Consider the following 71,800-nt stretch of genomic DNA (forward strand, 5'->3'; position numbering starts at 1 on the left):
TCCACTCCTGTGGTTTGCACATTTCTCCCAGCTGCTATAAAGAGAAAGCTTGCTGGGCCATTTAGGAATAAAGCAGAGATTCTCTTTTCTCCCTTGGGAGGGGGAATGCTCTTAATGCTGCTTTGTTAGGAAATCCGCATGATGCCCTTTGCCCGGGTCTGAGTGGCTTAGGAATTCCAGAGGCAGGGCATCATGCACATCCATTTTACAGTGCAGGAAGTTTTGGCGCAGATCCCGGCCTGGCTCGTGGATCACACAATCGTGGTGCCGGAGGTCAAGTAGCTCATGGTTGTAGGGTAACTGCTACAACCTTTGGCCCTCTTTGAGGAAACTCAATGAGTCTCTGGAAAGAGACAAAGATCCACTTGTTAGAAATGGTTCAGGTTCAACAACTGGATGCAGCTGCCTTTACTGTAACATTTTTAAAGGGCCAGATCCTAGTTCCAGTGAAGTCAGTGGCAAAGTTCCCATTGACCAGGGCCGAGACCTTGGCTTGGAGTATTAAAGCAACATCCCCAGCAAATAAGAGCATCCCAGCCATTCAGGGCAGCTTACAGTTCCCGGGCTGTGGCTTTTGTCAAAGCAGGACATTGGACAAGGAGGAAGGAAAAAGAAGAAATCATAACTGGAAGTGGTGCCCTCATTTCAAACAAGCCTTCACATGATCTATAGCACATTCCAGCCCAAATGATCCTCAAGCACTACCTGTCACAGTGTGGGATAGATAGAGAGGGGCTACTGCATCCATCACAAATGTAGCCACTCCGGGATGGAACATGGCAGCTGTTTGACAGTTTAGGACAGGAAGTGAAGAATACCGTAGCCAACTGAAAGCATCAGGGGGGATTTCAAGAGGCAAAATGTAATTATCAGTGTTGGAATGAGGCCAGGACACTGGGGTTAACACCCTGCCTCTTGAGGAAAGTGCCATGGGACAGCTGATGTGTACAAGTGAACAGGGCCTCAGTATTATGCTAAAGGCAAACTTTGGCAGGCTTTGTTCTCCCAGACTTCTCTTGGGGGGCAGGGCAGGTAGGTGGGATAAGGGGTGGTAAGGACAGTGCGGCTGGCACCATTTCCAACAGGGTTTTACTGTTCAGCTCTGCCCTGGGAGCTCCTTAGAGGGCTTGGACTCCATAGAGAGGCCTGACACTATCACAGACTTTACTAGGCACTTCTGTGCTGCATAGAATAACTCCCCAGCATCCTGCCCCAGCATGCACCAGGCTCAGGGTAGTACCTGGGACACAGTCTCTGGGGACTGTCTCCACTATAGAAAAATGAAGTCCTGGGGAGGAACCTGGAGGAGATGTCCCAGATGTGACATTGCAGGGTGCCTGGGTCACCCCTGCCTACAACTTGGGGTGCCTCATAGTGCTTTGCTGCTGTAGCGTGCAACCTGGGCTTCTCACAAACAGCCTGACAGCATGCAGGGCACCCCCTGAGTGTCTGAACAGCAGTGGTTCTCCACCTATTTACTATTGTGGGCTGCATCCACACAACATATATACTACCTGTATGGCGCTGAGGATGTCACATGGGCCACAACTGTGTGCTGATTGAGCCACAAGTGACCTGCAGGCTGTGTGTTGTATAGCCACAGCCCGGGTCCAGAACTCTGACCCCAGTAGCCTATCGGCACACACCAGCCACACTCCAACTTCCACTATGCTTGGTTACCCCTTGCAGGGTAACCCAAACACACACACAGTCCTGGGATTTCCCAAAAAAAACATGTGTTCTGCACTGTCCAGCCCTCTCTGGGACAGTCCAGTGGTACTAGGTCCATTGCCCCTCTAAGGTGAGCAACATACAACAGTTTGCTACCATAAATGGAGTTACCCGCATAGCTCACAGCATTGGTTCAGTTTTGATTAAAGAATAAAACAAGTTAGTTTAACTACACAGCGATAGGCTTTAAGTGAGTACAAGCGTACAGCACTAACATCAAAATCGGTTACAAGAGAAATAAAGAGAAAATGCTTTCTAAACTTAACAAACCAGACTTGGTTCAAGGGGAAGTTCTTATCACAGGTTCCCAGTAACGATGCTGACCAAGTATCAGGTCAGGATCTGCTCCCAAAGCCCAATGGCTGTTTCTTTTGTCTTCTTAGATGAAAAGGAGAGAGATGGATAGGGAGAGAACTTGGGGTGTTTTTGCCCCTGTCAAGGCTGATTCCCCACCTCTGGGACTTCGAGTGCAGAAGGTGGGGTCCCACAAGGATTCTAAAAAATTAATAGAAGCCTGGAGTGGCCACTATTAAACTCCTAAGGTTACAGCTTTTGTCCGACCTTGGCTTGGTAAACGCCGCCACCAGCCAAATGCAAAACCCCTTTTTTGGAACCCAGGAAGGCACACTTGGGAATTTCTTCTTGTGGGGTACCCTCAAGCCCTTTCACCCCCTCTCCAGGGAAGAGCTGAGAAAAAAACCAAAGGAAATTAGCTGTTGCCACCAGCTAATTAAACAAAATATGCATAAACCTCTTAGGACACCAAAAATCAAATCCTGTTCTTTAAAAAGATAAATTTTATTAATAAAAAAGAAAATACATCTGAGAACTTAGACTTTTGCTAGATTTTAAAAGAGTAATTCCAAAAATTAAGCACCCAAAATAGCTTTCTTGGGGGTTCAGCTTAAAGGTTACAAGCAAACAAAAGCATCTGGGGTTAGCACAGAAGAGTCCACTAGCCATAAGAAATAAACAGAAATAAACCTAATTGCATCTTTCTAAACATTCCTGATCTACTTACACATCTGGGGGTTCCAAATAAATTGTTCTAGGTATGATCTGATGATCTATGATCATACCTGGCTTAAAGCTTCTCATAGCATAACTGCTCCATGTTCCCCTCTTTCCCGGAGAACAACAGACACAAAAGGGAAGTTTCCCCCCCCCCCCCATTTTAAAAAGTTCTAGCCTTCTCATTGGCTCTTTTGGTCAGGTGCCCACTCCCTTTCCTTTACCTGGGTGACTTTAACCCTTTACAGGTAAAGCAAGCAGAGAACAGCAACCAAGAGGGACTTTATAGCTAAATAGGTGTCCATAAAAGGGAATCCCCCTCCCCCTTCATTTATCACACCTTACTTTTATAGTTCAATCACTCTTTGAAATGCATTTTCCTGAGGGTTACCCCTAGATAAAGTTCCTTCCAGCTGTGAGGATGGAGACATGGGGGTCTGTCCTGAAAGAGACTTCATGCTGTTGTTTGCTAAATTGCAGATTTGCCTGGTCTCCCTCTTGCTGTTTCAAGGCCAGTGTTACACACACACACACACACACCTTTGTTTAAGGCCTGCTTGACCAGTTCTGCCTAACTGGGGCCATGTGGATTTGAACATGTGCCACCAACATCATTCAGGGGGAATTCGTAACTTTACATAGAATGTTGCTACCCACATTTCATCCCGGTATTATTGACCAGTGAATTGAGTTTTCCAATGATACCGTGCAAGGCATATTTTGTACAAAGATTATTACAATAGTATGTAGGGTGTGAATATGGGGGTGCACTCCATCACACCACGACTGTACATTGGGAGGTCCAGCCCTTGCTATGATCTCAGCCAGAGCGATTTATATGCTGGAATACTCAGCAAGCCATTTCCCAATGCAATCCTTCCACTGCTCCACTAAAGTAATCCCATCCAGTTACTACTATATTTTAATGTCCTCTCTTACCCTATCCTTATTTATATCAGGCTGGATGCTTTTTCAGGACACGTGGGTACAGATACATATGAGGATCTGGGGAACCCAGTGAAAAGAGGGGTGTCCTTGGCAACAAAGAGAGACAAAAGCTGGGTCCCTAGCTTTCACCTTCACAGAGATACTCAGTCCTGTCTACAGATGTACATTGTCAAATAACTGTGCAGACATTAGCTAACTCAAAGGTCTCCATCTCACCTGGCCATCAGTGGGAAACTTTCCATTGCCTTTCACAGCACTTGAATCATGTCCTTAGAGGGAGCCTGTGGTGCAGTGGAGGGAGACCTGGTCATAGGGGAAGGGCCATGCCATTTCTGGCCCATGACAGCGATTGAATGAAAGGAACACCCACCTCCTGTGGCTGTAATGTGCCATGGCTATGCCCTCCAAAGCCCTGATCTGGACTTTGGAACAGCCAGACAGACCTGGTCCCAAAGAATCTATCCCCAGGATCATCAGAGCCCAGTGCATTGTGGGGCAGGACTTTGGGAGTCTAGTCAGTGCTGTGCTTATGCCATGCAGTGCATAAGTGACCAATAAAGCTTACAGGTACTGAATTTACCACACTGTGGCATCGAAGTGTTTTGATATAAGGAGCTCCCAGTAACCTAAGACATAACAGTGGCAGCTGCATGGCAGCATCAGACATACACCACGACAGGAAGAGGCTCCCAAAACAGAGGAAGAGCAGAGCGATGTGACAGAATCTGGCACCAAGTGCCACTGGCCCCCAGGACACACGAGTGACCCCTTTGCTGCAGTCTGACCTCCCAGAGAGATGCCCTACAATGTCAGAGCCTACCGCCCTGGATGTGACCACGCTCAGACATTGGGCAACATCAGATCTGCATCCTGCAAAACTAGGCCGAGGCCTAAACTGCTCTTGAATCAGCACTTGTTGGCTGCCTGGAGGCTGAGTCATGGCTGGCACCGCCTCCATTCCTTCTTCCCAGAAAGTTTCTTCCTCCGCCAGATCATTCTTTCCCATCACCACTTTTCTTTGGAATTTGGAGAGGTCACAGCTGGGGGACCTGCCCATGTGTGATCTTCCTCTCCCCTCACCTCCCATCCACTCATCTCCGCCGCAGCTCTGCTAGGATTTGCCAGAGAAGAAAGAGCAGATAAATTAGTCATCATCATCACATCCGCTCATTGTCAAACAGTGGGCACTCAACAGCCCATGCACCAAAACACCCTCTGGTCACAGGCTTGCAGTCCCTACTCTTCAGCGACTTGGGTTTATTTCTTCAGAATAAGACTAACAAAAGTTCAGCACCTCAACCACGTGCTTTCACCACGACCCAAGGCCTCCTGCAAGAGCCTATCTAATCCCAGCAGCCCTGCCTGCCTGGGAGTCAAGGCAAGCCTCTCCGCTCCCGTCTTCTCCCTAGCCTGCTCCCTGCAGGATTACACTTCACAGTCCCTCTTCCTGGGAGTCTCACCTGTCAACTGAGGTCTGTCATCTACAGAAACCTTCCTATTCCCCATAGCTCTCAGCTCAGCTGGCGACTTGCTGAAGGAGGCAACGGCTGATTAGTTTCAGAGTAGCAGCCGTGTTAGTCTGTATCCACAAAAAGAACAGGAGTGCTTGTGGCACCTTAGAGACTAACAAATTTATTTGAGCATAAGCTTTCGTGGGCTACATCCCACTTCTTCAGATGCATAGAAGTGAACACACACACACACACACACACACACACCAGGTGGGAGTTGTCTTACCAACTGAGGCCAATTAAGTAAGAGAAAAAAAAAAACTTTTGAAGTGATAATCAAGATAGCCCAGTACAGACAGGTTGATAAGAAGTGTGAGAGTACTTACATGGGGAGATTAGTCACAGGTGGGGCTGGACCAAACATTCCTTAAAGAGCCAGCCACCGTGTGACGTTCACTTAGAAGCCAGCTCACATATGACATGGCCTCCTCATTTCAGTTATTAAAGATCTGCAGAATTCAGTGACTCACATAGACACTGACCATGCACCTGAGTATATATGGTACAGTGGGAGGTTGGGGAAAAGTCCTCAGCTCTACAGACAGGACTCATCAGCAAGGCCATTCCCAGGTGGGAGAGATCACAGGAGAGTCAGAAGAGAAACAGTAGAGCAGTGGAAAAGACCCAGGCCCACTGCCCTCCCCTCCACCCAGACTTGCATTGTACCCTTGGTGTAAATGACTTATCTGCTCCAATATATACAATAGCCTAGCTCAGGGGTTCTCCGCTTGGGGGTCGTGATCCCCAGCAGGGTCAAAAACAGGTTTCAGGGGGTCATGACCCCCCTCTTTCTATATTCCTAAATGCCGGGGGGGGGTCCCAAAACTCTCTTCTGTTGTAACATGGAGCCAGGATGAGGCTGGAAACCCCGGCCTAGCCAGAGACAGTGCTAATATCAGCACCGTGGAGTCGATTCTTCCAGCTGTGCATGTGGGTGGGATGAGTTCTCTAAGCCCATTAACAGCAGGGGAGCTGCCATTCTAACCACCCCCACCCTTTGTGGGTGTGGTGTGCATTATATCTGCGCTATGCTGGCTGCGAGGAAGAATGTGGATTTCACCTCTGACCTTGGATCCTCTTGGGTTGCAAACTGAGGAGCGCTGATGTTTCCTGTCCCATAGGCATCTGAGTCGCAAAGTGCAGGCTGAACTTGAACCAGAATTACATGCATTGTGAAATTGCTGGTTCCATGACCGAGGGAGGGAGAGAAAAACGTCTGGTTCTAATTACACCCTAAGTGCACAGTTCACGGTGTATTACTAGGCATGATGATATAATTTAAGGTTTTAAGACAGTTTTTGTTCTAAGCCTGCTTTTGACCCTGAGCTGCTTTCAGCCTGAACATATGCAGCCAGAGGACAGTATGTCTGGGAAAGTTTGAAGCTAATTGGATAAGCTGTTGCCAGGTTTTAGGACCTTGAAATATACGTGGTTTTTCATTGTTCGAAAGTGGGTCTATTGTTTATACTCTTGTCTATTCAGCCCTCCAATGCCTCTTTTTTCTTAAGGGTAACCCACCACCACAATTAGTTTTCCATAGAGTTTAAGGCCAGAAGGGACCAGCAGGATTATGTAGTCTGACTTCCTGTATAACAGTCCAGAGAACCTCATCCTACAGTTTCTGCATCAAGCCCACAACTTCTGGCTGAGCTACAGCATCTCTTTTAGAAAGATCTAAGGCCTGGTCCACACTACCCCCCCACTTCGGACTAAGGTACGCAAATTCAGCTACGTTAATAACGTAGCTGAATTCGAAGTACCTTAGTCCGAACTTACCGCGGGTCCAGACGCTGCAGGCAGGCTCCCCCGTCGATGCCGCGTACTCCTCTCGCCGAGCTGGAGTACCGGCGTCGACGGCGAGCACTTCCGGGATCGATTTATCGCGTCTAGACAAGACGCGATAAATCGATCCCAGAACATAGATTGCCTGCCGTCGGACCCGGAGGTAAGTGTAGACGTACCCCTAGTCTTGACTTAAGATTCCAAGAGATGGAGGATCCACCTAGGTAGGGTGACCAGATGTCCCGATTTTATAGGGACAGTCCTGCTTTTTGGGTCTCTCTTATATAGGCTCCTCTTACCCCCCCCGCCACCCCATGTCCCGATTTTTCACATTTGCTGTCTGATCACCTTACACCTAGACAAGTTGTTCCAATGGTTAATTACCATTACTAAGGCTAAGATTTAGTCATGGGTATTTTTTTGTATACAGGTCATAAGCAGTGATTTCCCTACACCCCCCCTGAATTTCCCCAAAACCCCCCCCCAGTTTTGTGAACTAGTTACATGCCAATTTAGTGACTGTTTGGAAATTTGAATTGAAATTGAAACATTAATACACACTTTAAAAGCATATGCAGTGTATGATAAAATATGTATCTGAAAAAGTTTAATAGATTTGAAAAGTATGAACATAGACTAGCTTCCTTATACAGCTGTTTATGACAATGTCAGTGCATTCATTTCGGTGATGTTGGCCAACCTAATAAATTTCAAATGATGATTTGTAAGCGAAGTCTAAATGAGCTCTCCCTGACAGCTAGTGATGAGCTGGGGTTGGGGGGAAAGGCTTCAGGACCAGATTGTATTTACATTCACACCTAATCTACCTAGGTATCCAGCAAACAGAGCTGTGTTGCCCAAGTGGTAGATTTTGGCTGGGGTTGTGTTACAAATCCCTTGAATGCGGGGGGTGGGGGGGGAGGGATGATTAAATGTTGTTCTTATTGTATGAGTAAAGGGCAGTAGAACTGTACTTAGCCTGTGCTGATTGAGGGCATCAAGAGAGAGGGTGGGGACCTGTCCCTCTCCACTGTTCAAAGACACAGCTGATTAGGCTCCATAGATAGTCTTTTGTTCTGTTAAGTGACCACTGCAGCGGAAATCACTGATAATCAGGTCTAAGTGCTTAGTCCTGCTGTGGGGCCAGTGTTTCAGTGGAAGAGACGGCCCAGACTGCACTAGCAGCGAGGTTCCCCCACTGAGAGCTCAGCTGAAATCACTGACAGCTGGGTGGAACCTCAAGAGACCAACTCACAGAGCTCACAGTGGCAGGTGGCAGCAGAAGGTGACTGCGCCGGGCCATTGGCAACAGAGTGGTGGAGTGAACGGTGGCACAATGAATGGCAGTGGCCAGAGCGAACAGTGAGCAGCTGGAGGAACGAGCAAGGTGCCTTCTTGCCCCCCACCTAGGAGGCGTACGCACGTGAAAGCACCTCTGAACTCTGAGTCTCCACTGACCAAGGACAACACCGGTGAGTGGGGTGCAGTGGAGGGAAAAGTGAGGGGCACGTTAAATAAACATTTGTTTGTTGGACTATATTTTAGTGACTTTGCTCCAGAATACTAGATTTGTGACTGGGAATGGAAACTTATATAAATATGTTTCCTAGTAGGCCAAGATTTTTAAAATGCATTATTTGCCAAGGTTGTTATCTCACATTGTTGCTATCTTGAGAGGTCATTATGTTGGGGAGTTTCTGTACTAAACATTTTTATTATAATTAATTTTTACATAAGAATGGTCATACTGGGTCAGACCAATGGTCCATATAGCCCAGTATCCTGTCTTCTGACAGTGGTCAAGGCCAGTTGCTTCAGAGGGAATGAACAGAACAGGGAATCATCAAGTGATCCATCCCCTGTTGCCCATTCCCAGCTTCTGGCAAACAGGTTAGGGACACTCAGAGCATGGTGTTGCATCCCTCCCCATCCTGGCTAATAGCCACTGATGGACCTATTCTCCAGGAATTTATCTAGTTCTTTTTTTAATCCTGTTATAGTTTTGGTCTTCACAGCATCCCCTGGCAAAGAGTTCCACGGGTTGACTTTATGTTGTGTGAAGAAGTACTTCCTTTTGGTTTTTTTTAAAAACCTGCTGCCTATTAATTTCATTGGGTGACTGCTAGTTCTTGTGTTATGTGAAGGATTAAATAACATTTCCTTATTCACTTTCTTCACACCAGTCAAGATTTTATAGACCTCTATCATATCCCCCCTTAGTCGTCTCTTTTCTAAGCTAAAAATTCCCAGTCATTTTAATTTCTCCTCCTGTTTCATACCCCTAATCAATTTTAGTTGCCAATCTCTGTACCTTTTTCAATTCCAATATATCTTTTTTGGGATGGGGCAACCACATCTGCATGCAGTATTCAAGGTGTGCACGTATCATGGATTTATATAGAGGCAATATGATATTTTCTGTCTTATTATCTATCCCTTTCTGTTTGCTTTTTTGACTGCCGCTGCACATTGAGTGGATGTTTTCAGAGAACTATCCACAATGACTCCAAGATCTTTCTTGAGTGTTAACAGCTAATTCAGACTCCATCATTTTGAATGTATAGTTGAGATTGTTTTCCAACGTGCATTACTTTGCATTTATCAACACTGAATTTCATCTGCCATTTTGTTGCCCAGTCACCCAGTTTTGTGAGATCCCTTTGTAACTCTTCGCAGTCTGCCTGGGACTTAACTATCTTGAATAGTTTTGCATCATCTGCAAATTTTGCCACCTCACTGTTTACCCATTTTTCCAGATCATTTATGAATATGTTGAACAGTAATGGTCCCAGTACCGACCCCTCAGGGATACCACTATTTATCCCTCTCCATTCTGAGAACGGATCATTTATTTCTACCCTTTGTTTCCCATCTTTTAACCAGTTACTGATCCATGAGAGGACTTCCCTCTTATCCCATGAGGGCTTACTTTTCAAAAGTCAATTTAAATTAAATACATTTTTTTTAATTATATTTTTTTAGAAATTTAGACCTGTTATGTGTTTTGGTGTAATTTGCATTATCCTTATGTTACATTTGCATTAGCCTAACAAAACATTTACTTTATTCATATCTCTTTTATATATCTCATCGGCCCTGACACACACACCCCGTGTAAATTCAAACACCCCCCTCTAATTTCAATTCCTGGGGAAACAATTGGTCATAAGCAATAAACAATTCACAGGTCCAGCCCCACCGGCCGCTGCTCTGGGGGGCCCCAGGGCCAGCCACACCAGCCGCTGCTTGGATGGTTCCCAGAGCCAGCTGCCTGGGGCCACCAAGTAGTGGCTGGGGGCAGCTCCAGGAGTGGCCCTTGTGCCTGGCTCCAGGGCCACGTGAGCCTGGAGTTGCTCGGGCGGCCCTGGGGTCAGCCACACTTGCTGCGGCAATTGCAGAATTTTACAGAGGCGGCGGAAAGCCACAGAAGCCATAACAAACTCACAGCCTTAACCATCATTGTTAAAAAATGTGCCTTGTTTCTAGACAGAATTTGTCTAAATTCAGCTTCCAACTACTGGAACTCATTATGCTTTTTTCCTGTTTAATTAAAGAGCCATCTACCAGAAATCTTCTCCCCATTTAGGGATTTGTAGAATGTGATCAAGTCACTTCTTAACCTTGGTTTTGTTTTATAATAATAATATTGTGGCTGTGTATCTAATTTGTATTATCATAGTGACCAGCTCCCCATTGTGGTAGGTCCTTACTAGTACAGAACAAAAAGACATGGAACAAGCATCACACCGGCTCATGACAGGCTGTCAAAAGCAGGGTAGACACCAAACTGGTGGTATGTTCCATAATTAGATTTCACCAGTCCAGGACCAAATGTGAACTCCCAAAATACTACAACAGTCTTAGACTGGAGCATCTCAGGGTACTGTCTGTGACTCCATTATATCTTGCCACTCAGGCAAAACAGACTATGTGATAAATGGTCACTTACACACACACACACACAATAACACACAAATATTCAAGGTTACTCCCAGTCCCAAGAGACCAGTCACTCACCCAGGTTGAGTTGCAGCCTAGATCTCACACCAAAGACAATGCCAGTAGACAATTCTATAGTAAACTAACTAAAGGCTTATTAGCTAAGAAATGAGAGGATAAAGCAGGTAAAGTATGTGCACAGCTGAATCACAGTCTGTGATTTCAAATGGTAACAGAAACGTAGTAATCTGCCAGTTTCTCGGAAGTCTCTCAGGGCTACCCAGAACAGCTCTGTAATCTCCGTCTCCTTGTTCAGTTATTCTGCCCTGTTAGGGAAGGATCCTTCATCTCTGAACTGTTTGGATTCTGAGTCCATACTTACAGCTTCTTCTCACAGGAAAAAAAGCTGACAGGGTCACCAAGCAGGTGGGATCTTTCTTTGATTGGCAGAGAGAGAGAGAGAGAGAGGAGTGCATTTAGGCCCCGCCTACACTGGCAAGCTTGTGCGCAGTAAAGCAGCTACAGCGCTGTGGTGCCAGTGTAGACACCATGGTGATTACAGCACTGTGATTGGCCTCTGGGAGGTTGTAACAATGCTGGTTCTGGTGAGACCCAACTGAGAGTGCCAATTTAGGACAAATTGCTTAAAGCAGGGCAGTTTCAGCCCAAGGCTGGAGTTTTTCCACCTCTAAGGCAAACCAAACCAGCCAGACAGGGAAAACTTTGGTCTCACCCCATTGGCTAATCACAAGTCACACAAGCAATTCCCTTAGACACACCAGTTTCCCAGTATCACCACCAGTGCCACTCGTTATGGGGACAAATGGTTATGAAAACCAATACCCCAGTAAAAGAAAAAAGGTTCTCTTGATCCCAAAGGGCCAAGCCCCAGGTCAATATATAAATGAGATCTTACCCACAAATCATGCTGTTGCCAATCCTTTAGAATCTAAAATCTAAAGGTTTATTCATAAAAGGAAAAAGATATAGATGAGAGCTAGAATTGGTTAAATGGAATCAATTACATACAGTAATGGCAAAGTTCTTGGTTCAGGCTTGTAGCAGTGATAGAATAAACTGCAGGTTTAAATCAAGTCTCTGGAGTACATCCACAGCTGGGATGGGTCCTTCAGTCCTTTGTTGAAAGCTTCAGTTTGTAGCAAAGTTCTTCCAGAGGTAAGAAGCAGGATTGAAGACAAGATGGAGGAACTGCAACAGCTTTTTACTAGTCCCTTGCCATGTGGTCTCTGCTTTCTTTGTCCCAAAGACACCCATTAGGGCACATGGCAAGAAAAAAACCTTAGAGTTCTGTCCATAGGCAAGTCCCTGCATACCTTGCTTAGTCACAAGGTGTATCTGCCTTCTCACAATGGGTCAACTATATAGCTGATGGTCCTTAATGGGCCATCAAGCAGGCTAGGCAGTGCTGATGCCAAATTGTCTGGGGTGTCACCCATCAGCATAGCACAAGTTTGGAATACAGACAGTATAGAGCCAATACTTATAACTTTCCAATATAAAAATGATACATGCACACAGATAGCATAATCATAACCAATTATGTTAATGCCCCTTCTTGCATCATGTGCGCCAATCACCTCCTAGCATTACAAGTACTGCAATCCCAAGCAGAGCAACAAATATTAGTGGCTTTCAGCTTCAAATTGCTGCCTCAAAGCATCCCTGATCCTTATGGCCCTGCGCTGTGCCCCTCTAATAGCCCTGGTCTCTGGCTGTTCAAACTCACTTCCAGGTGCTGAGCCTCTGCAGTCCAGCCCTGAGTGAAGCTTTCACCCTTCCCTTCACAAATATTATGGAGTGTACAGCATGCGGCTATAAGCCTAGGAATATTGTCATTGGCCATGTCCAGCTTCCCATACAGGCATCGCCAGTGGGCTTTTAAACAGCCCAATGCACACTCCACAGTCATTCTGCACTTGCTCAGCCTGTTGAACTGCTCCTTGCTGCTGTCAAGTTGCCCCGTGTATGGCTTCATAAGCCACAGCATTAAGGGGTAGGCAGGGTCTCCCAGGATCACAATGGGCATTTTGACTTCCCCTAGGGTGATCTTCTGGTCCAGAAAGAAAGTCCCTCCTTGCAGCTTCTTGAACAGGCCAGTGTTCCAAAAGATGCGTGCATCATGCACCTTTCCGGACCAGCCTACGTTAATGTCTGTGAAACGCCCACAGTGATTTACAAGCACCTGGAGAACCATTGAGAAATACCCCTTGCAATTAATGTACTCTGTGGCTAGGTGGTCTGGTGCCAGAATTGGAATGTGTGCGCCATCTATCACCCCTCCGCAGTTAGGGAAGATCATTTGTGCAAAGCCATCCACAATATATCACACATTGCCCAGAATCATGGTCTTTCAGAGCAGGATGCAATTAATGGCCCTGCACACTTCCATCAACATGACTCCAGTGGTCGACTTTGCTACCGATCGGTCACTAACCAGTTCGGAGTGGGAGTCTGGAGTAACCAGCTTCCACAGTGCAATTGCCACGTGCTTCTCCAGCGACAGGGCAGCTCTCATTCTTGTGCCCTTGCGCCGCAGGGCTGAGGCAAGCTCATCACACCGTCCCATGAATGTGGCTTTCCTCATGTGAAAGTTCTACAGCCACTGCTCATCATCCCAGACATGCATCACAATATGATCCCACCATTCAGTGCTTGTTTCCCGAGCCCCAAAGCTGCGTTCCACTGTGGTCAGCACCTCCGTGAATGCCACAAGCATTCTCGTGTCATAGCTAGTATGTGTGGCGAGATCAATGTCGCACTCCTCTTGCCTTTGTAGTTTAAGGAATAACTCCATTGCCACTCATGACGTGTTGGTCAGTGCAAGCAGCATTCTGGTCAACAGCTCAGGATCCATTCCTGCAGCCAGAAAGAGGCAGTGCAGGGCACACAGTACACAAACTGTTGAAAGATGGCACCAAATGCAGACAGAAGCACAGGGATTGCTGGGATGTGAAGCAATGCATCACGGGGCATTGGGACAGGACCCAGGATGCCCTGCAACCCCTTCTGCCTTCCCACAAGTCTTAGCGGCAAAAGAGAAAGAGGTGCTCTGTGGGCTAGCTGCCCAGAGTGCACTGCTACAAATAGCACCACAAGTGCCGCAGGTGTGAACACGCTATTGCGCAGGCAGCTTTCAGTGTGAACACAGGACAGCGGTTTTTCTTCAGCGCTCTCCGAGTGGTGCTGTAACTGCCGGCACTGTAACTTTGCAAGTGTAGACGTGCCCTTAGAGTCTTTGAGTTCTGATCATCAATTGCAAGGACCACTTGCCTTCAAATGCGCAGGAATTAGCACTTTCCTGTTAAAGTTCTTCATTTGTATTACACAAGGCTTCTTTCTCATTTTGATGGGTTATTTAGTTACGGGGATTTATACAATGCAAATGTTTGCTGCTACACTATAACGGGATTCAGATAAGTGACAACAATGAATGTAACATCCCATTAGTTTTCATGAAGTTTAAATACCAAATACATTCTTACATTTTTAACACCACTTTGATCTATATGATTACACAAATGAACTGGCCTCACTTCCAGCTGTGAATGTGTCAGTTTGCAGCTCAGCCTACAATTTTGATCATCAGCATCACAGCAAGTTAACAACTTGTTCTTTTACAGGAGCTCTAAACTGTATGTTGTGGTAGGTCCCCGCCCGCACTTGCAGCACGACAAAACCCAACCCTTTTTAGGAGAGGAACCAAATAATGTTGTATCCAATTGAAAAAACAACATGGGGGTTCCATGTAAGAAGCATGTATTCACCTAAAATGGAATTTAGCCAGGACACTGGTGCTAACATCCTATTTGTGTGGAGCAGCCTGTAGTCATCAAAGATCCCAGGAGCACTTAGCACCAGCATGTACATGTCATCCAAGAGATATAACAGGCCAGATCCTCAGCTGATGGGAACTGGCTTCATTGAAATAATTGATTTACCACTAAGGTTCTGGGCTAGCAGCTTCCAGTAAGGAGAATGTGACAAACCCCAGAATAGATATGGGCTACCAACATCAATGTAGAATAGGCCTGCATGACACACACTCCCTCCCACCTAGTATGCATCCTGTGCCCCCTCTAGCTATTTCCTTTCCCATCACTTCTGAGTTCTATGTTGGCAGATCACTGTCCTTTTCCTCCATCTAACTTCCACCCATCTGATTCACCCAACAAGATCACAACCCAATGCTTACAACAATACTCTCACCCCCAATGGGGATGAATTAATTACAGGACTTTGTCCTCATCTAGTTCCTTCCAACCAAGCATCTCAAAATGCTTTGCAAACATTCATGAGGTTTAATGACCTGAAAATCAAAAACAAACCTACAAATGGTGGAAGCATGGACAAATTGCTAAGCATGGATACAAAAGACTAGCACAAGCATGTAGGGATAAAATCAGGGAGGTTAAGGCACAAAATGAGTTACATCTAGCAAGGGACATTAAAGGCAATAAGATGTTTTACAGATACATTAGGAGCAAGAAAAAGACAAAGGAAAGTGTAGGTTCCTACTTAGCATGGAAGGAGAGTTAAACTGACTACATCAAGAAGGTTGAGGTGTTTAATGCTGATTTTACTTCAGTCTTCACTAAAAAGATTTATTGTAACTGGATACATAACACAATAAATATTAACATCTGGGGGAAGGAATTAGAGCTGTTGATTAATCACAGTTAACTCATACGATTAATTGCAGTTTTAATCGCACTGTTAAACAATAGAATACCAATTGAAATTTATTAAATATTTTGGATGTTTTTCTACTTTTTCATAGATATTGTATTCTGTGTTGTAATTGAAATCAAAGTGTGTATTATTTTTATTACAAATATTTGCACTGTAAAAATGATCAACAAAAGAAATAGTATTTTTCAGTTCACCTCATACAAGTACTGTAGTGCAATCTCTTGGTCATGAAAATGCAACTTACAAATGTAGATTTTTTGTTACATAACTGCACTCAAAAACAAAACAATGTAAAACTTTAGAGCCTACAAGTCCACTCAGTCCTACTTTCTTGTTTAGCCAATTGCTAAGACAAACAAGTTTGTTTGCATTTACAGGAAATAATGCTGCCCTCTTATTATTTATAATGTCACCAGAAAGTGAGAACAGGCATTTGCATGGCACTTTTGTAGCTGGCATTGCAAGGTATTTACGTGCCAGATATGCTAAACATTCATATGCCCCTTCATACTTCAGCCACCATTCCAGAGGACATACTTCCATGCTGATGACGCTTGTTAAAAAAACAATGCATTAATTCAACTTGTGACTGAACTCTTTGAGGGAGAATTGTATGTCCTCTGCTCTGTTTTACCTGCATTCTGCCATATAGTTTATGTTATAGCAGTCTCAGATGATGACCCAGCATGTATTGTTCATTTTAAGAACACTTTCACTGCAGATTTGGCAAAACGCAAAGAAGGTACCAATGTGAGATTTCTAAAGATAGCCACAGCATTTGACCCAAGGTTTAAGAATCTGAAGTGCCTTCCAAAATCTGAGAGGGACGAGGTGTGGAGCACGCTTTCAGAAGTCTTAAAAGAACACTCCAATGCGGAAACTACAGAACCCAAGCCACAAACAAACCAAAACAAAAACAAAAACAAAAAAACCCAACCTTCTGCTGGCGGCATCTGACTCAGATAATGAAAATGAACATGCATCAGTCTGCACTGCTTTTGATTGTTATCGAGCAGAACCCATCATCAGCATGGACGCATGTCCTCTGGAATGGTGGTTGAAGCATGAAGGGACATATGAATATTTAGTGCATCTGGAACATAAATACCTTGTGATGCCGACTACAACAGTACCATGCAAATGCCTGTTCTCACTTTCAGGTGACATTGTAAACAAGAAGCAGGCAGCATTATCTCCACAAATGTAAACAAACATATTTGTCTTAGTGATTGGCTGAACAAGAAGTAGGACTGAGTGGATTTGCCGGCTCTAAAATTTTAAGTTGTTTTATTTTTGAATGCAGGATTTTTTGTACATAATTCTACATTTGTAAGTTCAACTTTCATGATAAAGAGATTGCACTACAGTACTTGTATTAAGTGAATTGAAAAATACTATTTCTTTTGTTTTTTACAGTGCAAATACTTATAATCAAAAATAAATATAAAGTGAGCACTGTACACTTTATATTCTGTTTTGTAATTGAAATCAATATATTTGAAAATGTAGAAAACATCCAAAAATATTTAAATGGTATTCTATTATTAACAGTGTGATTAATCATGATTAATTTTTTTTAATTGCAAGACAAAATAGGGAAAGGGTTAAAGCATATTTAGATAAGTTAGCTGTTTTCAAGTCAGGAGGACCTAATGAAATGCATCATAGGATTCTTAAGGAACTAGCTGAAGCAATCTCAGAACTGTTAGCAATTATCTTCAAGAACTCATGGAGGATGGGTCAGGCCCCAAAGGAGAGGATATATGCAAACATAGTACCTATCTTTAAAAAAGGGAACAAAGAGGACTGGGGAATTATTGACTGGTCAGTCAGTCTAACTTTGATACCTGGAAAGATACTAAACAAAGTATTAAACAATCAATTTGTAAGCACCTAGAGTTATAAGAAATAGCCAGTACCATTTGTCAAGTAAAAATAATGCCAAACCAACCTAATTTCCTTCTTTGACAGGGTTACTGGCCTAGTGAATAGAGGCAAAGTGACAGACATGATATAGCTTGTTTTTAGTAAGGCTCCTGATAGTCCCACATGACATTCTCATAAGCAAGCTAGGGAAATGTGGTCTAGATGAAATTTACTATAAGGTGGGTGACAACTGGTTGAAAAAAAACCTACTCAAAGAGTAGTGTGACAAAGTTCCTCCTCTATCTTGGTGGGTCCTGTGCTTATTGGCAGATTTTCTTGCCTCAGAAATTCACCATGTGGGTTGGGGAACAGCCCAGAGACCTTCCCCTCTGGAAGAACCCACAGTCCAGGTCAATTGCGAGGTTTGGGGGGAACTCGGGCCCACCCTCTACTCCAGGTTCCAGCCCAGGGCCCTGTGGACTGCAGCTGTCTATAGTGCCTCCTGTAACAGCTGCACGACAGCTACAACTCCCTGGGCTACTTCCCCATGGCCTCCTCCAAACACCTTCCTTATTCTCATCACAGGACCTTCCTCCTGGTGTTTGATAACACTTGTGCGCCTCAGTCCTCCAGCAGCACACCCTCTCAGCTTCTTGCGCCTCGTGCTCCCAGCTCCTCACACTCGCACCACAAACTGAAGTGAGCTCCTTTTTAAAACCCAGGTGCCCTGATTAGCCTGCCTTAATTGATTCTAGCAGCTTCTTCTTAATTGGCTCCAGGTGTCCTAATTAGCCTGCCTGCCTTAACTGGTTCTAGCAGGTTCCTGATTACTCTAGTTCAGCCCCTGCTCTGGTCACTCAGGGAACAGAAAACTACTCATCCAGTGACCAGTATATTTGCCCTCTATCAGACTCCCGTACCCCACTGGTCTGGGTCTGTCACAGTAGTTATCAGTGGTTTGCTGTCAAACTCAAGGACGTATCTAGTGGGGTCCAATACTATTCACTCCATTATCCAAATCATTAATGAAAATGTTGGCGAGTATGCTTAGAACATTTGTGCATGACACCAAGCTGGGAGGAACTGCTAGCATTTCAGTGGACCAGATTAAAATTCAAAATGACCTTGACAAATCATAGAATTGGTCTAAAATCAACAAGATGAAATTCAATAAAGATAAGTGCAAAGTACTACACATAGGAAGAAAAAAATCAAATACTCAGCTACAAAATGGAGAATAACTGGCTAGGCAGTAAAACTAAAGATAAGGATCTGGGCGTCATAGTGGATCACAAATTGAATATGCGTCAGTAATGCGATGCAATTGCAAAAAGGCCAATATCATTCTGGGGTGTATTAACAGGAGTGTCTTATGAACGGTAACTGTCCTGCTGTACTCGACACTGGTAAGGCCCCAGCTGGAGTACTGTGTCCCGGTCTGGGTGCCACACTTTCGGAAAGATGTGGACAAATTGAAGAGGCTCTAAAGGAGAACAAAAATGATAAAGGTATTTAAAAACTCGACCTATGAGGAAAGGTTAAAAAAAATTGGGCATGTTTAGTCTTGAAAAAGAAGATTGAGGGGGGACCTGATAATAGCCTTCAAGTTTGCTGTTATAAAGAGGATGGTGATCAATTATTCTCCATGTCCACTGAAGATAGGATACAAGGTAATGGGCTTAATCTGCAGCAAGGGAGATTTCAGTTAGATATTAGTAAACTCTAACTATAAGGATAGCTAATCAGTGGAATAGGCTTCCAAGGGTGGTTGTGAATCCCTGTCATTAGAAGTTTCTAAGTACAGGTTCTACAAACACCTGTCAGGGATGGTCTACATAAACTTGGTCCTGTCTCAGTGGAAGGGGCTGGACTAGATGACATCTGAAGGTTCCTCCCAGCTCTATATTTCTATGATTCTGTGACTCTCAGAGCTCTATTGGGAGGCAGGTGAATATCATAATCTCCATTCCACAGATGGAGAAATTGAGGTTCAGAGAGGGCACATGACCTGCCCAAAGCACCTCAATGGCAGTCTCTTGATTCCCACTCCCCTGCTACAACTCCTGCTGCTTTCAGTAATAAAGCTGTGCCCTTTGCTAGTTCTTTCCAGTTGCAGACCTCAGTTAGCTTGACAGGAATGATTTAATTAACCCTCCGCAGGAGATATTTTGTATTTATAGCCAGTTGTATGCTGCTCATCACTGCAATATCAGAGTGCCTCAAAAGCACCAATGAATTAAGTCTCACAGACTCCCTGTTGTTAAACAGGTGAGCAAACTAACATATAGAAAGGAGAATCTAGCGAGACTTGAGTAGCCCAGGCTCACCCAGGAAGGTCTGGAATTGAACACAGATCTCCTGCCTCCTAGCCCTGTGCTCTAACTGCTAGATAGGTGATACTCAGACCTCAGTGGTTCAGGAGCCAAATTAGCGATTAACATTACCCAAATGAGCAACAGTATGTGAATTCATTGTTTCATTTACTATACCATATATGTAATTCCCACAGCAAAATGACTGACCAAGTATTATTATTTTATCAATTTACAATTGCTTTTACAATAGTAAAAGCATCCTGATTGGTTAATAACTTAGGGTATGTCTACACTACGAGAGTAGTTCGATTTTACTTAAATCGAATATGTGGAATCGATATTGCAAAGTCGAACGTGTGTGTCCACACTAAGGACAGTAATTCGACTTTGTGAGTCCACACTAACGGGGCAAGCGTCGACACTGGAAGCGGTGCACTGTGGGCAGCTATCCCACAGTTCCCGCAGTCCCCGCTGCCCATTGGAATTATGGGTCGAGCCGCCAATGCCTTCTGGGTAAAAAAATGTGTCGAGGGTGCTTTTGGGTCAGTGTCGTCATTCGTCCGTCACTACCGCCGTCCCTCCCTCCCTGAAAGCGCCGGTGGGAAATCAGTTTGCGCACTTTTCTGGTCAGTGACAGCGCGGACACCACAGCACTGCGATCATGGATCACGCTGCGACCATCGCTGCAGTTGTGGCCGTTCTCAACACCTCGCAGCTTATCATACACCTTTCCCTGAGGCAGATGCAGAGAAATCGGGCGAGGAGGCTACGGCACCGCTGTGAGGGCCTGAAGTCGGAGAGTAGCACAGAGCTGTCAGAAACCATGAGACCCAGCGCCCAGGACATCACGGTGGCAATGGGTCATGTGGATATTGTGGAACGGCGATTCTGGGCCAGGGAAACAAGCACGGACTGGTGGGACCGCATAGTGCTGCAGGTCTGGGACGAATCCCAGTGGCTGCGAAACTTTCGCATGCGGAAGGGGACTTTCCTCAAACTTTGTGAGTTGCTGTCCCCTGCCCTGAAGCGCAATGACACCCGGATGCGAGCAGCCCTGACTGTCCAGAAGCGAGTGGCCATAGCTCTCTGGAAGCTTGCAACGCCAGACAGCTACCGGTCAGTCGCGAACCACTTTGGTGTGGGCAAATCTACCGTGGGGGTTGTTGTGATGCAAGTAGCCAACGCAATCGTTAAGGTACTGCTCTCAAAGGTAGTGACCCTGGGAAACGCGCAGGTCATCATAGATGGCTTCGCCGCAATGGGATTCCCAAACTGCGGTGGGGCTATAGATGGGACTCACATCCCTATCCTGGGACCGGACCACCAGGCCAGCCAGTACATTAACAGAAAGGGCTACTTTTCAATGGTGCTGCAAGCACTGGTGGACCATAGGGGACGTTTTACCAACATCAATGTCGGATGGCCGGGCAAGGTTCATGACGCTCACGTGTTCAGGAACTCTGGTCTGTTTAGACGGCTGCAGGAAGGTATTTACTTCCCGGACCACAAAATAACTCTTGGGGATGTGGAGATGCCTACAGTGATCCTCGGGGACCCAGCCTACCCGCTAATGCCCTGGCTCATGAAGCCCTATACTGGCGCCCTGGACACAGAAAAAGAACTGTTCAACTACCGTCTGAGCAAGTGCAGAATGGTGGTGGAGTGTGCTTTTGGCCGTCTCAAAGGGAGATGGAGAAGCTTACTGACTCGCTGTGATCTCAGCGAAACCAATATCCCCATTGTTATAGCAGCTTGCTGTGTGCTCCACAATCTCTGTGAGAGCAAGGGGGAGACCTTTATGGCGGGGTGGGAGGTTGAGGCAAATAGCCTGGCTGCTGATTACGCCCAGCCAGACAGCCGGGCGATTAGAAGATCCCAGCGGGACGCGCTGTGCATCCGGGAGGCTTTGAAAGCAAGGTTCCAGACTGAGCAGGGTAACCAGTGACTGTTAAGTTTGTGGACACAGAAGCTGAACCTCCAGTTACATACCCCTTCACCCCCTTCCCAAAAAATAAAATCAGTTTTATTTTGTCAATGAACACCGTTGTCTTTATTACTGTTTTCGCGGGAATGTTTTAAACCGGGGACGCAGACTGTGGCGGGGGGCGGGTTTAGTGTTCTGATGCAAATGATGCTTCTAAACTCCAGGAATGACAGGCTCCGCAGTGGTGGACTGGTTGTTTCAACGGAGCCTGCCAGCACTCCTGGGCGGGACTGCGTGTATGTGTCGGCTAGGTGACTTTCTGGCAGGGGGAGGAGGGTTACAGATCCCCTGCTGCGTGGCTCTGTGATCCAGGGTAAGGACCGCTGCATAAGATCTGTAACTGCCCTCCCCCGCCACAAAGTCACAGAGCAATCCCCCCCCCTCCCCCCCAGTACATGAAAACCACCTCCCAGACTGACCAGGGTCACTAGTGACTGCACTGTGTATGTGCCCTGATGCTGGACCTGACCCCGCCTCTGTACCCTGCTAAAGGTGACTGTCCTGTCCAATTACCAAGCCCCTTCCCCCCCTTCAGACAGACTCTCCTCCAAAAGAAAGTCATGTAAACAGTAATTAACAGAAACGAATATTTTATTATGAACCACACCTGAAACGTGGGGGGTGAAACTTGCACGGGGGCTTCTGTGAGGTGGGTAGGAAAGGACTTTTCAAATTTTGGGGAATGAGAGCCTTCTAGTGCTAGAGCAGTCTGCAGGGGTTGACTGAAAGTTTTAACGGCCCTTGCCGCCCCTCCTTCTTTGTACTTTGGGTGAAGGGGGTGTGGGACTTGGTGGCGGGGGAGGGCGGTTAGAGATAGACTGCAGCGGGGCTCTGTCCTCCTGCCTCCGGTCTTGCAGAACATCCACAAGGCGCCGGAGCGTGTCCGTTTGCTCCCTCATTAGTCCAAGCAGCTTTTCAGTAGCCTGCTGGTCCTCCTGACGCCACCTCTCCTCCCGTTCCATGACTGCTCGGTGCATTTGTGACAAGTTCTCCCTCCACTGTGTCTGCTGGGCTGCCTGGGCTCGGGAGCAGTCCATTAGTTCTGAGAACATGTCTTCACGCGTCTTCTTCTTCCTCCGCCTAATCTGCACTAGCCTCTGGGAGTGTGCTGACAGGCTGGGTTGGGAGACAGTCGCAGATGTGTCTGTGGGAATGGGAAAAAGGGAGTGAATTCCTGAGACAGATAAATGAAGTTGTGTACAAAGAACCTAGTCTTTCTCTGTGAACAAGACCATGCACTCCACCTCTCACATGCGCACTCAGGACAAGGTCAAATTTTCTGCCCTCGCCTTCAGTGCCTGGGGTCTTGCAGTGGTCTTTGCAGTGGTCTTGCAGTGATCTGAGAAGCGTGGCAGGACACCTGAACTTCTGTAGCAGGCAATCATGGTAAGCCCTAGACTTGTGACTGCTTAAAACTTTAATAGGAGCACTGGCCTCCTGTCACATTGAAAGCAATGCCAGTCTCAATGCCAGCAATCAGGGAAGCATAAACTCTGCCCCTGTCCCACCCCCTCGCGGCTGTCCCAGGGAAAGATCCCTGTATGCTGCCCCTCTCCCTCCACCGCGTGGCTGTAAAGCAGTCCCAATACTAACATTCCCCTCCCTAATTCAAAGCAGGGCACCATGAGCGACATCACCCTCATGAGGATCTCGGACAGCGAGAAGGAACGCATGCTGAGGGAAAGCATGCAAAAACCAGGGCCGTATCCCGCTATGCTCTGCCGTGCGATGATCCCTGAATACTTGATTGTGTCGTGGCGGGGAAACGTGTGCTACCACGGAGGGCCCAATAAGATCGCCCTACCCAGGAACCTGATGAACAGGCTGGAACTGTACCTCCATGAGACCTACGAGGAGTTCTCCTATGAGGATTTCGCGTCTATCCCCGGCCATATTGACCGGATTTTCGCGTAGGTGCACTGGGACTAAAGAGTGGAGCGTCTTGGGCTGCATAATCATGAATAACCGGACATTGTACAAATTTTTTTAAATAGTTGGGACTACATAGTGAAGAGCCCAAGGCAGAGAAATCATGAGAAACCATTTCTTGATATTGTAAATATTCCAGTTCTGTTGCAGATAAATGTTTACATGTTTAAAGCACTTTAGGAAATAAGCCATTGTTAATATTGTAAATAATTCAGTTCTGTTAAAAATAAATGTTTAGATGTTTAAAGCACTTACTGCTTGATCCTTCCCCTGATTCTGTGTCCGGGGTAAGGGATGGGGACGGTTGGTAGGGGATCTCGGTAAGGGTGATGAAGAGCTCCTGGCTGTCGGGGAAATCAGCGGTGCCAGCGCTGTCGACTGCCTCGTCCTCCTCATCTCCTTCTTCATCTTCCCCGTCCGCTAACATGTCCGACGAGGAACCGGCCGCGGACAATATCCCATCCTCAGAGTCCACGGTCACTGGTGGGGTAGTGGTGGCGGCCGCACCTAGGATGGAATGCAGTGCCTGGTAGAAACGGGGTGTGTGGGGCTGGGATCCGGAGCGTCCGTTTGCCTCTTTGGTTTTTTGGTAGCCTTGTCTCAGCTCCTTGATTTTCACGCGGCACTGCGTTGCATCCCGGCTGTATCCTCTCTCTGCCATGGCTTTCGAGATCTTCTCATAGATCTTAGCATTCCTTCTTTTGGAGCGCAGCTCTGAAAGCATGGACTCATCGCCCCACACAGCGATGAGATCCAAGACTTCCCGATCAGTCCATGCTGGGGCCCTCTTTCTATTAGATTGCACGGCCATCTCTGCTGGAGAGCTCTGCATCGTTGCCACTGCTGCTGAGCTCGCCACGATGTCCAAACAGGAACTGAGATTCAAACTGCCCAGACAGGAAAAGGAATTCAAATTTTCCCGGGGCTTTTCCTGTGTGGCTGGTCAGAGCATCCGAGCTCGGACTGCTGTCCAGAGCGTCAACAGAATGGTGCACTGTGGGATAGCTCCCGGAGCTATTAGCGTCGATTTCCATCCACACCTAGCCTAATTCGATATGGCCATTTCGAATTTAGCGCTACTCCTCTCGTTGGGGAGGAGTACAGAAGTCGAATTTAAGAGAGCTCTATGTCGAACTAAATAGCTTCGTGGTGTGGACGGGTGCAGGGTTAATTCGATGTAACGGCGCTAAATTCGACATAAAAGCCTAGTGTAGACCAGGCCTTAGATTGGTTAATAATTAAAGCACACAGTGTTTTACTATCATGTGCTGCAAAGAGCTGCAGGAGAAACATTAAAAAGCCACTTGCAGCTCATGAGCTTTAGTCTGAGTATTCCTGATCTAGATCATCTTGCCTTCCACAATTAGATCACAAATGCTGCACCAAGGAAACATCTAAACCAGACTGGAGCGAATGTTTCATGCGGATTATCCTTTGGCTGCTCCAACATCTGCCACCTGAGCCAGCAAACAGAATGCATTCATCCAGGTCAGCTGACCAGTCTCTCTGGGATCGGTGGCTTTGCCGTTAGATACCAGGGATCTAGCTGAGCTTTTCACCCCTAGTCATTTTCCCATGGTGTTTTGCACATGTTTAGCCTCAGTGCCCAGAACGGTCACCTGGTGAGGCTTGTACATTAAGAAATATCCCATGGGAGAGAATGGTGAAGAGTTTACTTTCAAAATAAAACTGAACATGAAAAGGAATAATGAAAAAATGCATAGTAAAAGTTATTTAATGAAACACACCAGCGGGATGAGGCGTGGATCGCCTGAGCTGAACTGAATTGCATGGAATGATTTCAGATCCCCAGGCGGTGTGTGTTTCCTGTGTAGGGGTCACATAGCCAACATATGGTAGAAATCACCCCACAGCTCAGTGTTTGAGGCAGGCAGCAGTCTGTCTTAAAGGGATAGCATCACCTAAAATTTGATTCATATTAAAACTGGTGTAATACAGTGAGGAAGATCCTCCCAAGCCTAAATATATAGATAGAGATTCTTGATTTATTTCTTGCATGTAGGGATCATAAATAAAAATATTCAGAAAGATTGGGGCATGATTGTGCGTGCAGAACATGTGTGAATTGCAACCTCTATTTGCATGTACATTTACCACAACAGCAATTGAAACCTAGACAACTGGCTCTTAATTGGATACCTGAAGCTGTTTGAAAAACTGGCCCTTATTTCTCAGTCTAACTGATCTATTTCTAGTATCCCCACTGCCACGTGCTCCCCTCATGCTTTTTGTGAGACCCCTGAAAAATCCATGTTTCATTTCCTTTCACATGCTCTGCATCAATGGTTAATGCACAAGCAGGACTCCCAGAGCCATGCTGACCTCTCCAAGCTGCCAGCCTGCAAAGCAGGAAGCGATCAAAAGAAAAGCCATGCTCATCTAAGCTGCCTTCAGAATGTTGTTGTCAGCCCCCCTCCCCATGATTTGTACTGGATAATCCTGATCTCAGCAGGCTGTGTCAGCACCTGGCTCTGAGGACTTGCAGGTCACTACAAACATCCCTTCTCCCACCCCAAGATGTGTCGCTCTGTGAATAGCAAGTATATATTCCTGTGGGGCAAATTCACCCCCTCTTCGGAGGGCTCACAGAAGATCTGTGCACCACTTCAGCCCTCCAAATAGGCTTTGAGTGGGACTGAATTGGCATCTAGGGCAAGTCCTCTGACAAAATCGTAGCCTTAATTATGAATGAACTAAAATGATTGTACAACCCACCCCTCTTCCCCAAATCCCAATGTGCCAATTCAGCAATACGCTCGTCCGAGTGAGACCATGCCTTCGGCAGTGCCTGGCACAATGGTGCCCTGATCCTGATTGGCCCCTCTGGGTGCTATGGGAACAATAAAGAATTACAAAATCACGGCATTTGAGTTAGCAGAGGATGCTGCAGTGTCATGATATCGTGATAATGGTTAGAGAGAGACAGGCATGAACTCTGGATTTGAATGCCCAAAGCTCAGATCTGGATCAGAACATCCCCTAGGTTCAGTCTCTGACCCCCATGGCCTAAAGGGATCACTCCGCCCCTCCCACCATCTCTGCAGAAGTTGCACTTTCACAGCTTTTGACTGCATTAGAAACACAGGGGCTAGATCGCAGCTTGCCGAGGGAAGAGAAAGAGTGCAGTAGAGAATGACTGAGATGCTGGGGTGGGGGAGAGGGGCCCTGCCATGCTAGGGAGTAGCATGGAAAAAGAAGGCAGAGGCCAGAGTGGGAGGAGAAGTGAATGGAGCTAGCTCAGGAGATAGGGCCCTAGACTAGGAATGAGGAGACCAGACCTGGGTACAATTCCTGGCCCAAAGTCACCCAGCAGGTCAGTGGCAGAGCAACAATCTTTCTTCCTCCCACTTGCTTGGTTTTGCCTGTTTAGATTGTAGCTCTCCAGAGCAGGGAATGCTTCACACTGTGTCTGAACACAGTCCTGGCACTATGGGGCCTTGGTCTCAGCTGGGGCTCAGGGCTCTACTGTAACGGAAGAAATAATAAAACTTAGCTGGCAGAGAGTGCAATGCATGAACAGGGTGTGATGGAGGCAGCCAGCACCACTGGAACTGCTCTGGGGAACCTCCCTGGGCTTGAGCCTACACAAATGAAGTGCCTCCTGATTTAGCAGCATGAGAAAAGAATCAGGCCCATTGCCCTAGGCTGGGACCCAGCCGTCAACTCCCTCCTGACTCTACAGAAGTCACTAGGATTTCAGGAGCCATGTCACACACACACACACACCCGCCCCTCCCCATTCCTCCCAACAGAGGCAAATAGGGCTGACGCCAGAGAAAATGTGTGGGTCAAGGGTACAGGGCAACAGGGCTTCTGCACTGCTAATCACAAATCAGGCTGCCGAGGAGCACAACATTACCAGTCCTCTCTCCCCCTCTCATCCCTGTCAGCTGAGCTCTCAGACTGCATGGCCTTTGCTGTGAAAGAATCAGTGTATGCATCAATGGGAGAGACAGAGCAATGGGAGTCATCACCCCAACTGCTCCCTTCCCCTCCCCCCCCCGGTCAGGATCAATGCTGCCTTTCTGCTGATCTCTCTAGGGGACAGTGAGGGTATTGTATGGGGGTTCAGATTCAGAGTGGATACAGCCAGTGACCCCTGTTCAGCCAAAGCCATTAAGATACAGCAATTAGCTACAGAGGGCAGAGAGCCACAACCAATGTCTAGACTAGCATCCTAGACAGAGCCATGCTCAGACACAGCTTATCCTGGAAAGAGACCAAATCCCAGTCTAGATACATCTTAGCCATTATATAGACTTTGCAAAAGTGACTAGTGATTGTGCATGTCTCCATTTCTGGGGGACAAAAAAGGGTCTGATTTTCAGACAGTGCTGAGCACCCATCACTAAAAGTCAGGCCTTTTTGAGGTGTCTCAATTTTGGGCTGCTCAAATCACTAATCACTTCAGCAAAAAATCTTGGCCCGAGGCTATAAAATGCTTTGCAAAAGCCATGTCTACACTGGGATGTGACACATTTCCAGCATGTTTTATCATGGATCTGCCTAATTCAATTTGAACTATAGTGTAGACTGGGCTATAGAAAGACACAGTGCCAGCTACCCTGTAATTTGGGATGTAATTGGTTATGGGACCAGGCTACAGTGTGGCAGTCCCCCGACACAGATAAAACACAATGGTCCTGGTTACACTGCAAGGCAGAATCCTGTTTCAAGCATCTCCGAAATCAAACACTGGATCTTTACTTGGCTCGGGCACCACCTGGGAAAGTGGTTAACAAATGGTTCATTCGGTCCCATCTTCACCACAAGAGCCGACTGTTTTAACCACGCCACGGGGACTATTCTTTTGTAACCAGTTCCCAAAGAGGCAGGGAGAAACACCCTGTTAAAGCCAACTGGTGGTGAGGAAAATGAACTAGATTTATGTAAAGGACGCCTGAAAAAAGTTTGATTTGCTTTTATTACGTTTTTTTTGTGTTTGATTTTGCCTTAAAATCTGGTCTTCCTCATTTTGCTGGAGGTTTCCATGGAGAACCCAGAAATGTGGATCAGGAGTTTCTTCAGCCTTTAACTAGGGGAGCTGCAGTGTTGAATCTTCAACAGTCTTTCCCCCGCTGCCAATGGCTTGTTGGGTGTTTGAGTGGCAAAAATCAAACAAACAAAAACCAGCCCAAAGAATTTTAAACAGTCTGAATTAAACAATCACTTTCCCTCTCAAGAGTTTTCCCTTGCTCAGTACCTGAAGTGTCATAAATCTACCAGTTCTCCAGTCATCCATAGAGACTGCCAAGAAAAACACAATAGACAAGAGCTGGATTTTTAATGCAAAAAACATTAAGAAAAAAACTTTTTTTTATCATTGATCATAAAAAACAAAAAAGGGCCACACGCCCATTTCCCACCCCCACCACCCCCAACAAACAGGTCACCTGGAAATGTTTCCCTGTAAATAACTGATTGGCTGAGCTGTGGTTTATTGGAAGTTTGCATGAAACAGGGTGAAACCTTATATAATCTAGTTTATAAAGGCAATAAAAGCAGATAAGATGGTAGTCACCCAGGCTCTCACATGCCAGAGGAGCATTGCCAGGCATAATGTCAAAAGCCAGAAGCTTCCATCTACCCAGGTAGACTGAGTACCTGAAGCATGTAGGCATCCTGGCAAAGTTGGCGAGTACCAAGTATTAGCCTGAGGAGGCTGGCACATCCCATGGACATTGCATGCAGTGTAGAGGGTGCCATTCCAAACCTCATGGCTCCTGAGTGCCCACTGTACCTGCTGCTCAAGGGGTTAAATTGGCCTTTGCTTTGGATATGGGAGGCACAAGACTACAGGGAGAAACAGGGATCGTCTTCAAAGGGTAACAGCCCTCTCCCCCAGCCCCAAAAGAAACCAAGTGGGCGAAATTTGGGTTAGAAAGATTCTTTGGGACTGACCGAACTATATTTCATTGTCCTGCAAACAAGGCAGGCTGACAACACGGCTGTGCAAGAGATGGGCCCAGGGAGCAGGTGAACAGGGCTGAGATCTCAGTGTGCAAACAGCCCAAGAAGACCAAACTGCCAGGAGAAAACAAATATTGACCAAGCCCCATAAAGGAGTGTGCTGGGGTTATAACAGCAGCGTTTTCCCAGGTAGCTCAGACTTTAGTGAAGTAATAAACAACTCTCCTTCACTCTCCTGCCTGTGAGAACGCAGCATGTGCAGCGGGGAGAGCAGGTAGCTTGGAGTTAGGACTCCTGGGTTCTGTTCCTGGCTCTGCCGCTGACTCACTCAGACCTTGTGCATGTCATTGGCTCTCTCTGTGCCTCACCTCCCCCACTGGTAGAACAGACTTCACGCTAACTGAACTCCTGCAGGTCGTGGGAGTTTTCTAGGGCCTTTCCTTCACTAGTCTTTTTTCCCTAAAATGTGGCAGCTTTGCTGGTGGAAGAGCTAGTGTGGACAAGGGCTCCATTGGGTTGTCTGGCCTGGCTCAGAGCAGCTCTCGGTGACAATGTATCATTACCCTATGGCCCTTTGAGGGAGGCTGGTGCAGAGGGGCAATAGAGCAGGCACACAGGCCTCCTAAGGAATATCCCCAGTGCTGGGGGGACCTCTGAAGGACTGTTGGGTGCAGGGAGCATTCTGGAGCAGGCCAGAGTGGGGGGAGGGCTGCCCACGCCTGCCCCAAAGGCCACACTGGCCCCTGCAGCCCAGAGGCATATGCTGCCTCCCCTCTGTCCCTATGCCAGTGCCTGAGCCAGCCGTACAGGGATGACTCTGGCTCAAGGTGGCTACCAGCACCTTATCGCAATGGTGGGGACTAAGGACTAGTGCGGACACAGCCTGAGAGTGACAAGAGGGGTGCTAGGTATCTGCTCTGTGTGCTCACTAGGGGCGCACACCGAGGTGTCTTGGGAACAGGGAGTTGCATATTCCTCTAAAGCAGCTGTAGGAAACAGAAGAGCAGAGCAAAGGGAGCACCTGTCTTCCCCAGCCTGGCAAGTCCTTGCAATGGAGCCAGGGGCGGCTCCAGGCACCAGCCGAGCAAGCTGGTGCTTGGGGCGGCAGCTTGTAGGAGGTGGCATTCCGCCCAATCCTAGGGCGGCACGGATGCTTTTTTTTTTTTTTTGGTTCCGCTCCGGCCCCCCTGTAGGGGGCGGCAGCGTGGAGGACGGGAGCGCCCTGCAACAAGCCTGGCAGGGCAGGCTGCGTCCTTCCCTCCCAGCCGACCGGAGTGGTGCGGAGCCCTCCCGGCAGGGGGCACAGCGGGAGGGGCCGCGTGGCAGCGCCCCGCTGAAGCCCTGGCCGCCCCCCTTCTCTTTCTCCCCCCCGCTCCCTCCCCCTCCCCCTGCACCCTGGCTCCGGCCGCGCTGCAGGTTGGTTTTTTTGCTTTGCCGTTCTGGCCGCCGCGGGTTTTTTTGTTGTTGTTGTTGTTGCTTGGGGCGGCCAAAAAGCCAGAGCCGGCCCTGGCTGGAGCTTCCAATCCTTTCAGTGCTCCTCCTCCAGATCCTCCTGGCCATTTTGCTCAACAGACAGGGAACTTCCCCCTCTCCCCACCAACACACAAATCTTCTATATGCTCCATGCAGAAGCTATCCTTACCTTGGGAAAGAACCGCCGCCGTATGCTTGGCTCTCGGCCAGCAGCTCCTGCAAAGCACTGGTCAGAAGGATCAGCAAAATCATGCCTATTGCCTAATGATGTGGTACACCGCTACCTCGATATAACGCGAACCGATATAATACGAATTTGGATATAACGCGGTAAAGCAGTGCTTCGGGGGGGGGAGGGGGGCGGGCTGCACACTCCGGTGGATCAAAGCAAGTTCGATATAATGCGGTTTCACCTATAACGCGGTAAGATTTTTTGGCTCCCAAGGACAGCGTTATATCGAAGTAGAGGTGTACATACAGTGTGCAGGCAGGAGGCTACAGCCACTTCAGCGAGGAATCAGAGACATAAGTCATAAGCGCTTCAAGTGAAACCAAGGGTGGCAGCTCTTAGAACTTGCAGAGCCCAGATCACAAACGGGGATAGTTCGCTAACAGTTATCCTTTAAAACCTCGGTAACTTGTGCCTAAACAGGTCGATGTAGGAATGGATTTGAGAGTAAATGAGTAAATAATTCCCATTACTGATGCAACTAGATGATACTTGGCATGAATTCAGGACTAATTGTCTTGCACGGCAGGACTGCAAGACCGAACCATGAAAATCAAGTTCAGACACAGTGCAGAGTCACTCATATAGAGTCACCTTTATCACTGTCTGCCCTTCTCTAGCGCTTCCTGTCTGAAGGTCACAGAGCACCGCCCAAACATCAATGAATTCAGCCACATAATTCCCCTAGGGAGGTGGATGAGTGGATCATTCCCACTGGAAAGATGGGGAAACTGAGGCACAGACCGGGGCAGGGACTTGGATGTAACACAACCCATAGTTGAGGGGGCTTTTGGAAACTTTTAATTAATATAGAGTTACAATATAATGTTTCTATACTACATTGTACATTACTTTATTCAGGTTCAGGTTAATATTCAAATAACCTGGCTAAAGATTCTGGCTTGCTAGCTGGGAAGTCCTCCTCCTCTGAGTACGCTAAAAGGGTGACCAAATTTCTATATACCTGTCCTCTTTTTGAGAGAGACAAGGCAGGTGAAGTATTATTTCTTATTGGACCAGCTTCTGTTGGTGCAAGAGACTCACCTTTTTGGCACTTGTGTACAGGTCTGTCTCATCTTACGCGGGGGTTCCGTTCTGCGGTTAGCGCGTAAAGCGAAAACCGCGTATAGCCAAAACCCCATTGGGTTCAATGGCAGGCGAAATCGCCCGCACTACAGGTATAGTATTAAAACTGTTGTTTTTCTTTTTTGTTTTGTTTTGTTTTTTTGTTTTTGCCGACCGCGTAAAGTTGAAATCGCGCATGTTAAATGTGTGTAAGATGCGACAGACCTGTACGTACTTGGTGTATGTACTTGGTATGAAAGCTTTCCCATACAAGGACAGTCCATATTTTACTATAGCACAGTTCAATAGGAGGAGAAGTCACATTTTGTCTTGCTGCTAACAATAAAAAAAGAAATTATTTTGTCATTCTGTTTAAAATGTAGCTCCTTTACTGGAGCATTAGGGTCAGGGGATCTCTGGGAAGCTGGCATTTAGTTATAAGATGAATCTCTTTAATAATTTCCTACTCAAACCGACTAATTTCGGGACACAACCACCACATGAGCAAGTATGTTCCCCTTTCCCCATAATCCCTCCAACAGAGCATCTTGCTAGTAGCAAAAATATGATGGATTGTAACTGAAGTCAAATGCAATCGATACAGTAATTTATAATATAATTCTTTATGAGCTAAAGAAATTGAAAGTGTAGATCCCCAATTCAACCCATGGTTATACCATAAGCTTCTCAGGGCAGGGATCATCCCTTCTTGGGTGTCTGCAAGATGCCTAGCACATTACGAGAGCTACCACAAACAAATGATAAATAACAGTCAACCTCCCAACTCCTAGTGCAGGACCATCCTTCCTCCCTCATCTCTTGTTCTGCTGCATGCTAGACATTGATCAGGTAGAGTCATGCTTTGCCTTCACTACCAGCTGTCGTCAGAGACATCAGTGAAGTCCCCAGATACTTCTGGGAGCTGAATAAGGCTATGTCTCCACTTTACCCGGATGTTTAATTTGCAGCCCATTTGGACATACCTGCTCTGGCTTTAATCTAGCTAGCTCATTAAAAACAACAAGAAGGATGCAGCAGTGTAGGCTGTACAAGGCTGCCTCACCCTCCTGGTCATTGCTAGGCTCCCACTGCAGACAATGCCACCTTGTTCTCACTGCTATTTTATCAAGCTAGCCAAACTAAAGCCAGGACAGATATGTCTACAGGAGCTGCAAATCACACCCCTTGCAGCAGAGACACAGCCGAATTATGATTATTTCCAAATAGAAACTAGGGTTAAGGAAAACGCCAGCATAACATACAAGAGAGTCTGATCACTACATAGATTTATAAAAGAGAGAAAATAATGGAAAAATAATTCTGAAATACATCATGAAGAAGAAGAAACACTTAAATTGTGGTAGTGCTACTGACCAACCAGACCCAGACCCCACTGGGCTAGGTGCTATAGAAACATATAGTAAATGACTGTCCCTGGCCTAAAGAGCTTGTAATAAATAATTAGCGATCAAATAGGAAGCTGCTGGCTTGAAATCCTAGGTTAATGAGTCAATGCAGTTCATTATGCAAATGAATGAGAAAAGGGAGGTTAGATTCTTTTTTAAAAGAGTAGAACATATCTTACCACACCTTTGAATGACTTATTTGCCTATGCATTCCAACGGGCAGCGGTATCTCCTATGTCCTAACCATTGAGCTTCTTCCCACCAGGAAACTCATTCTGACAAAGTACCAGGAACATGGCAGCTCTCGGTGCAGGAGACATCACCAGCCACTGTAACAGACAGAGTGAAACCGTGAAGGGCATTGAAAAAAAACGCCTGCTTGTTTGATTGTTCTGTGTATGTGTTTGCCTGGTGAGTTATCTCCCCTAGTTAACAATGAAAAGGGCAAACCTGTTTCGGAAGGTTTCCAGTTTGTACATTTCTCACTATTTAAAAGACAATTAATCTCTGTAGTTTCCGTTTGAAGGGCTAATCCTGTAAGGGATGCTGACCACTCTGTCACATTATTCTTACAATACTACTTACAGGTGTCGGAGAAAAATGAGTCCTCACTCTGAGTTTGAAGCAACAAGCCAGAGGCAGCTTTATTTTCCTGACACTTGGAAGGGGAGAGTACTCATGGGCAGGGGTTCCCCTCCCAAGGCAGGTGTCCATTAGATAAACAATTAAGGCAAGCATATACCTTTTGTCACATACAGTAATGATCAACAGCTGCATTCAGGGCCGCCCAGAGGATTCAGGGGGCCTGGGGCAAAGCAATTTTGGGGGCCCCTTCCATAAAAAAAAGTTGCAATACCATAGAATACTATATTCTCATGGGGGCCCCTGTGGGACTCAGGGCCTGGGGCAAATTGCCCCACTTACCCTCCCATCTCCCCCCCCTTGCCCCCCCCCCACGGGTGGCCCTGGCTACATTTTGTTTATACATATTCCTTCCTGATATTTCACTTTTTCTCATTAATTTCTGCCACAGTCTACATTCCATTCTTATCTAACACAAGGTCAAAACAGTATCTCTTACAGTCTGCTCCCATTTGCCTAGGCCTTCAAGTCTCACGTTATTAAATAGAAGAATTAGCCTGACTCTTGCTCTTCCTGGAAGACTAAGATGTCTGCGCTTTTCCCAACTTCCACACAGGCTTCACCCAAGCTCAGGCTCTGGAGGGCACTGTGCCTACGTAGTGAGAGACAGTCCCTACCTGCAGTCTAAATTGCAAATGGCAGGAGGGGAACAGAGACACACAGAGGAGAAGGCCCCACATCCACAGAAGTATGTAGGTGCCTCACCCCCATGGCAGTTATGCACCTAAATACCCTTGACCACCTGGGCTGAGGTGACTTGCCACATGTCCTGGCTATGCCGCCAGGTTGATGGCAGAACAAGGTCTCTTGACTCCTAGCCCAGTTCCCTATCTACTGTCATTGCCTCTAATTTTTTAGGGCATCTTTAATAGCTTCAGGGACGGAAAAACATGCCCCCAGCTGGCAAACTCTAACGTATTTGTTAATGTCCAATCCCTGTAATGCAAATCACTGCCCAAAGGGCTTGTCTATGTGCTTTCACTATGGCATTTCTAATTTAATTATAATCTCTCAGTGCCTACCCTCCCTAACTCCTCTTTCACTTCCATTCTTCACATGCCTCAGTACAGGCATGCACCAGGACCCCTTTCCTTCCGATGGCCCAGGTACTCAGATTAAACAGTTACTTCGCCTTTTATTTAGTAATTTGTATTTACTTTTTCAAACTTTATGCTCTTTGTATTACTTTGATACCTTGGTTTTTTTAAAGCTTATTTTTGTAGCATTTACTCTCATTATAATTATTCTTATTTATATGTATATGGCTCTCCTCATCACCAGGAATCCTAAAGCACTTTAGAAATCTAAGGCCTGATGTTGTAGTCCCTATCCAAATAAAACATGCACATCTTTCTGTAGGAATTCTGTTTACATCAATACTGCAGATTGGGCCCCAAAACAAATTAAGGGCTCAATGCTGCAGATACCTCCCCAGTAATTTTTATTCCCAAAAGTAGATCCATTAGAACTACTTAATTTGAGGAAATCAGAGAGACCAGGTGGGGGAGGTAACATCTTTTATTGGAACAATTTCTGTTGGTGGAAGGGACAGGCTTTTGAGCTTCACAGAGCTCTTTCTCAGGCTGAGTAAATTGCTCATTCCCTCCTCTGCAAGTCAGGATGGAGATAATTTCGTCTACTACTGAAATGCAGCCACCTCTGGGGTGCAACACACAGCAGCTGTTTAACTTTTCACTTAAAGACAACCATTTGGGATGGGAAGGAATAAGGACAGAAGAGTCCCACATCCCAATGAAACAGAGAGGAATCTGGGGAGGGGAACACTGCAGCTAAGAAGCCATCCTCTTAGAGAAATTTGCATTCCTGAAGATCACAGGTTGTAAAGTCCTTGGTTTTATGTCTCACAGGAACAATAGGATTTTAAACAATGACTGGCAGGCAGAGAGTGGAGGCTGTCTCCACGTGTTGTGTCTCGGCGATGCCTTTGTTTATAGGGTGAACTGAACTTTACACTCGATTAGCATCAGGATATGGCAGGGAATCAAATACCGCCTGGAAAGAGACTGGAGCTGTTTAGCTCTGCCTGTCCCTCCCAGCCACCCACCCACACACACACAGAAGTCTTCTCTCGAGGCAAGAACTTTTCTCTAAACTTGCTTCCTTGTGTGGGTGTGTGAGGAAGGGAAGGTGGGAGGAGGATCCGAGAGACCCAGAAGGGGCTTAGAGGGGAAGTAAAACCAGGGCTCTCGCTTCTGGGATATTTATATAATGCAATGGACAGCCAGCAGCAGAATAACCAGCAGTATTTCCGATCGGATAGCAGCGACTCCTCAGCATGCATGATGGGGTCCGGAGCAGGGCACAAGGACGAGCCAGGCTCCGGGAAGAGGAGAAAGAAGCATTGTAGCCCGGTATGGATCGCCATGGCTGTGATGTCCATCCTGGCTCTGCAGATCGCCTCTACCACGGGGCTCTTCGTGTATTTCACCATGTCGATTTCCAAGGTGAGGCCAGGTCAGAAGTAGTAGCACCGAAACTCACTCGCTCTGGTTTGCAAAGGGGGGAGGCGAGATCTTTGTGCATTTCAGCTTTTAAACCCACTTTCGGGGAGATTCAGATGTACTAGCAACAAGAGCTGTGAACTGCAAACTCTTTCGGGTGCAACATTTGGTTTCTTTTCAGGGTGATTTTAAATTCAAAAATACGGTTTTGCTTAAGAAAGCTACTGGCACAGTCAAGGAGGGTTTTATTTCCAGAGGTCTCCTTTTGCTATGCATTCAAAGCAGTTGTGAAAATCATGTGAACTAGCCTCCAACCCCTTGCTACACATCCCCTTTCCCGTTGGACTGAATCATTGAGCTTCTATAGGAAGCTTTGAAAATGTGACTAATCGCTTCCTTGATCAATGCAAAAATATCGTTTCAGGTGAGCGATGCAGCTCCTCTTAAAGGCGTAGATGTAATTCTGAAAGCAACACAGGTCCCTGAAAGAATAGGGCAGCCTTGATTTGCATGTTCTCCCTCTCTGGCCAAAGTTCTGCACACTTTTAGCAGCGGGATCTTGTAGTCAAAGCTCCTGGTTTTGTTTGTGCATGTGGCAACACTTTTCCCCAGTGGCTGGGCGGGCTCCCTAATTATCCCAGCCGTGATTTGAGCGATGCCAATAAAGCGATTACAGCTTTACAAGAAACTGAAAGCGTCTCCACCTTCCTTAGAGGAAAACGCAAGGTGCCTTAATAACGATCAAACCCGAAACTATTGTTCTCTCTCGCATAAGTCCCTGCAGCGCAGGTCTCTGCCTGGCTCTGAGCTGCAATGTACCAGTTCAAACCCACTTTAGATGGGTACTAAACATAGAGCGAGGTGCCACCTTTGCTACTTTGCCTTGTGGCACCCCCCACTCCAACCCCCGATGGAACCAGGACATTTTGTACAAGCAGGCACAACATATTTTTCCCTTTTAAATATGAGATTTATTTTTTTGCATCAATTACTGTCTTGCCAAATTGAGGAATAGGCAAATCCCACCGAATGAAGGGGTTTTGTGTGTGTCTGGATCAACACAGACCTGGAGGAATCTACCTATTTTGTAGAATGCAGAGCTTTGCTGATAACAATGACTGAGGAATGACCCAGTCTTATTCCCCTGGATAGAGGGGGAGAGGGAGAGAAATTACCTCCTATTAAACAACAGTATAAGGCTAATTCAGGAAAAGATGGGGAATGGAGATCTTCATTGTGTGTTTGGTGCTTAGATGCTACGGTGATGAAGACCCCAGGAAAGACTAGATAGAGAGCAGAGTTTTACCAGGAAGAAAATGAACTTTTATGGCTAAGTGACCAAAGATAAGGAGCAATTCAGTCTCATGCTTCTGGGTGCCAGGCTCCAGCTTATCCCAGCAGGAGACAGGGAAGAATTTCCCCCTTCCCACAAACATCATTGCACAATTGCCTATATATGGTGGTGTTGGGTGAGGAGGGGGTTTGTCTTCTTCAGTGCATCGGGTACTGGCCACTGTTGGAGTCAGTACCCTGTGATCTGGTATGTCAAGACAGGGGCTGCTTGACTAGGGGCCTAATCCAAAGCCCATTAAAGTCAATGGAAAGATTCCTGTTGACTCAGTTGGGCTTTAGATCAGACCCTCTGTGGAGCAGGGGTCTGATCTGCAATGTCAGGAGTCAGGCTACTGCACTATATGAGCCAGTGATCTGATCTGGCAATGGGAACTCGGTGAGACCTTAAGAACCAGACCCTGAACTGCCTGCAGGCCCAGGACTTTCATTGACTTCACTGGGAGTTAAGGGCATAAACAAGGCAGCATCAAGCAGTAAATCTGTCTCAGTGCAGGCAACAGTTTAAAAACATGTAACATAATAAATAAGCCACGTCAAAAAACTGCTTTTCTCTAATTCAGCTTCCCATCAGATGCTAGACTGTAGGGAGCCGTCTGCATGATTTAAAATGTTGAGCTGCTGCTGCTGTTCACAACCCATAAAAAAGCTGCTAGTAGCAGAAGAGCTGTAGAATCCATTGTACTTGTTCCCGCCACGTGTCTAAACCCATTTGACAGTAACCATTAACAGGTGTTGGAAAATCAGTTTGGAGTAGTGACTAATCATTTATGCTGGTTGGGTACAATTTTCAAAAGCATCCAAGTGACTAAAGATTCTAAATCCCATTTTCAAAAGTGATTTAGGACCAGATTGACAAATGTAAGTGCTTAAGCAGGGTAGGTGCCTAACTCCCATTGGTTACACTGCTTAAGCATTTTTGTGTCTTCCACTAGGCACCTAAATACCTGAACTCTGGGCACTCAGGAGCCTAAGTCTCACTGAAAGTCAATGGGGCCTTCAGCTCCACTGGAAATTGTACCAATTACCTTATGTAAAACATTACCCTCAAATCTGGCATTTACACTTTGGGCTGCGCAAACATTGAGCCCAAGTCTCCTCTCCCACCAGGAGTGTCAGTCCTATTACACAGTTTTATTTGAGTAGCATCCAGTACACCCAATCAAAAGCTGAATCCACAGTGCTAGGAGCTGCTCCGAGGAGTTTACAATCCAAGACCCGGATCCTGCAAGCCGTCCAATACAGGCATACCCCTCTGCCCATGCTGAGCACTGTCTACTTCATGCTGGCCCAGAAACCATCTGTGTAGAACAGCTTACAGCCTCAGGGGCACAGAATCCAAGTTACATAGAAAGGGTGAGGAGACAGGGACACAAACAAATATGTATAATGTTATAGGGAGATATACAATAGCACGTGTGGATCATTATCATATACAGAGAAAATCAGTGCTAGCTATCTCTATCTTTCTCTCTAGTTATCATTAGCTGGCAGATTTATTCTAGGCATTGGAAGGCAATGGAGTTCAACAGAGCTTCATTTGAGCTGGGGCTTGACAAAGCTGAGTCCCAGCACCTCTAAGCTTGCCAGTTCATAGCCCCAACATCTCTGGGCCTGGCAGTTCACGGCCCCGACACCTCTGGACTTGCTACATCAGTTTTGAAAGTAAATGGCTGGAGCCCCGGTACCCCTTTCATTACAAACTAAGCGCTGGAGTTCAGTGATGTAAAAGCAGCATTAGTGAGATCAGAATCCATCCATCTTAAACCAGGGTTGGGTTGGGGTATTTTTGAAAGAAGTGTGGTAATGATCAGTGAGTATGTTGGCAGCGAGGGGGAGAATAATTATTTATTATTATTACAGGGCCCCATTGTGCTAGGTGCTGTATACAAACACAGCACCCAAAGAATGTCCCTGCCCCAAAGAGTTTATAATCTAAGATGAGAGACAAGGGGGGGATACAAAAACAGACAGTTGGGGGCTGCCCAAGGAAAGAATGAGACAATTCTGGCCAGTATGGCCTGTGGCAGCTGCACAGAGCGGTTTTGGAATGGCGTGGGAAGCGTTTTGAACTTGCTTTGTTTCATTTTCCCAGAAGCTGGTGTCCTTTCCCTGCCCCGGGATACGTGAAGTTTTCATTTCCTAGGGTTGTATGAAATGTACTAGACAGGTAGTGGGACACATGCCATGGGATAAAGATGTGTTTACCGAAAAGTGCTGAGTCTATTCAACATTCTTCAGTAGGTTTTGGAGAATTACTCAATATTTTAGCAATGTACAAGAGCTGGATAATTACATCCTAAGTTACTGCTTATTCATGAGTCCTTAGGATGCATCTACACTACGGGGACTTGACCCACAGAGCTATAGCCCCACAGTATAGATGCAGCCTACACCAATAGAAGTTTTTCTTGCAGCGTAGGAACACCACCTCCCCAAATGAAGTTACCAGTGTTGATGGAAACATTCTTCTTTTGTCACAGCTGCATCTAGCCTGGGGGTCATGGCGGCATAACTAAATTGGTCAGGGGTGTGCCTATATTAACTTTTCACTGTACGCCAGATCTTAGTCTGAGCCAGCTACAAGAGTCTCTCTGATCTGGAGGAGATGTCACTGCAGTCCCCTGCCCCTGTGAGTTCACAGTGAGAAGAGAGACCCGGCGGCTAGTTAAAGGGCACAGAAACAGCTAAACGAAACCCTCCCGCTTCCTACAGGATTAGAATGAGACAAAGGATTCAGCCTGGGGGAAAGCCAGCAGGGACTGGGCACTGAACTGCTGCCTAGGTGGGTAACTATCCCTACAGGGATGCCCGAAGGACCATGCTGGGTACAATATTTTAATTCTCCAGCTGTTTGGTTTCCCATGTGTAATGAATTGGGGGGCAGGGCAGGCCCCAGCCCAGTTTCAAAACCACCCCTTCACCAGGCCCCCTGGTTGGCAGTCTGAGCAGGGAGGCCAAGGACCAATTGTTCCCGTGACCCAGCTCCCCTCTCGCCAGTAGTGGGGGATCCCTGCAGGTCAGGGTTGAGGCAGACTGGCAGTGAAAGGGACATTTGGCCTGCTGGGTGGCCACACATGCCCTGCAGCTAGAGGACTCCATTCTCCAGGGCTGTGAGCCAAGCACCTCTCCCCAGCATGATTGTTTGTCTGGGCTGGTGAGTCATGCTGAGCGGGGAGACAATAACATGACACCGCAGATCTAACCAGCTGGAGGGGAGGCTAGGCCTGGGTGTTTATTACAGACTGAGTCAATTTCACAATGCCTGACCTAATTCTCTGGTGGAAATAAGGCAATGGGAGAGCTGCCCATTCAGTGCAATGAGCCAGGATGTACAGGCATTTCAGCCTCAGCACAGCTGTAGGCTCCGTACAGTGCTGCATTCCAGCTTTTCTCCTTTATTTCCTTAGCAAGACACACTAAATCTGTGCCCGCCCCAAACAGGGGCAGCCCTCTCTGCAGCGCTGGGGGCATCTGTTCCCCAAGGACACAGTGCTGCAGGGGCTGAGATTCTGCACCAGGGAGAACATCCATTGCACACTTTGGCTAACAAACAGGTGCAGGGTCGGATGCTGCTGAGGCTTAGAATTAGGCTATGGGGCCTTTTGCCTCTAGCTCACTGGTTCAAATTCAGCCCAGCTGGGGAGTAACCACAAACGTTGACCCTCTGAGGCCCATGAGAAATAACTCGGGGCCTCAGGCTAGGTCCTGCATCAGAAGTGGCACTAATTGGAAGCCTCAGCAGCAAGCAAGGACTGAACAGACCTTAGAGACTTCCAGGAGGGACGATGGGACTCAGGCATGCAAAGCAGGGCCTGGCTGCTACATCAAACTCTAGAATCTCAGCATGTAGCACGGGCCTCTCCGCTTGCTAACTAAAGCTGTCTTTCCCACAACGCTGCTTGCTTGCTGTGTCCCCTATTGCCAATGGAATATGGGCTGCATTCACTGTGGGGACCTTCACCTGCAGGGTGATCAGTCTCAGCACTAATTCCATGGACACTCTAAGCACAAGCACCTCACTGCAACAATGGAGCGAGGTCTCATTTGTCACAGCCATCGTCCATGTCAGCAAATAGCCACCCCACCACCATGCCTGGTCTCAAGAGGGCATAGCTAGCAGCAGTGTTCAGCTGGAAATGGTTCAGTTCATCTCCTGTGGGTTGATGCAGATATTTACAAGGGGCGGATTAAGGCAGGGGCTGGGGTTTGTGAGGAGAGTGGGCCCAGAAGGAGCACCCAGCTCCTACTACACTGGGCTTGGGCTGCCAGGCAGGAGGATCAGAGACTCTGGAGTAGGAGAAAGAGCCCTGTGCAGATGAAAAAGAGAGCTCAAAGAGCCAGCTCCTGCCAGGTGCTGAGCACGCTTGACTCCCAGTGACATCAATGGATGTTGAGGGTGCTCAGTGCCTAGCAGGTTCAGGCCATAAGTGATGGGAAGTTTAGCCCCAGGAGTTTCTCCAGCAAGGAGCCGAGTCCCAGCTTGTCTCCTGAGCATAAAAGCATTTGCCCTTGTTCCTACTGAGCACGGAAATAAAATGATTCCAAGACAGTCGGAAATGTTTTGGGAGAACAGTTAATTCCAGGGGCTGATCAGGCCTGTTCACCAGGGATCCCTCCAGGGCAGAGATGAGCCAGGAGGGCAGGGCAGCCTGCAGGAACCTCGCCTTGTCATTGCTTGGCCTCTACTTGTTCTGTGGATGGAAGGCTCTGGTCTCCAGGGCTGTTAAACCAGCATCTTTCACCACAGTTAGATTCACACAGCCACAGTAATGTGGCCTGCAGGCGGCTTTGCCTAGCAGCATTGCGTGACTGTTCATACACACATTTATAACAGAGGAACATGGTTACAAACCCAGGATGAGGCATCACGGGCTTCAGGCTGGGTTTTGCTGATGGACAAGCAGGCGTCCTAGGTTTGATCACTGGGACTTGGGTTGCAATCTGAGCAAGAGACCTGACTGAAACCCCCTGAAGAAGAGCTCCATGTAAGCTCGAAAGCTCGTCCCTCTCACCAACAGAAGTTGGTCCAATGAAAGATATGACTGCACCCACCTTGTCTCTTTGACATCCTGGGACCGACACGGCTACAACATGGCATGAAACTGCCTCCGACAATCTCAGCTCTTCCATTAGCTTAACAGAAACCCCCCCTCTTTCTTCCCTTCCCCCCCCCCCCATGCATCTAAGCCAGCAGCCCTAGGGGGTCAAAAATCCTGAATCAAATCCCCCCACAATCACAAGAGGGGATAAAAATCAGATTTAAAAAATAATAGCTATGGGGATCTTTGCCTCTGGAGCCTTTGAGTCATGTTTTCAATGTTTTCCCTGCAACGAGGAGAGCTAGAAACTTAGCAGGTCTTCCCCATTGCCTTCCAATGAAAGCTCAGATTCTTACTGTCACATACAGCCCTAGTAGAGCTGCCCCAGCTGGACACATACCAGCTTGCTGTGTTTGGGTCCCACCACGCTAGACCCACGTCCCTTCCCTTGGGCAGTCCTCCAGCACTCTCTCTCCTGGGCCTCTTTGGCACATTTCCTAGGCACAGGCTCTAGGTTACAGAAATGGAACCATGCAACCCATCTGCTGTAGGCCCTCCGGACCAACACTGACACCACCACGCCGACACCCAGGGGTGTAAGCACACTCTCTCCCTGAGACCACCTTTATGGGACCCTGGCTTTACAGCTACCTCTTCAGGGGCACACAGCAGTGAAAGCAGACAGACAGGTTTTGAAAGGGTTTCTAAACACAATCACTCTTTACTTTAACTAGCACAAGAAATACACAGATCCAGGCAAAATAAGAAACACCCATGCACGTTTCCCTGCCGCCGTTTCCTCACCATGCTTGAGCATTTTCTGGGCTCAGGGCAGAGCTCTCTGGAATGTCCAGGATCCTTCTGCAGCTCACGGCTTCTCTGGATCGTGGAGTCTCTCTCTCCTCCATGTCAGTTTCTCTTGACTTTGGGTGGTCCTGCAGTGAGTTAAACAGATCCCCCTGCTATAAAAGCATGTTCTTTCTCCTGCCTCAGCTTCTTGGGTGCTTCTGTGTCGCCTGAGTTTAGAAGTCCTACTACCAACACCTGGTTCTGCTGCTGGGGAAATTCCACTACGCCAAACCCCAGCCCACTGCAGAGAAGTTGGAGAAAATTGGCTTCCCCCAGATGCCTCATTGTTCTGTCTGGGCTATGTCTATTTACTAGTTGGTAGCTTTGAATGACTGTCTCTTTCAAAGACAAGGTGGAGGAGGTAATATGATTTATCGGACCAACTTCTGTTGGTGAGAGAGACAAGCTTTTGAGCTTGCGCAGAGCTGAAGAAGACCTGAAGATTTCTGTGTAAACACAAAAGCTTGTCTCTCTCACCAACAGAAGTTGGTCCAATAAAAGACGTTACCTCACTCACCTTGTGTCTCTAACATCCAGGGACCAACACGGCTACAACATCATCTTTCAAAGACAGACTTGTAGGCACCACTCCCCTCCCCTTAGCACAAGGAGCATGAGGCAGCGCACAAAAGACAACAGTCATAAGGATAGAGACAATTCATAAAATCAAGCTAGAATGTATAAATTGTACACGGATTCCCCAGATTGTCAGATTCATGTTTTCACATGATTCCAGGAGCTGGAGGTTCAATGAAGACATCAAATATCACAAGACTAACAATAAAATTGCATGAGATAGCAACACTGCTCAGCTATTGATCGCTAATGCGCCAAGCAGTGCAGGAGTCTATTCCAGGAACTGTACTTCAATAGCACTCATCATGCGTAGATCTCCCAGTGCTTTGCTGAAGCTAGCAAGGGGACCTGAGGCCCAGACAGGGGAAGTGACTTGTCTGAGGTTGCACAGCAAGTCAGTGGCAGAGCTCGGGGATTGAATCCAGGTCTCCTGGCTCGTCCACTGGCTGGTTAATACCCGGGCATCACATTCACATCACAAGATCTCAGCCCCTCTGGCACTGTGATCAGAGAAGCACAGGCTTATTCTCAGTTCCTGCATCCAAGCCCAGCACAGGGCTTACTCTGGACGAGTATCAAAAAGAAGAGCAACAGTCCATATTTACATAGGCCTGGATCACATCAGCTGAGGCCTCCCTCTGCACCCTACAGCTCAGCCACGCATGCAATCCTTTGTACACTCAAGAGGCTGCTTTGTTTAATCGATTCAACTCATCTTATTTTCCAGTTAAAAGCCCAGACACAGGGGAGCTCAGAGGAGCTGAAGTGTTTGCAGCTGATCAACAGATTGCAGGAAGTCTCAGACTTGGAGGAACTGATTGGCAACCAGTCCTGCCTCAAGCTGGCCAGCAGCATCAAATCCTACGTGACCATGGTGAGTCCATGACAAACCACACACTGGGTGGGGGGAGGGAAGGGAAATGGGAGGTAGGCACTTGCCAAGGAAGACCCTAGAACACCACAAAGGGTGACATTCCAGCAGAAGGTCTTGGGCCAGTCCCTGTAGGTGACTAATTCCAATCAGTTCCCAGGTCAGGAGGGACTCAGAGTTGGTACCATCTGGTGGATGTTGGTGGCCCATGTGAAATGAGTTGGTGTGTCTCCATCTAGGATCTCATGGACGACATCACAGAAGCCACTCTATCAATGGGAATGCCTTTGTTGGCCCTCTCGGTAGAGAGGCCAGGGAATTAGTTCAACTCCCTCTTTCACTCCCACCCTTGCCTGCCCTGACAGGGTTACCTGCTACTGCCAATGGGTGTCAGCGAAGAGTGTGGCCGAACCAGAACTGAATGTGGTTAAAGGGGATGGGCACAGATAGAAACCTTGCTCTGAACAGGGCTGTGATGTGGTTTCTGAGGCCTGGTCTACACTACGACTTTAATTCGGATTTAGCTGCGTTAATCCGAATTAATCCTTAACCCGTCCACACAACGGAGCCAGTTACTTCGAATTAAAGGGTGCTTAAAATCGATTTCTGTACTCCACCCCGACGAGCGGAGTAGCACCAAAATCGATTTTGTAAATTCGAATTAGGGGTAGTATGGCCGCACACCACCGAATTAATGTGGTTAAAATTAATGGAGTAGTGTGGCCGCACACCACAGAATTAATGTGGTTAAAAACCGAATTAATGTGCTTAGTGTGGCCGCGCACAATCGAATTTATACAATCTGTTTCCCAAATTCGAATTATCTAAATTCGAATTAATCTCGTAGTGTAGACGTACCCTGAGATGGTGCTGGACATGGTCTGTCCTTGTCTGCACTTGCCATCAAACCAATGCCAATTCCAGTGCCAGCAATGAGTCAATTTCCTAGTGCAGATGCTGCCAATGTGCCTCAGTTTCCCCATCTGTAATACCCACCTCAAGGGGAGGGGGATTTTTAGGCTCCACTTATCAATTTTTGAGTTCCCCAGGTGGACAGTGGTAGAGTAAAGCAGAGGGGTGGCAGCAGGGTGTGCCTGGTGCTTTACACTGCCAGGAGGGGCGTATTGTCCGATTGAGCTTGTTGACATGACTAGAAGCAATGACAGATGTTGGGGACCCTGGAAGAGGCAACAGGACACAAGGGAGTTGGGGAAAGTCTCCTGTTTACTCACTGACCTCTCCTCTTGCCTTCCAGGTGACAGAGAACATTATCCACAGTAGCGCACTGAAGGGTGAGTTTCTGGCCCTGGCAGGAGGGAGCAGGGCAAGTGCCCTTCTGTACAGTGGATAGAAATGGCTACATCTACTTTTAAATGTGTGAAGATCTCACCCATCTGGCCAGCTTGGGTCCCTGTTAAGTTTGATGGAAAGGGCTCGATTTTCCAAAGCAGCCTGTGACAGAGCAGACAGCCTTTTACACGTCCACCTTCCTGTGCGTGTAATGCTCGGATTTATGCACAGCCAGAGGATAGTGAAACTAGACTGGTTGGGGGGTTGGTCAGTTTCACTTCCTGGTGGGGGTGCACTGGCACACAGCTGTGCTTGCTCACCCCAAAGCAAACCAGCAGCAGCATCTCCACTGCTCTCACTGGAGTCACAGCAGGATGAAAGCAGTGTTAGGGAGAGGAGAATTGGGGCTGTTGTGTTAAGTCACTAGAACCAGATGGGATTCACCCAAGAGTTCTGAAGGAACTCAAATATGAAATTGCAGAGCTACTAACTGTGGTATGTAACCTATCACTTAAATCAGTCTCTGGTGACTGGAGGATAGCTAATGTGACGCCAATTATTAAAAAAGGCACCAGAGGCAATCCTGGCAATTACAGGTCGGTAAGCCTAACTTCAGAACCAGGCAAATTGGTTGAAACTATAGTAAAGAATAGAATTATCAGACACATAGATGAACACAATTTGTTGAAGAAGAGTCAACACGGCTTTTGTAAAGGGAAATCATGCCTCACCAATCTATTACAATTCTTTGAGGGGGTCAGGTCAACAAACATGTGGACAAGGGTGATCCAGTGCGCATGGTATACTTGGACTTTTAGAAAGCATTTGAAAGTCCCTCACCAAAGGCTGTTAAGGAAAGTAAGCAGTCATGGGATAAGAGGGAAGGTTCTCTCATGGATCAGTAACCAGTTAAAAGACAGGAAACAAAGGGTAGGAATAATTGGTCAGTTTTCAGAATGGAGAGAAGTAAATAGTGGTGTCCCCCATTGGTCTGTATTGGGACCAGTGCTGTTCAACATATTCACACGTGATCTGGAAAAAGGGGTAAACAGTGAGGTGGCAAAATTTGCAGCTGATGCAAAATTACTCAAGATAATTATGTACAAAGCAGACTATGAAGAATTACCAAGAGATCTCACAAAACTGGGTGAATGGGCAACAAAATGGCAGATGAAATTCAGTGTTGATAAATGCAAAGTAATGCACATGGGAAACATAATTCCAATTATATATACAAAATAATGGGATCTAAATAGGATCTAAACTAGCTATTACCACTCAAGACGAGATTTTGGAGTCATTGCAGATCGTTCTCTGAAAACATCCACGCAATGTGCAGCAGCAGTCAAAAAAACTAACAGAATGCTAGGAACCATTAGGAAAGGGATCGATAAGACAGAAAATTTCATAATGCATAATATAAATCCATGGTACACCCACACCTTGAATACTGCATACAGTTCTGATTGCCCCATCTCAAAAAGGATATATTAGAATTATAAAAGGTACAGAGAAGGGCAACAAAAATGATTAGGGGTATGAAACAGCTTCCATATGAGGAGAGATTAAAAAGATTGGGACTTTTCAGATTGGAAAAGAGATGACTAAGGGGGGATATGATAGAGGTCTATGAAATCATGACTGGTGTGGAGAAAATGAATAAGGAAATGTTATTTACTTCTTCGCATAACACAAGAACCGGGGGTCACCCAATGAAATTAATAGGCAGTGGATTTAAAAACAAACAAAAGGAAGAAATACTTCACACAACGCACAGTGTGGAACTCATTCCCAGGGGATGTTGTGAAGGCCAAAACTATACATATAAAATGATGGGGTCTAAATTAGCTGTTACCACTCAAGAAAGAGATCTTGGAGTCATTGTGGGTAGTTCTCTGAAAACATCAGCCCAATGTGCAGGGGCAGTCAAAAAAGCTAACAAAAAAAATAAAAAAAAAGAATTGGATAAGTTCATGGAGGATATGTCCATCAGTGACTATTAGCCAAGATGACCAGGTATGCGATCCTATGCTCTGAGTGTTCCTAGCTTCTGATTGCCAGAAGCTGGGAATGGGTGGCAGGGGATGCATCACTTGATGATTGGCTGTTCTGTTCATTCCCTCTGATGCACCTGGCATTGGCCACACTTTGAAGATAGGATACTGGGCTAGATGGACCATTGGTCTGATCCAATATGGCCATTCTTACATTCTTATAGAAAAAATGGGGTGGGCTTGTCAAAGGTGCTAACAGAGTTTGGTGTTCAAATGCCAGGAAATTGCAATGGAGGGTGGGTGGCCAACTCCCTGAGGCTCCATTCCAAACACCAGCCTTCATTCTTGGGTTTAAATGGCCCCGACAGCCTGCCCCCTAACACACACACACACACACACACACACACACACACAGCTGCATTCCTTTCTCTCCTTTAGGGCTAAGGGATCTGTGGCAAGAGGAACATGGAATCCTGAACTCAGGGCTCACAAGTGCCTTTCACTTCCTTGTAAGTGCCGACTAGTAAGAGCAAGTCTCACCATGCTGGCTTCACAGCACTGAGGTGCTGCCATGGGGCATATGTATGTCAGAGAGAGAGAGACACACACACACACTTTACAGCCTCTGCAGATCCTTGTTCCTTTCATTTCACCACAGAAGCCAGGAGGAGCTATTTCAACAGCTCCAGTGGGCAGCTGGCTACAAGAGCACCTGGCAAGCCCTCTGCCCACCTCACCCTCCGGCAGCAGAGCCCTTCCCAGGACGGTGAGTCTGGGTTCCCGATAGGATACCAGCGGTGCCCAGAGCCATGGGAGCTTGGAGGCAGGGGGGAGGGCAGAGGAATGGGGAAGCCTTAGCCTGGTATTAGAAGACAGGCTTGTGGATTTTGGCAGTGAGGGAAGGGGTGTAGAAAAATTTTGTTGGCAACTCCACGTCAGCTGTGGAGCTTCAGGTTTTGGGCAGTTCTCTCCCCCCACCCCGCCACCCTGATCTAGGCTGGGATCCTGGCTTTGTTTCTGTCTCAGGCCAATCTCTGTTTATTATCTATGCCTGAAGCCCATCAGCTAGGTTGATGCCCAAGCGTAGGATGCTATTTGCTCCCGTCAGCCCCGCAGTGACCTCTGCCTGCGTTCTCCCCTAGGAAGCTCAGCACACTTTGGGGAGCTCTCCCAGTCCTGCCGACACCCCATCACCAGGTGGGAGGACAAGACCATGCACTCACATCTCCAGAACATTACCTACCAGGATGGCAAGCTGCGGGTGAGCCAGGCGGGCAAGTACTACATCTACTCGCAGATCTACTTCCGCTACCCCAGCGAGGGCGTCGCAGCCCGCGTCTCGGGGCACCAGCTGGTACAGTGCATCAACCGCGAGACCTCCTATGGGCAGCCCATCCTGCTGCTCAAGGGCGTCGGCACCAAGTGCTGGGCACCCGAGGCAGACTATGGCCTGCACGCCCTCTACCAGGGTGGCCTCTTCGAGCTCAAGGCCGGTGATGAGCTTTTCGTCTCCGTCTCGTCCCTGGCCATCGATTACGACGATACAGCGGCCAGTTACTTCGGGGCCTTCCGGCTTGAACTGTGAGGGGGTGGGGTCTGTGTTTAAATCCTCCTCCCATTGGACGATCCCATTGCAGACTTTGTTGATGTCGCTGCCCGTCATGGGCCAGCTATGACAAACCTGGTCAAGGCTTTGATCCGGTCATTGTTTCTGCCTTGCAAATCCACCTGTCCCAGCAGGTTATGGATGCTGTGACGGCTGCCAGGCCCATGGATGGTGGCCAGGACAACTGCTCTCCTTGACTTATGGGGCGATGCCCTGATTCCGTTCCCATTGGGTTTTGCCTTTGGAGGGCTGCCCCCCATAGCTGCAGAACAGTCGTGGTCCCCTGTGGGGTGGAAGAGCCAGGGGGGCACCTCCAATGCACCCCCCACCCCATCATGGAGTCAGAGCCATAGGAGGAGGCAGCAAACTGTGTGGAGGTCTCCAGTGAGAGCAGAACAGAGCTCCTCACCCCGTCCTCAGGGTGTTGGTGCCTTCCCCAGGGGTAGGCGCAGGGAGACGCCCTTACATGCTGTGAAACTCACCCTTCAGATCCCTGAGGGGGTAAAGCCCGGGGGGAGCAATAAGAGGGTCCGTTTCTCTCCCCCAGCACACCCACCCCACACGTGGAAAGGACTCAGCTGTCAGCACACTGCATACAGCCTCCTACCTGGGGGAAGGAGCCAGGCCAGGGAACATGGGTCTGCTCTGTTAGGACGGAGCAGATTGTATCTGATCCAGCCAGCACCAGCTTTGGAGCAGGCGTCACAAAACACACGACGACGATGCCTTGAGATAATGTGACACATGCACAGCCACGTCATAGCGGTGTGAGGGGAATGTGACATGGTGCAGCGTGATGGCATCAAATCTGCACATGAGGCTGTGCCACACCATGTCGCCACCTTGGTGTCCCCGTAACCAGGATGTGACAGTCCAGTGTGGGTCTGAATCCAGGTCCTTCTCCCACTAGGTCACCTGGGTCCGGAGCATCTGCCTCTGTGCAGTACAGCAAGCTGCATTTTGTCTCAACACACAGCCAGAGGGAGGAAAGCAGAGACCAGGGAGTGAGATGACAGCAGAGTGTGCTCACTGTAGGCGGGGAATGTAGGTCAGTGGATTGGGTTCGCCCTTCTTTGCTCTTCCTGCCCTGCTGCACAGGTAGGTCTGAGACAGCCTGCAGGTATCTAGAGCTGGGTCTGAGCCACGCACAGACACGTTCTGCTTTCACCGAAGGTGGGATTTTAATCCGATACAACTCTGCAGGTGCACACCGCTAAATCTGTGTAAGAGGGTCTTAACTCATGTTAGCTGAAGACAGTTTGTAATCTACTTAAGTGAAACTGGTTTGAGACCTTCTGAAATGGACTTGAGTGTCTATGGTGGGGGGGGGGGGGTGGCACTGATGGAACTAAATTAGCTTCTAAATCAGCTTAGTTAAATGAGTGCATGAGCCGTATAGACAAACCCAAAGCAACCCTGAGAGCGCCAGCAGCTCCACAGGACCCTCTCCCACCCATCCACTTCAGCACACACCTCCCCTCTTCAGTGACGCACGGTTTACACCACGCCTGTCAGAAAGGACTTGATGCTACCAGGATTCTGCGTTAACATCCCCTCCTTGGTATTTGCTGCTCTGGTGACCCAGCTTGGAGCTGGTATGACTGGCTGCTAATGGACAGGAAAGAAGAAATGCTGGTTTTAGATGCCATTCGAGGTGGGGTTAGTTTTTAAAGGGAAAGAAAAAGTTGTTAGGGCCAAGCTGTAGGTTTAGTGGAAGGAGACGGAGCAGTTACAGAGCCTGTGCTATGCGGTTACAGAGCCTGTGCTGAACAGATTTCAACGAATGTTTCTCCCTGGAAACACTTAACAGTTGGCTTTCCCTGGCTGAAAGTGACTCCGTGAAAACAGCATCTTCTGACTTGCAGATCTGCCTGCCATTTGGATCAGTCAGAGCTTCAGAAACAAAATATGCTTTATTCCTATCAGCCCTGCTGAGACAGCGCATCTGAGAGCGTGCAAGCTGGATTCCATCCTGGCTCATGCATCACTAAGACCAGTATTGTTAACTAAGGCCTTGTCTGCACTGGGATTTCAGCCAGCAGTAGAGCTGCAATTATGCAAAACCTCTGGTGTAGACACAATTTACACCAGTGTGGTTTATCCTGGGGTTTGTTGGCCCAGTACAAACTGCTTTGGCTGCACATCATGCCTTACACTAGGGGTCTGCACTGGTACAGGTGCTCTGGTGGCTAAAATCCCACCATAGCCAAGGCCTAGGTCTCAATTACATAGCCCACTTCTGCCCCCAATTACACCTTGAAGGCCGTGGGGTTGCACAGGTGTAGCTGAATGCAGATTTTGAATCTCTAGCACTGAACCAAGGTGTAAGATACTTGTAGATAATGGGCAGGCAGGATGGAGACCCAGCTTCCATCTGTGTAATTACTTGTATATTCTGTGTATCATAATAGCACCACTAAGACTGTTGATAGGTACAGACATGCTGGAATGAAGGATCGTCTCCAGTGAAGGGCGTGAGTATACGCTGCCCAGCAGGGTGGATTTTTGATGTGAGATTTCTGTGCTTGTTCAATAAAACTTGTATTCAATCACTGCATTCACATCTGTTTATACGGAGCAAAGCTGCTCTACTGATCATGTTGCTGCATGACGTCCAACCCGCCAAAGCCAGTTAAGGCTCATCGGGCTTTTAGAGTGGGCACTGTGCCTTTAAGGGCTGAGCTTCCCAGACAAAGAGTCTGGGTGGGGCGCTGTGGCACTCGTGTTATGCACAGCCAGTTGGTAGCAGGCATCCCACCGGACTCAGAATAAAGCAGAGCTCCTGCAAACACCTTACGTGGCCCCACGGAGGCTTAGATACTCAAAGTTATTTTGATGTCCAACTGCCACCAAAATCAATGGCAGCTGGGTGCCTAAATACCTGTGAGGGCCTGGGCCCGAGTGATCACTGAACCCCATGCTTAGCAATGGCTGCTTCTCGGTGTGCCTCTGGGCTGCTTTTCATTAATACAGTAAAGGGGAAGTTACATGGAAATCTGGATTTGGTGCTACGTCGTGCTCTCAGGCCAGCCAACACAGCCCACAAGGGAAGGTGGGAATGCCGCAGGCTGAAGCCATGCTAGAGCAGGACTTGTAGCCATGGAACTCAAGACAAGGGCCCTGATCCCAAGCCCTTTGAAATCAGAGGGTGAAAAACCTGGCTGCATTGGAGTCAATGGGAAAGTTCCCTGTGACTTCCATAGAGCCAGAATTTGGTGTGGCGTGTAAGAGTATTTCCCACTTCAAGACCATCTCTCTTGTCAAAGGATTCCACAGCCCGAGGCCAACCGGATGCATATTGCACCCTGGGAATGCAGACACTTACAGAATCAATCTGTGCACAGCAGGCCAGAGACCAGGGCGAGCGCCTCTACTCTCCGAAATTCCCTGCAATCTTTAAGGAGGGAGCTGAGCGGGTTCAGTGCCTATGTCGGTCCTGGGGAAACTTGGAGTTTGTTCCAGCTTGTCTTGCTGTTCTCTGAATCTAAACCACAGGCCCTTGTGACTGAAAGGATGCGTGCGGAGAACCAGGGGCGGCTCTATGTATTTTGCTGCCCCAAGCACGGCAGTGAGGCAGCCTTCGGCGGCATGCCTACGGGACGTCCGCCGGTACCCGCCGCTGAATTGCTGCTGAAGCCGTGGGACCGGTGGACCTCCCGCAGGCATGCCGCCAAAGGCTCCCTGACTGCCGCCCTCACGGCGACCGGCAGGCTGCCCCCCACGGCTTGCTGCCCCAAGCACGCACTTGATGCGCTGGTGCCTGGTGCTGCCCCTGGGGAGAACTCAGTCACAGGAGCAGCCCGATGCCTTCCTTCATGCAGCCCTAGGCCTGGTACACGCTCCCCTGCCCTCAGTTAAGCGCCAGTTCGGCTGTGGGGCTTACAGGGAATCTTGTTCTTGAGGGGTGTGGTGAGGTGGGAAGTCTGGTCTGGTGGTTAAGGTGCTGGTTTGTGACTCAGGAGATCTGGGTTTGCAGGCTACCTGGGTGATGTTGGGCAAGTCCCTGAATCACTCTGTGCTTCAGTTTCACACTGGTAAAGGGCCCTAATAGCACTTCCTTTCTCCCATTCTTCATCTCTCTTGTCTATTTAGATTGCAAGCTCTTTGGGGCAGGGACTGGCTCTCAGCATGTGCCAGGCACTGTGTGCACCCATGTGTAACAGGGCCCAAATCTTGGCTAGACACTAGCTGATGTTTCTCATTATCCCTACTGGTGTGTGTCTGTCCTTAGATGGCACACTCCGTGGGGTGGGCTCATTCCTAGTTGTCTGTCTGGAAAGCACATAGTACGAACTACCATGAAAAACCACACATTAATAATCAGTGATGCTCCATAGGCTCTCAAGTCCAGGTCTAGGTATTTCCAAACCTGGGCAGTCCAGATGTGCTAATGCCTGCATCAGCTGCATAACTGGCCATTTCGGCTGCCTCCCCCGCACTTACCCAGCTTGCAAATGTACCTGGCCCTTCAAGATTTTCACACACTAAACCAGCACCCCTGTTTTTATAGCAGTGAAGCTGCAGGGTTGGGAGCAGATCCTCCTGCAGTGTAAGAGGGATGCCACACTCCAATGTCTCACCACCGCTAGGAAGGGGGAGAAGGTAGGGTTGGGGTGACTGAGTAGAGGAAACATGCCATCAGTCTGTGGCCTCTCACTCCAGCCCTTCGCTAGATACAGTTTTCTAGCTAAGGGTTCGTGCTGTGATCATCTGCATGGCATAGGAGCAACTGATTAGGATTAACTTTTGCAGATGGATTTTAAAAGGCGCCTGCAGTAACCAGATGCCTCTTATTGTGTATTTGATCCCTCTGCTAACAGGACTCCAGCTTAAGGTGACCAGACAGCAAGTGTGAAAAATCGGGACGGGGGTGGGGGGTAATAGGAGCCTATATAAGAAAAAGACCCAAAAATCGGGACTGTCCCTATAAAATCGGGACATCTGGTCACCCTACTTTGCAGCTCCAACTTGCCTGTTCCAATGCAGCTATACTCTGGGCCCAGGGCTTTTGCACCTTAACCTTTTGCTCCAGAGATCCTTGGACCAAACCATTTAAATCTGCATCCCCCGCCCAGAGTGGTTCTTGCTCCCAGGCTAATTCTCTCACCTCTGCCCCCTGCAGTGACCACAACTTGGTATCTGCTGTCCACTCAGTAACCCAGCTTCAACTCCTGGGAATCTGCTCCTGCGAGTCCTCAGCATTTGCTCTGCCTCCAATTCCATTGGCACCTGCAAAGGTGAAGAGCTTGTTTCTAACACCCTTGTCCAAAGCATTTATAGTTTGTGATGATCTGACACAGCCCCAAACCAAGGCCCAGAGCCCCTCTCTCAGAGCCTCCATCCAGCCTGAAAAGTCCTCAGCTCCTGCTCAGCAAACAGGTTCCTTTTCTTGGAGCCTTGTAAATTGCTTTAGGCGAATCCATGCATTGGGTGTGTGTGTCAACAGGATAGGTCCAAAGGATAGAAAAGCCACTGAACTAGACTTACCTAAAGATCCCAGGCAGAGCAGGACCCGCACCTCCCTCCCACTGGGGAAGGGAACAGCTCAGACGCCAAGGTGAGAGTCTGCCATGGGAAACCCCTTCTACCGGATCCCGCACACAGGACTCAGGAGGTGGAAGGAGGAGGATGCCCTCTGCCCCAACAAGGGAACACACCCTGGTTCCCTGCTCCCCTTGCCCTGAGGGATCCATGTGCTGCTCCTTTGTTCTCATTGGGAGATTTTCCTGTCTCAGCAAAATCAGTTTGTTGTTTGGGAGCTTGTCCCAGGGCTGCCCGTGGCTGGGGGAAAGAGTGCAGGTAGGGGCTGCCCGGACCTGCCTACAGAGTGCCAACCGCCTCCTGCAGAGATTTGCCAAGTGCATGATTCAGACCTTGCAGGAACCGATGAGCCCAGGGACAGGGATCCCTCCCATTCATTCCCTCTGCTCCTACAGGGGGCAATAGCTGCCCCTTCAACCCTGGCTCTCTCCCATCAGTGCTATACAGGGCCCAAACGGCCTTTATTTCTATTCTGGTCCTGCATGACTCTGTGGTTTCTTCCAACTCGTTCTCCTCCATGAAAATAGTGCAGGCACTGTGGACTGTGCCCGTTCGTTCCTCTGCAGATTGGGCTTTAACAAGCCCAGGCGAGACCTTCAGCATCATCGATTGATAGCGCTGGGCCAGCGCTCTCCTGAGCTATGAGACAGCTCCATTTGCCTCAGACAGCCAGACATTTATCACCCCTTTCACCCCAGACAAGCAGCTCACACACACCCAGCGCTGCGGCTGCACTGCCCTTGCCCATTTCACAAGGGCCTCTGCACATACTGGCCATGCCAGCGTGCCTGGGTTAGGAGCCCATTCCTGCCGCCAATGGGCAAATCTGTTGCTCTTTGCACAAACAACGTGAAGGAACGCCCATGGGCACTGCTGGGTTGATTGACAGTTGTGTTTAGGAAATAGACCCACCCTTGCCAGGCCTAGCTACGCTCACACTGCTGCTTGGGGTGGTTTGTGATGGACACCACAAGAGGGCTCGTGCACTAATGGCGTACTTAAAATAGTTCTATACGAGTGATCCCCAAACTGCGTGGGAGGGCCCAGTAGGGCCACCCAGCCGCACCCTGTCCCTGCTCTGCCCTTAGCTGTGGTCCTGACTCCCAGCCATGGCTCTGCACCTGGCCCTAGACACAGCCCCGCACCCCAGCCTTAGCTGCCGGCCCCAGCCCTGCCCCCAGCCTCAGCCCCCTTACCCTTGTCTGCACCCCACTCCCAACATGAAAGGTTTGGGGACCACTGTTCTATACACTACCCCTGCTTAGACCCACTTTTCCTCAGGCTTTTTCCAAAAGTACCTAAGTGACTTTCACTGTGACTTCAGCTCCTAAGTCACTTAGATGTTTTTGAGAGTTTTACCCCATAATCCTGCAGGCAAATTGTTCCCCCTTCCCCTCCCCCCCACCCCCAATGATTCAATCTTTTCGGGTCTCTTAACAGCTGCCTGCCATGCTTCCTCAGGTTGTGATCACAGCAGGGTCAGGGCTACCCCGTGCTGGATCAGAGATCTCCGAAGACATCGAGGTGCTGCAGGAAGTAGACCTGGTGATTCATAGGGGGCATAGGCGCCAACTTTGTGGGTGCTCTGAGGCTGAAGCACCCACAGAAAAAAAGTGGGTGCTCAGCACTGACCACCCACAGCTGTGTTTGGAGGCTCAGGGAGGGGTTTGGGGGAGGGCGGAGAGCAGCGAGCAGCAGGCAGGCAGGACTTTGGGGAGGCGGTGGAGTGGGGGTGAGATGAGGCGGAGCGAGGACAGAGTCTTGAGGGCAGGGGCGGGGCCTCGGAATGGAGGGAGGGTGTAGCACCCCTGGGGAAAACTAGAAGTCAGCGCCGCTGATAGGGGTTGCACTTCCTCCCAGTCCATATTAAAGCGTTGCCCCAGCATGGTGGTAGAAGGTGCTACGCTACTGGAGGTGGTGCCTGCCAGCTCTCAGGCTCCACCTCTCAGGAGCCCTGGTCAAAGATCCCATGGCACTTTTTTTGCAAGAGTCTGGGGGTTAGCCCTGGCCAAACTCCAGTATGGGTAACGGGTGGCTGGCACTTTAGTGGTAGGCAAAGTGATTTCTGTGCCTAGTGGATGGACCCTTGGGGACAAGCGGAGCTGTAGAAATGCAAGGCAAACGATCAGTAGTGTAATGTGACTACAGTTACAGCCGGGTGCAGTTCAAACTGTGCTGAGCAACACATAGCGTGTTAGGGGAGAGAGCATCTGGTATCATGTAGGATGAGGTCAGGCTCTCCTGAAAAGCCAAAAGGGTGGGGAGCCCCACCACGCTGTCACTCCCCTACATATCCCCAGCCTGGGGCTCTCCATAAATCTATGGTCACGCCCCAGCTCTGCTGTCATTGGCTCATCAACAGCCAAGTCTTCCCTGTGTCTGGGGTTCACATTGGTGTTTAGTGGAACAGCGTGGCAGGGTCAGTGGTGCTGTGCTAAGAGGCCTGGGCACCCCAGGGTAAAACAAAGCACCAAACGTCGTTAGGGCCATTTCCAGACTTCTCATCAGTTTCAGGCACTGATATCCAGCTGCCAGTCAGGAGATCAGTAACCGTACAAACCCCTGGAACAGAGAAATTCTGTGTCAACCCACCACTGACTCTGAATGTCAGCCACACACGGCCTTTCTTGGCTCCAGACAATGAACCCCAGCTGGGAACCAGCTGGCTCTGTTCCCAACACAGGAAACACATTTTATTCCAACCAGAGCTCCACTGGCGAGAAAGGAAATACAAAAGCTTGGAAGTCTCGGAATAAAAAAAAATCAGCAGTGAAAGAAAAAACAGGAATGCAGCTGCCTCTGGGGTGGAAGGCAGCTGCTGTTTTCACCATGAACATCAACACAACGCTTTAAGAATGGAAGAAAGGAATACGGCAGCCAATCAAAACTGCATAGGACTTTGGGGAAGCAGAACATCATCACTCAAACTAGAATTGACCAGAGCATGGAGATAACTAAGCCCTATTTTCTTATCAGAAGTACCATGAGGTCTTTTAATGATCACAAGCGGTGAGAGCCTCTGTTCTAAGTCTCACAGTGGGTTTGGCAGCAGAGTACCCCGCAGCATTGTGCCTGGGTATATGTTTAATACTGATCCTGAGAACCTGACTGCCACTGAACCCTTCACACCACTTCCTGTGACCTTCTCTGGAGGTCTTTCGTACACGTATAAAGCAGGACTGATTCAGAATGAATGTACATAGGCCATGTCATGGCTATGGGGAAGGCTGGGGGTTCAGATCCCAGTCCTGAGCCCTTGCTCTGAGCTAAGGTGATCTGGGGATGCTGCAGAAGCAAAGCCACTGGGAGGAGAGCAGCAAAGGAATCATAACATCACTGAGCAGTCACCTCCGGGCCTGAAGCAGGAGGAACTACATTGGGCTGCCAAGGGCCTCCTATCTGGTGCTCTGTGCTTAAAGGGAAGGTGGCTGTGATACATGGCTTGAAAAAGGAGAGGGTGCATGTATATAAAGAAGGGATAAACAGCAGTGCCGGAAGGATCTGGGAGCTGTGCTATGGGAATGAATGACTCCCAGGAAATATTACTAGGTGCAGGTCATTTGCTTACACTGGATCCCTGCATTCAGCAAACTCCAACCAAGTCCTCACCTGCATCCATGATCCCAGCATAGAGCCTGCACTGCAAAAGTTCAACCCTGGAGCAGGGGGGAAAGGATAGGTCTTGCCGCACAGGAAGATGAATGGGCCTATACTTCCCATGCTCTGCCAATGAATGCCACTGGAGGGCAGAAGCCCTGGGCTGGCACAATAGTAGGATGAGGTTTGTAGTGCATGGGACGATGCTGCTGAACCTAAATCTGCAACGGTTGGGTTATTATTTTATGGGGCAATGCAGAGAGGCTCCAGCGTGCTACATGCACACACAGGCAGTCCTTGCCCCAGAGAGCCGACAAGCTACAGAATTGCAGTTGGCAGACTCCAGCCTGGATTTACATCCATGTTAACGGATTCCCTGGCTTGCTCCTGCAGCGCTGTGACATGGCTTTCCCGCGTCTCCCCACACAGCCTCTCCTTAGGCGGAGCTGGATTGCCTCAGTTCTCCATCACCCTGAGTCTGCTCCTCTTCCCTGGCTGCATCAAGACTGCCCAACATGTATTACACCCTCTGCTAACCCTGCCTCCACCCATCCCCAGCGCAGCAACCCCCTAGATCACAGCATCCCCCTGGAACACCACATGGGTTTGTCCTCCATTCTGGCTGATTTGTTAAGCTTGGAGCAGTAGTCCACAAATCCTTTTCTTGGCTGGCAGCTGTCTTAGCTGAGTCATCCTTTCCTGAGAGCTATTCCCAGCTGCCCCCAGTATTTCACCCCTGCTATAAAACTTCCCTTTTAAATGTAAACTCATCATCCCTATCTGCGCTCTAGTACATACCCAGGATCCTGGGCGGGGCTGTACGTCGGAGGCCAAATCTCTATAGCTGCCAGGGGTATGCTGCTTTTCTTGTTTGAGCTAGCTTTGATCTAGCTACATCAAAGCTAGCTTGGGTATGTCTATGCATGTTGCAATCACACCTCTGATTGCAGTGCAGACATCCCATGTCACAGATGGCGAAACTAAGGGTGATAATGATGTTGACCTTTGTGAAGGGCTTTGAGATCTACTGATGAAAAGTGCTAGATAAGATTATTTTGACGTAGTTTACACTGATTTTTTTTTACTATTGTGAATTACAGGACACACTTGCTCTGAAATAAATGCCTACACACAGACTTGCACTGGGATAACTAAAGGTGTATATGGTTATTTTGGTTCCACTTTCCAGATAGACAAATCTTAGCTGATTGGGCTTTTCTGGATTGGCATAGCGGTGAACCAACTGAAGAGCTACAGAAATGAACTGGGAATACTGGAAGACCTGCTCATGCACCAGGCCTCCATTGCGCTAGGGATTGTTTATTTGCAAAGACTGTCCACAAAGTTCTGTTGCCGTGAACACAGTAGGAAACAAATAGAAAGCAGTTTCCTTGCTCACAATTTCCAAGTCTGCCCCTTCAGCCAGTCCTGTGTCCTCAGGAGCTCTCTTGGTGCTCCCTCCCAGGACCAAGCTCACAACTGCCTCTCTCGCTCACACAGCTTGCCAAACAATTCCTTAGCTCCTGTGTTTGAAGCCAGTCTCAGGGAATTCCCTCAATCTCCCTGGATTAGTTCTTGCCCAGGCTTTACCCTGCATCCCCAAGCCTTGGGCAGTGACTTCTTTTGTTTCCAGTTATCACTATTTAAAATGGGCTTAGTTGCTTCTTCCATTTAGCCTGAAAGAAGGGTGCTTTGCATACCCATACGCTTTAGGTAGGTATGTGATTGTCTTTAGATCAAAGATTCACTTAAGAGCAGCCACTTCCACTTTTCAGTATAACCAGGTGAACTTTTTAACAATACTACCTTAAAAGCAAACTCAGACAAGTTTATACTTTCCAACACAACAGAAAGGACACCAACAGCCAAGCAGTGCCCACCCTGTTGTGGCTCATCACACATCTGACCCCCACTTGCTAAAGGTTTAACTTTCATTTCCTTCCATGCTGCATTTCTGGTTTGTTAATATAGAATACAGTTCTCTAACAAGGCTGAATGGGAATTTAAAGGGTTGCAACTTAAAACTTAGCACCAACATTTAAGCTTTGTTAAAAAAAAAAAAAAAAAAAACCCTTTTGAGGGTGCTCATAGTTGAAGTGATATTACAGCATGGATATTCTATATTCAGTATTGCCAACCCCAAGTCTTCAAAAATCATGAGTGAAGCACCCAAAATCATGAGATTTTTAAAATTTTAGGATTTTGTAGCCAAATTTAGAGTGGCCTCAGTTTCTCCATCTCTAAAATGGACATAATGATACGGATCTTCTTTGTGGAGTGCTTTGAGAGCTACAGATGAAAAGTGCTATATACAAGCTAGTCTTATTGTCAACCATCTGGTTTTTTATTTGAGTCATGAAATTAATTGGTCATGTTTTCAGGTTTTTCACTGTAACCAAGAAATCTATTAACCTTTTTTATATATAAAAAAAAAAAGGAAAGCTGAGATTGTCCCTTAACCATATGCTGAGGCTTTAAGTAAAAACATGAAATTATTGTGAGAGTTGGCAACACTTTATTCTGAATTTAAATAAAATGTAGATAGATAACCATCTAGCTGCTGGGTCTGAATCCCAGACATCGCTGCACAGGGGAAGTGCAAATGACAGTCTAATTCCCATCCATGCTGCAATTCTGCATTTAGCCCTGGTCTACGCGGGGGGGGGGGGGAGGGGGATTGATCTAAGTTATGCAACTTCAGCTACGTGAATAACGTAGCTGAAGTTGACGTACTTAGATCGACTTACCGTGGTGTCTTCACCGCGGTGAGTCGACTGCTGCCGCTCCCCCGTCCCCGTCGACTCTGCGGTGGTGGAGTACAGGAGCCAATGGGAGAAGGCTTGGGGGTCGATTTATCGCATCTAGACTAGACATGATAAATCGATCCCCGCTGGAGAGATCGCTGCCCGCCGATCCGGCGGATAGTGTAGACATACCCCTAGAAGATAATCCAGTTGGCTAACAAGGCTGAATGGGAATTTAAAGGGTCACAACTTAAAATTGGATCCTACCATTTAAGCTTTATTAAAAACAAAGCTTTGGTCAAGTCTCCCGTCGCCCCCAATAAAAGTGACTGTTGCATTTCTATGTATATTTAACTGAGTGTTTGTTCAGTCTGAGGCACCAGCTGGAGTAGATGTTACAAGAGTTGTATACGAAAAGCAGTATCTATATGTGTGTGTTTATAGTTAGCACACACACACGTGCACGCCATCCAGTGTGTTGTGTTTTTCATGTTTGTAGGGTCAATAAGGTTGTGCACTAAAAATGATTTCCTGTCCACAGTTCTGAACAGCAGAGAAAACAGCACAGCTGGGCTTGGGAAGAGATGGGAGGCCTAGGAATAACCTGTGAATTTCAGCAAACTGGGCTGGTGATAGATCCACACCCCTAGCCCCTTGGTTAATTTCAAAGGTCTCTCAGAAATGGAAAGGGCTAGAAGTGTACCTTCCAGTTTGAAGTGAAAACTGAGATGAGCACTGATATCCAAAAGGTTTAAACAGACACATTTCTAATCTCTGCCCGAACCAGACAGATTTTACAGACTCAGGAGTTCCTTGCAAATTATTCTGAATTCAACCACTCAGCCAACAGCATGAAGAATTCACTGGGAGCAACTGGATTGCATAAACCTGCAGTATCAGAGACATTAAAAGTAAATAAAAATCCTAAAACAGTGTTTTTCCAAAAGCAGAAACCTCTGAGTTCTCTAATTCTGTCTCATTTTATATGCCTTGAACTTAGAAAAAACAATTTGCCAGTAGTCAGAAAGCACCCAGAAGACATTTTGGGAGAAAAGTTTTTTTTTTTTTTTTTTTTTTTTTAAATAAGAGGAAACTGGGGTGAGGTTCAGTCATGGACTCTGATGAAAAAATTCAGATTAACTTTAATTCTTGTGGCCCCGTAATGTTTAACCCATTCAACAAGCACCTTTCCTTTTACTGCTGCTAATACAGTGTCTTTATCTTCATTGCCTTGGGATTCTGTTGACTTTGAAATCGCTGTGTGTAAGCACATATGCAGTTCAGGCAAACACCCTCGGCTGTCTGGCAAACTGCCATTGCAGCCGGCTTGCCCTCTATCTAGAAACAAATACTCAAGCTAAAGCCTTCCCGTTTTGTGATTTTTCTAACCAATCACCTCAACAGCCAGATCTTTTGTTTTGTTTAGCCCCCTTCCAAACTGAACTGGCTTAGGTCCCAAACATGAAGCTCACACAGATAAGGAGGAAATCCACATAAAAAACACGTCAACACTCCAGGAAATTTCTTGGAGCAGTGTAAATAAACCTTACAGAAAGTATTGTCCCATTTGAGGCTGCTGAGGTTATGACTTTACCAGAGACATTCTAGTTACTATTTAAAGCACCAGAGGAGAGATCTCATACAGTCACACCGTGCATGATTTGGCCCCTTCTCAAATGTATTCAATGCTAGCATATTTTCAGCTCATGACTGCTTATATTGCTTATAAAACTTTTCATTTTCTGCTGCATCTGCCATCATCAACCCTGCAGTCAAGGGTGAAAAACAAGAATGTATCTATTCCTCTGGCCAAAAGTTAATGATTAATGGCCACTGTCAGCCAAAGTGCAGTTATTGTGCAGTCTGTATCCACAGGGAGATTTAGTCATTTGGCTCAGAGATGCGTAGGATCTCATGGCCTTGCTCATGCATTCCTTCATAACTGGTAAAGGCTTGGACTGCGATAACATAATATACTGTTGCTACCAGCCACGTTATGGATTGGGATAGTCAGTTGCTCATAATGAGGTCACAATTTTTCCATTGGCTATAAAACTTTGCATGCTTGCCACGGGCTCAGCTATGATTTTTTGCGAGGGAAGTTACATCGCTAAACTGCTTGAGCTCTATGTATGTATTTTATGGGCAAGATTTGTAAATGTGAGATTAGGGATTTCATGTGCCTAACTCTAGACACTGTAAAGAGGCCTGAAACTGCCATCTGGAATTAGGCCCCTTAATAGGGGTGTCATGTTGGGCACCTAAAATTTGAGGCATCCACTTTTGAAAATCTTGAACACCCAACACATGTGGCGATAGGCAGGTAAATCACATTGACTCCTGCACCTTGCACTCTGCCCACTAACCCAGACTCCTCAGGGCTTATTTGAAACATTCTAAGCTACTGAGCAGCTTCAAACAGATGCTCTAAGTTACAGCAGCCTCCAGCATGCAGCACAAACCAGAACAGCCATAACAATGTGTCCTAGAACTGTCCCCTCCTGCTCTGCACATGCTCCCTATGCCAGGGCCTGTGTAAAGCAGTGTATAGGGTGGAATCTCACCCTAAGAACGCCGCAGAGCTCATGTTCAGGGTTCACCCTCTGGAGCATCTGACAGTGCAACCCTAGGAGGTCAATGCTCTTCTGCTCGGTGTCAGGGAAATCAGGGCAGCATGGTATTGTGTGCGCTCCTCGAGAGGCTCAACGACACCCCCGCCCTTCCCCAGTATTGGGGCAGCGATCCGCCCGTTAATTTAGATGTTCACTGGCTTTTTCAGATGCAGGAATGGATTGCAGTTGATTCAGTGCTTTCACAGTACTGCAGAAGTTCGAAGTGCAAATTGCCCTTTTTATCTGGTCCCTCCTGTGAGTCTCAATCTCCTCCCTATAAACAACATCCCTTCCTTCTTCATCTCATTTCTATGCCTATGGCTTACCCATTTCACAGGCTGCACTGCCATCTGGTGGCCAGCATCATACTACACATGGGCTGCTGCTGCTGGCTTTAGAAATACTTCCTGTCCCCGACCGAGCAATAAAAAAGTAGTGCAGATAGGAGAAACCACGGGAGCAGGTTAAATCCAGCCTAGCACCTCCACTCAGAAAGGCGATCAACATCCCAACTAATTGGCCAGTGTTTCCCCTTCCAGTTCCATGGGGGAGAGATGCTGCAACCTAATATAAAGCAAGTGTCAGTTCCAGTCACTTGCTCATTGCAGCACAGGCCCTGCATGTTCCCTCCACCGGTACAAGCAGGATGACAGCCAACACCACTGAAGACTTGGTTCCCTCCGTGCTGCTCCTTTCATCTACCCCTCTCTCTTTCCAGTTTGATTTAATCTAGTCTGCAAAAATCCCCAATGAGAGCACATTCTAGCCTCTTCTGGAACAAAATCCACACAATCCTTATTACTTACCACCTAAAAAATCCCCAAACCTGCTACTGTACTATGGGAGTGTCTTCAAGATGCCACAAACCTGAGGCCTCCAGGGTGAGCTCTTCCAAAGGCAAGAAAAAACAGTTGATCTTTCCCCTAAACTTTACAAACCAGAGCTCCCCAGCCTCAAAGCAGCGTTCTACAACTCAGCCTTCCCTCAGCACTGCAGCTTGATCAGTTTCCTGCCTTAGGTTTTGAGCACAGCCCTACAGAATTCCAAGACGAGGGACTTCGGTAGGAAAGCAGTGATATTTTCATCATGCAGCAATATTTCATTCAGACAAATCCAGGACAGTGTATAGGATTTCTATTGGGGTAGTGCTCAAAGTAAGGTGGACAGACAAAGATGATGATAATGTCCTGTCCTGAAGAGCACAGATCTAAAAAATGCAAAACTGGAGTAGGAAGCGGCCTATAAAGTCATAGTACCCATGTTACTAAAGTAGGCTATAGCCCCCATGCTAGAGAATGACATTCAAGGGACATTTCATTTGTCTTTATCCTGAGTATTGAGAATGAATATTAAGAATAAATTAACACCATGGCCCCTATTTACAGTTTCCACTTATACAAGTCCCACACTGATAGGCCTGACATGAGCACCTCTTGCCAGACTGGATCCAGGATATGTACAGAAGTAGGGCAACCACCTCCTCTTGAGTAGGCAGCATGGGTGTGGTGGGCTGGGCACCAATGTATACAAGGGTTATGAACACCCCGCAATTGGTCAATGGTGCCCTTTTTAAATGTTGCTCATCATGATAGAATCCAGACACCTCACCCTCATTAATGGAGTATTATGTTTTCCTCACACACCAGCCCTGCGAAGCAGGGAAGCGTTCTCCGCATTGTACAGCTGGGGAATTGAGACCTAACGCAGATTAAGGGACTTGCCTGAGATGGTAATAGAGCTCCCCAATGCCCTATCCACTAGTGCATCCTTCTTACTCCTTTTAACACCAATCACAGAACACAAGACTGCTGCATTTTGAAAGAGAAATTTATTGGCAGAACTCTACCTGTATATTTATGTGACTATATTTAAACTGGCATAACTCCCACAATGGCCACTTTCTAGAATAAGTGTTCACCCAGGCAGATATAGTGTGTTAGTCTACATGGTGAATTTTATCAGCACAATTATACTGGCATATCAGTATAATTCTGCTGGTAAGTTTCACCAGGAAGAATGGCCCTAAATTAATTTTGAAATGGCTTTAGTTAAGTGAGTACAGCTTCATTGTGCAGACATGGCTCAACTCTCTTGTTGGCGATGGTTTATTCAGTGCCCTTTTAGCTGCAGCTCATCATTTAAGACAAAGTTGGTGCATAAATGGGACTTTTAGGATGTTAATCTGTTATCTCCTTGACCATATCTGGGGCATATTTGGCAAGAGAGAGGGAGGCAACCTTTGAGAAACAGATCACTACCCATGAGATCCTGTTCTTTCATTCATAACTGCTCAGACATGATTTACAGGCACTTATCTGTTGGCAGTTACTGACACAAACTGAGGTTCCTTTTGCTGCTCCACTGTAGGCCAGAAGCTCATCTGACTGGAAAACAACTGTGTTGGAGAAGAACCATCCATGTTTCAGTCATCACAGTTCATCTTGATGATATCCTGCAAAGAGATCATGTTGCCTCTCCCCACGCTGCCGCCTTCTTGCTTCCTCATGAGGGAAGGCCCAGAAAGTTAAGAAATGGTTTCTGCTTATTTTTTTACCTTAGAAATATAAAGTCTTTTCCTCCTTCCCTGTTTTTGGTAGTGGATTTTTGGAGGACTAGAGCTCTCTCAGCCTTCCATTAAAGGGGCACAGGGACTGCCATTTGCACAAACAACTTTTCATCCCAGTGCTTGACAGGAATGGGTGTGACAGAGGTATTAAACATTTTTAAAGAACAGCCTTGACTAAAAATGTCTTCTCTCAATTGTTAATGCTTCACTCATTTCTAGTCTCTTACCAGTTCTCCAGCCCTCGCCAGAGTCCTCCCACAAAACAGGGAGATTGATAAGAAAACCCGAACACACCCTCTTTATTGAAAAAAAAAAAATCTTTCAGGTCTTTTTACATCAGAAAGCAGCAAAAAAAAGGGGCACACTTTTCCTTTTCTTTGAAAGTCATCTTTAAGTCCCTCCTACCACCACCTTCCTACATTATTTGCTCTGTACCATTATGATAAACCACCACCTTAGCCTTCCTTCAATTTGGGGCTCTAAATACCCTGACCCATGAATTTTGGGAGGAATACTAAGGCCAACACAACCAGATCTTTTCCATTCCTTTTGTGATGCCATAGACGGTCCTCCACCCAGCTCTATCAATAGAATGTTTATCAAGCAGGGTCTCCCAGAACTGAGGATCCACTGCAGGCTGTGCCACCCACACTGGGCAACCACATCAGCCTTTAGGAACCAAAAGGAATCTACTGCGTAATGCAGTGAGCAAACTTCCCCTGGGATGCCAGCTGGTGCAGCCTGCAATCCAAAGTAAACTCACCTAAGGTGGATGAAACGCTGCAAGATTCTAACAATCTGTCGGCTCACACCTCGTTCTTGTATGGATGCCAGGCAGATATTTCCTGCTGTTAAGCCCAAGAGCCCTTTAGTGCCATAAATTTTATGTAGTGAGCAGCATTTCAGCAAAACCCTTTCCTCTCCTTAACTTATCCTGGTTAGTTTTTATTACTCAACAGGTATACGCCTATGGCAGTTGGGGAACAGAGAGACTCTGATGCCCATTCTCCTTGGAACATGGGCCAAGGCCGTGGCTGATACTGGACTAGCCCATTACGATGTTCCATGCTGCTGTTTTTTCCTTCCATCTCCTCACCTGGCCCACAGTGTGCTTGAACAGCAGTTCCTTTCCCCACGTGACACGGGAACCCAACAGGTGAATCCATTTGAATACAACATACTGACAAGACTGGGCAATCTTACAAGCCATTTTAAATCCTCTCTAAATATGGTGGTCCAAATGATAACAGCTCTCAAAGAGACTAAATTAGGACCATGGGGTGAGAGCTTGAGTCTTCCACACCTAAGGAAACTACAAGAAATGTGAACTTAAAGCCATTTGTCTCTTCCTGGAATGGAAGTGTGAGAAGGGAACAAAGTTCTGTGTTAGGAATATGGCATGGGGTACACGACATGACATTTGTTCTCCGGCTGAGATAGATTTGTTTGTTTGGTGCAGGCTTGATTATAATTTAGCCAAAAATAGCTTTTCATGGTGTTCTTTACAAACACTGGGCACATAAAGCATTAGTTTGTTGAGGAATCAGGGACAGCACTTGGAAAACAGGACAAAACAGTTGTTTCAAGGGTAAACCAAGACTCCACGTGCAACCCATTGATAGAGCTGAGGATAACAGAATTTAAAACCTACTTGTTCTGAATTGCAAACATTTTCCACTCCTCCTGTAAAAGAGGGAACAAACAGCTGTCTCCTGCTGAACAGGAAATGCTGAAGACAAAGTCAAGGCTTTTATTTTCCAAGCAGAAGATACTGGATGTGGTGATAACATTCTGGTCAGCAGACTTGACTTCTCCTATTCAATATGATTCGAGTAGCAGCTGCTGTTGTCTTGTTTGTTAGGATGCTGAAGCAGCGGTGACACCTGCCCACTGCTGGAGAGGCTTTGAAAACATTTGTTCTGTGCTTCAAACAGAAATCAGTTGATTTACACTGGAGTGAACTTTTAGTGCTCATGGAAGTCCGATTTATCCATAAAACTGGTTTATCAAAGGCAACCTAGATGGTGTAAACTTCCCACGTTGCCTCCTACTCTGAATGGACCTCGTCTAAGGATGAGGGGACTTCAGTCCCCAAAGTCCTTAGCCAAGACTGCCCCAAAAATGGCCAACTTGTGCTAAATGTAATGCCTGTTTTAATGGCCCAATAATTGCCCATCAGGAGCTAGACTAAGAACACAACTCATTTCTCATAGGCAGCTTGATAGTTGAACTGCCAAAAGCAATGGCCAAGTATTTGGTGCTCAGTCAATTTTGGCCACTTCCCTGAATTCAAATCGGTGAGTCAGAGGTGAATGGCAGCTCTGCATTCCATTGCTAATCCTTAGCCATGTCTATAAATTGATCTGGGGTGGGTGCTAAGATGAACAGGCTGGTTTCTGGTTGTATTTCTGTACTTTGAAAGCGTCAGTAAACGGTCAAGTGATCTCATTAATTGACACCGATTCAATTTGCTAGAATCTGGGACAAACAGAATTGGGAAGGACCATCTAGGTTATAAGTTATCCTGCTGGAGTGATCAGGAAGGGTTTTTTATTGCATAGTTGGTGGTAATAAAACAGACAGCAGCTGGAGAATGTGCATAAAGTGGCAGTGTTACTCATTCCCAGAGACAGGATTCCATCCTGAGTTTGGCACAGTAAAGGGCATGGAAAAAGGGAACAGAATATGCATACATGTAAACATTATGGATCTGGGAAACTCCAATAAAATAGACATACCCTTCAACATAAGACACTGCTGATTAAGAAAGAGGTCAGTTGTGCAATATCTGTAACATGATCAGGGATCATTTGGAAGGAGTGCAGTAAAACTTGGGCAATAACTCACGACTCTGTCTTAACCCTTTCATTGCTTATTAGAGAGAAGGAGAAATCCTTGGTCTTAACCAACTAGGGGAGAGTTGCAAGAATATAACCAGTGAGCCCTTCTGCTCTCCCTTTGGGTACTTTTAACGAGCAAATCAGAGGGTAACTTAATACATTCAGAGAAGTCTAAAATGAAGCTTCACTCTGATTAGAAGCAGAGCTTCCAAAACAAGTCCTCATTTAGCTGGACACTGCATGCAGGAATATGTAGATTTACCTTGGGTTCAAATATAGAACTCAAAAAGCCCCCTTAACATTTTGCTGATTGCTTTTAGAAACCTAAAAAAGATCAAATTTGTGTTTTCACCAAGCAGCTGTCTGGGAATTGTGGCCCTTAGTTATGATCATCTCTTTCTCAGGCATCTTAGTGCTGTGTGCAAAAGTCATCCTTCTCCTCCATGGCTTTTGAAGACTTAAAACTAGATAGTCTTTTCTTCCCCTCCCAACATTAGTTATCAAAGTTCAAATAAAATAAGGGAACAGATTTAATTCTGTAGCATTTTGCTTTACTCCTTCATGGAATCTTTCCAATGCAACTTCACAAAAGCATTATTATAAAGTCTTTTCTTCTAAAGAGAAGATTAATTTCCACAGATTACGTAGTGCAATTGGTTATTTTGTAGAAAAAACATGATTATCTTCAGCTCCATACAGGAAAACTCTGAAGATAGCTCCAGTTTCTTAATAAAAATAGAAGAGAAAATCCACGGTCTTTTATAAAGTTTCGTTTTTGTGTTAAACACCCAATACTTATTAGTCTGTTTTTAATTGAAGAGTATGGAATCTGGGTCTTGATTAGCCATCTGTGCAATGTGCTTTAATACATCCTTTTTGGTAATGATCCCAAGTAGTTTCCTGAAAAGTTAATTAACAGATTGTTAGCATATGAGCTCCTTTCCCTGATTTTCCTCCCACAATGACTCTATGACCCTGGCTTCTCGGATGGCAATTCTAATCCATGATTATCATCAAATGTTTCCATGGCTCAGAATGCTAAGACTCTATGCAAAGTGTGGAATTTACGTTTCTGATCAGACCACTGGGTCAATCTGCTTTGGGTATCCTTATCTAAGCAACCAGATCTACAAATATTAGTCAACAATTTATTTTAATTCTTCCCTCATACCCATCTTCCACAGGTTTTTCTAAAAACATTTCATTTTGCATTCACCAAAGTGTCCTGAAGAGAACCAATGTCCTCACACACATGCCCCTCTGCCCTTCCTCCACACAGCTCAAGTGGAAAAAGACTGTCTCTCAGGTGCGGTGATCTGACATGGTGCTGTGCCTAATGGCTTTAACCCCTCCCAAACGGTTTACTGCCTTTACCAGCAAGGTCTATT

General features: G+C 47.2%; 2 protein-coding genes across 4 annotated transcripts in view; one reads left to right on the plus strand and one right to left on the minus strand.

The window, feature by feature from the left end:
• Positions 1-36,561: 36,561 nt before the first annotated feature.
• LOC112120755 (tumor necrosis factor ligand superfamily member 10-like) lies at positions 36,562-52,609 on the plus strand. The gene is made up of 5 exons (XM_024219904.3): positions 36,562-36,937; positions 45,479-45,625; positions 46,878-46,914; positions 49,565-49,672; positions 50,049-52,609. Exons 1-5 carry the CDS (start codon positions 36,707-36,709, stop codon positions 50,489-50,491), a joined length of 966 nt encoding a protein of 321 aa, XP_024075672.1. The 5' UTR covers positions 36,562-36,706; the 3' UTR covers positions 50,492-52,609.
• A 17,496-nt stretch (positions 52,610-70,105) lies between these two features.
• The window catches only part of LOC112120748 (H(+)/Cl(-) exchange transporter 5), a 121,140-nt gene continuing 119,445 nt past the window's right edge, over positions 70,106-71,800 (minus strand). For all 3 annotated transcript variants that reach the window (XM_026653365.1, XM_026653363.1, XM_026653364.1), the window contains one exon: positions 70,106-71,312. In XM_026653365.1, the coding sequence (XP_026509150.1) occupies positions 71,275-71,312 (38 nt within the window). In that variant the 3' untranslated portion in view covers positions 70,106-71,274. The remainder of the gene's footprint in view (positions 71,313-71,800) is intronic.

The sequence above is a fragment of the Terrapene carolina genome, unplaced genomic scaffold, assembly GCF_002925995.2.
Source record: "Terrapene carolina triunguis isolate 2854851 unplaced genomic scaffold, T_m_triunguis-2.0 Scaffold137, whole genome shotgun sequence".
Lineage (NCBI taxonomy): Eukaryota > Metazoa > Chordata > Testudines > Emydidae > Terrapene > Terrapene triunguis.

Coding starts and splice junctions, on each gene's coding strand:
- LOC112120755 (XM_024219904.3), top strand. CDS start 36,707: ATGGACAGCCAGCAGCAGAATAACCAGCAGTATTTCCGATCGGATAGC. Junction 36,938..45,478: donor TCACCATGTCGATTTCCAAG/GTGAGGCCAGGT, acceptor CTTATTTTCCAG/TTAAAAGCCCAGACACAGGG. Junction 49,673..50,048: donor GCAGAGCCCTTCCCAGGACG/GTGAGTCTGGGT, acceptor GTTCTCCCCTAG/GAAGCTCAGCACACTTTGGG.